Below are 72089 nucleotides of genomic sequence, written 5' to 3' on the forward strand. Positions count from 1 at the left end.
CGAACAACCCATTTTTGATTAAGATTTTGATTTACAGAAAACTGTTCTTGTTATTGTACATATTAGGAACTGATTCTTTTTGTTATTGCTACAAATTTTGAAGAAACTTCTTCAGGGTACCAGGGTTGTTTTCCTTTAAAAGGAGGTCCTGGCTCTCTGTTTTAAATCAAGGTTTTTTGTTTTTTCTTTGTACGAGAATTCGTATAGTGTTTACTGTGGATTCTCAGAGGTTTTTGGTTGCCTCGTTGTCTTCACAGACTCACAGCTTCTGTTTTACTACACATCTCTTTCTCAGACGTTTTATCCTTTAAAGGATCTTGGGAGGTGTGCAAGGACAGGACTGGTCTGTTGGCTTGGTTTGATGGCGGGACTGTTGTGCAAATACTCTGTTTTCAAGTATTTTCAAACAGTTGAGACTGCTTTTTCCCTTTTAAAGGGTGAAAAACGAGTCTTTCAGAAATGCTCAGCATATGCTATGTAACTTTCTATATATAATAGATGGTTCGATTTTTTCCTGTGGAAAAAATGTATATATATATATCTATATATATATATATATATATATATATATATATATATATATATATATATATATATATATATTGTAGGTTAATTTTGTTTATTTATTAATATTCTGATTTGTATAATGTTGTTAACTAAGGATGAGATCGCCTCTAACTGTGTCAAAAAAAATATTGAATCAAATAATTTGTTTTAACATTTAGTTCAATTACAATTTTATATATATTAGAACTTTTTTTAGTTTTGAAATTTTTGAAAATGATCTTTATTATTATATTTCAGTGGGTTTAGAATTGTAAAATTTTAGATCAATATATAGTTGTTTTTGTCTTTTGATAAATTAATTAATTAGTTAAACAAATTAATTAGTTAATTTGTTCAATTAATTAATTACAAAAACAATTTAGTTAATTAATTAGGGCATTGATTAAAACAAATTAATTAATTAAACATATAAATCAAATAATGGGTTATTTCATAACTAACCATTTGATAATATTAAAATAGATTAAAATCATAACTTATGAATTATAATATCATGGTAACACGTGTATTAAAATAAACAATTAGTCCTTATAACTCACAGTAAACAGTTAGAAAATAAACAATAGGAATCATATATAAAATTATAGGGAATTAATTAAACTAGTTAGTTAATTAATTAAGCAAATTAATTAATAAACAAATTAATTAATTAATTAGGGAATTGATTAAAATAGATTAATTAATTAATTTAACAAATTAATTAATTAATTAATTTAACAATTAATTAAACAAACAAATTGATTAATTACACAAATTAATTAAAAAAAATAATAAATAAATAAATAAATCTGAATATTAACAAACTAAGTGGAGATTGGCTAACCTAATTTCTTAGACTAACTCCTTCATAACCTATATATATATATATATATATATATATATTAAATATTTTGTTTATTTTCATGATATTTTATATTAGTGTTGTAGTTCATATTTATTATGGTATTTATAAGTATTATGTAAGATATTTAGAAGTTAATTTGCTGAATTATAAATGGAGATATATAACTATAAGTATAATTATGATATTTTTAACTGAAATATAAGATAAAATCCATTAATAACTAATTATCCATTTATAATGTTTAGCTTGTTGTAATTTAATTTTGGCTTGCAGATACTATAACGATCGATGATATGTGTGGATCATTGTCTCCTTCCTCACCAGAGAGTGCTTCCACTTCTTTACAACTTGCACTATGACATAGAGCTCCTTGTCATAGGTAAGGTAGTTAAAAATTTCCCCATGAAATATTTTAGAATGGTAGAATACATGATTTCCTCCCTGAATTAAAACCTCTCCTACATCATATCGACTCGCATCTATCTCCATTTCGAAGGGATATTGAAAGTTTGGTAATGCCAAAACTAGTGCTTGACTAGTCTTCTTCTTTAACTCCTCAAAGGCTCTTTGTTGACCCTTTCCCCACTGAAAACTCTTGCCACTCAGTTGTTATGGCATGGAGTGGTGTTGCTACTATTGAAAACAAGGTTGTGAATTTGCTCAGGTACTGTGTTACCCCAACGAAATTTCTGACCCCAAAAACGTTAGAAAGCACCAACTACTTCATGATAGCCTCCATCTTTGTAGGATCTATCTTCATCTCTCTTCCATCAATTACTCTTGGACAACTGGTAGTGTTTGGTTGGCTAGTGGTCATGTTAGTGTTGGCATTGATGTCAACTAGGGTCAACATGATGATTGATGTCAACCAGGGTCAACATGATGATTAGGAGTCCAGAAGGAATCCCATGGTAGTTGCAGGCTTCATGTAGAGAATCATCATAGTAGTAGGCTTACTGGAGAAGCCATAAAATGATGACTATGATGGTTGGGAGTTCAACATTTCAAGCACAAGAAGAAGAGTCAAGGAGCAAAGAGTGGTAGAGAGATTTTAGCCATATTAGAGGAAGATGATGGACTTAAGGCCTACATTGGACCCTCTTCATTGGAAATTTCTCTGAAAGAGATTTCCAACAGTGTGTGGAAGTCTAAAAATGGACTCATGGATCAAAAGTTATGGTCTGTCAAAGTTCAGGGACTTGAAGTCCTAAGAAGGTTGAAATATCAGAGGTCAGCATGTCGGGACCCGATATTGAAACCTCGTAGACTAGAATATCAGAGCAGGCCGGATCGGAGCATCAGAGTAGATGATATCAAAGACTGAGATATCGGAGGTCATCGAAATATCAAAGGTCTGGGATATCAAAATATCAGAACTTCTTAACAATGGTATTTTATGAAGTTACGATATCCAGTAGGGCTAATATTGCTAAAAGCACCAAGGAATGCCAAAAAGAGCTAACAAAGGAATTGATTCAAAACCAAGAAATATCATGACTTTTTCTCTCTCCCCCCGCAGGATACATGGCGGCATGTCATTAGGCCCGAGAAACAAAAGTCTCCACGTGTGGAAGTGACATCATCATATCAGAGGTCGTAATATCGAAGGATAAGAACATCATGACTCCTGTGCAAATGATGGTTGAGAAGTTACGATAAAGGGGGCTCTAATATTACCTACCACATGGTCATATGGAACTCAAAGGGACCAAGGATTGAAAAAGGGAACCAATATGCAATCAGAACTTTGTTGAAGTCACGGTATGGAGGGGCTACGATATAACGCTAAGCTATCAGTCACAAGCTCAGTCATATGAGAAGGAAAATGATTAGGGAAGCTAAGCACCAAGGGAGTTGAGGATATCAGGATTGAGTAATATTGTAACTTCTTGTTTGTTGAAGTTACGATACAAAAATGCTTTGATATAGTGCTAAGTCGACGATCATAGGTCTGATCATATGAGAAAGGAAATGCTCAAGGAGCCAAGGGCCAAGGGGGTGTTGACGTTGCTGGACTCGCTAACATCAGGGGATCTCCCAAATATGAAGTCCCAACTAGACCTCACATCGTTTGGTGTAGTATTCCATCCAGTACGATGGCTTGATTGCCATTATCTTAAGGATATGCCTTAGCTCTTGGTTGTCAGCACGTGAGAGTGGTCTTCTTTGTCTGAGAACAATGAGGTTCATGTGCTTGGTGAGTGATAGTGTTACTTGTGTCAAGGCTCTTTCACCGCAGAGAGAGAGGGCGGAAGTGAGTCTCCAGTCGAAAGTTAAGAATCCCAACTTTGTCAGAGACACACAACACAACAAGACATGTACAACTTCCGGAGGAGCAGTCCACATGGATGCGACAGTCACAACACACAAGAGAAGGTAGCACATACAACACCCAGCAGAGCAATCTGTGTGAGTGCGATGATTGTTATAACAAGTTTATGGGGAAGGTTATGTCTAATGTCCAGTGAGGTAGCCCACACGGGCAAAACATCATTAACAACTCATACAACACATTTTCATAAATAGATGTATTAGAGCAACCGAAAGAGTTCAATTGTTTTAACACAGGTTAAAGCAACATGCATTACAAGTGTTCAATATTATTCTTACAAATAGTTACAATACATGTGTGAAAACATGTTGGCTTGTTAACAAGCTTATGAATTAAGCGAAAGTTCCAAGACACATCGATACACCATTACATCACTAACCCCGTGGGCGGGGTGTTGGAGCCACTGCTCACTCCTCAAAGAAACGATTACAGACTCTCAAGGCTATGTGGGAGGAGCCAAGGTGAAAAAGTCCTTTTCATGTACAAATGAGGGCTATTTATAGCCAAGGGTAAAACTAGCCCTTGTGACTGTTCGATCTCCCTCATGACTGTTTGACTTTCATGACTCTTTAGATTACAAGTGGGTCTCTTGGACTTCCATGTTAGATTACATTGATTTACACAGTATGACCCACAGTAGTGATGTGGACTAACATGACTCATGACATGATTCGACATGACAATGCTGGTATGTCCATGCTGCTGCTAGTGTGCATGTTGAGCTACAGTGTTGCTGAGTGATGGATGTCCTCTTGGTGTATCACAACTTCACCTCCACATGGCAAGGTGTGCGTAGTCTTCAATGGTCATTGGGTTTGCTTGATGTTGCATTCGTATGTTGTTGCTTTCTTGTACTTTGGCATGCTTGACATGTTTGTTCGTCTGCGGAAATTGCATGTAGTCCATTCGTTTGCCCACGAACACATCTTCATACATTAGTTCATCTATCCATTCGCGAACACATCTTCACATGTTCGTCCATCCATCTATCTGTCCACAACCACATCTTTGCATGTTTGTCCATCCGCAAACACATTTTCGCATGTTTGTTTGTTTGTCTATTTGTCGACAAACACATCTTTGCATGGTCGTCTGTTCATGACCACATCTCCTTGCATGGCTCGTTTGTTTGTCTGTTCGTAGACATGTGCTCTTGCATGTACTCTCCTCTTCTCATCCCATTTGTCATCGCGTCATGTCTATTCATGTACCTGTATCTACAGTCACTCATGACGAGACGACATCAAATCCATAAATATCCTAGTCTACCACGATGCATGATCATTTCTAGATGCGGGTGACCGGGAGAGAGGACAAGGTTACAAAACCGCGTGAGGAAAGTTTTGAACTGGGATGCGGGCTTCGGGCATTGCTGGTGAAAATTGTGTAGAAGTCACTGGGAGACAGAGACGGGCAATCTACATTGGCAATGACTATCCACAGGATTGGGCTCAGCTGGAGGACAAATCTATGCAATTTCTGGGAGAAGCGATGCAGGCTGCAAGAAGGCTTGGCAAGAAAAATCTGCGAAATTTTCCTAGTGAGCAGGTAGTGGGAGCTTGGCAGCAAATTCCTGGAGGGAGATGGAAGCAGGTTGTTGGCAGGAAAAACTGCGTAGTTGTTGGGAGGCTGACCTGCTGACCATCTCTACACAGTTTCTGAGCTGAGCAGACTACCGGGCTATAGGAGGCTTGCTCATGAAATCTGCGTAGTTTTCTGGGTGAGCAATCAGCCAATTGACTGGGTGACTGACTGGGAAAAATACGCAGTTTTCTGAGGGAGACAAGGACAGGAACCGGGTGTCTTTCCGACCTGTCTGCGCAATTTTCTCAGTTAGCGGAGTGGGAAAGGTCTACAACCTCTACGTAATTTTTGAGGGGAGTCAGTCCCAAGGTGACTGCCCGGTCAAACTCTCTGGTTGACCAGCAGGAGGGTTGATTAATCAGCTTGTAGGCATCACAACTTGGAATGGCTTGCTGGATGCTTTTACACTGCTCTGGGTGACAGTCAATCGAGTTGATGGCGAGGTGAAGGTTCAGTTGTTAGAGGGGGATATGGTCGTCAGAACTTCAACAAAGTGGCTAAGTGTGTGAGCGAGCGAATTTGTGTATACGCGACCTTTCAAAAAGACACACTCACATGACTTGATGGCAAGACACTTCAAACCATCAAGACACACATCCTCAACATGACTGACCGACGGTGCGAGCGACAAGTGTGACGCTTGTGATAGATCATTGGATGACCTCGATGACACTTACGCGATAGTGCATACAACTTCGTGTGTGAGTGCGACGGATGTTTACATAGAGAACACAACATGTACACACGAAGCGAAGACCTTGAACATCACCAGAACGAGGCCACAAGCATGACATAGCAATCAACATGTGGAAGACGACAATTGGTCGAACAAGTGAAAAAGAAGCATGACATGTAGAAGTAACACATAAGTGAATTTTTGAGTTTTCGCACATGCATGTTACTAAGGACACGATGATATGACAATGACAAGAAATCCTACAAACTCAACTAAGAGGTGTACTTCGAAAGATGTTATGTACTTACCATACATACCCTCAAGATGATCATGCATCCAACGGAGTTCACATGGAGTCCTGATCTTTTCCATTACTAGGTTCCTTGGTCCTTCTCCTCAACTCCTTGGAAGCAATTTCAGCATGTCATCTTTTCCTGTAGTCACTAAGAGGTGGATCTGCGCAACTTTGGCAGACATTGATTGCTACCGAAATGAGGCCCTGGGAGGTCCATCTGCACAATTTCTGCATGCAAGACCGACAGGAAAACTTGGAAAACACTATGTAGTTTTGAGGCTCAAAGCATTGCTGTGGGATAGGGCTCCCGGGAGGACACTTCTAGGCAATTTATGAGTGCAATGCAACTGGACTTCTCTGCACATTTATGGAGGCCAGTGCTGGTTGGGGCCTCTGCAGGCTATGGGGTTTCAACAGGCAAGGGATGTTGGTGTCTTTGCGCACTGCAGGGTTTCAGCAGGCAAGGAAGGAAGCTTAATGGTTGCAGAAACAAAGCGTATAGTTCTGGGAAGTTGGATGAGGCTGGGTTCCTTGGGAAAATGGCTACGTGTGAGATTTGTGAAACATATGAAAACATTGATATGACTCGACTGTGATTACACACAGACACTTAGTGACACAACGTAGACCATCCAGAATACATAAGACACACTTTTCTTGATGCAACAAACTTCGTGACATGAGTGTGAAACATGTCTATGTGATGACAACCACTCATACACGCACAATTCCCTTAAAGCAAGACACCATCCCCTTTGCATGACAAACAACAACCCCTGTGCCCGAAAATGACATATGTTACATGAGATGAGAACGTGGAAAACTCTTTAGGATCAAGGAGGGGAGCTTGAATTCATCAGCTTATGAACAAGCGACCAAGGATAATCGATCACAGGATCCGAGGTAGGCTCCGAAATTTGCATGCGAGCCAAAATTTTGGAGGGTGGTTGTATCTGCTACAATAAGGGGCTAAGGATATCAGAATAGTGAAATAACATAACATTTTTCTGGTGTTATTTACGATACTTTGAAGCTCCCATGGAGCAATACAATGAGGTTAATGGATGGTTGAGTCAGCAACTAAAGAATTACATGCAGATTGGCAGAGGTGGTTGTTGAAGTTAGCTAGATCTGCATAAGGCTCTAAGTAAAGACAATGAGGACAACATTTAATAGATACGAATTGAAGGAATGAAAAAAATCAATCAATTGCTTAGTGTGCACATCTGGTAGAGTTAAATGAGGATCAAATTGACCATTCCTGGATGTTGTCAAGCTCTGTGGAGAAAAAAATAAGGATAGGAGTCTCCATAGAGTGTGAAAGCCACCTGGGATTAAATTCTCAATATGGAAATCCACATAAGAAGTCAGAGGAGAAATCAAAATCCCATCTTTGTATTTAATACTATGACATAGTTCAATAAGCAAACACAACAACAACATAAGTAGCCACGCTGAAGTACACTTGGAAAATATGGACACATGCAGTAGAGACAAATTGGTGTAGTGTGTGTCAGTGAATCAAAACCATCGATTTCCACTGAGAAATGTGGGGAGTAGAGCATATTGTTGAAGTGCTGAGGAGTGAGAGTCGTGTGTGTGGACCAAGATGTCTAAACACCTAGAGAAGACAAAGTGCTAGTATAGTGAGAGCACTGTATGTAATGAGGGCAGAGCTGAAGAGTATGCATCAGAGTGATTGATGTGTAAAGAGCAATGTGATGTGAATTGAAGTTGGTACAATAGAGAGCCTGTCCGAGAGAAGGCAGAGCATTGAAGATATGTTCCTGTGAGAAGTGAGCATTGAGCAGCTAAATGAGATGAAAGGGACTTTGTGGAACATTAGTGAGCTAAGAGTAGAAGTTTTTTTTGCAGTTAAACATATTGGTATTTTACTTTTAATGTATATTCCTTTGCTTTCAATTTCAAAATTGTATGAAGTAGTAGAACAATGGTAAGAGTAGGTTGGTGCCTGCATTCAAAAGAGGTTGGTGCCTCTTGGCAAGTTGGTGCTTGCTAACCTAAAGGGGTTGATGACTCCTGTGAGTGGGTTCTCATAAACAAATAGATGTAATTAAGTAGATGCTTAATTTACATCATAAACAAACAACAATTTGGTGGTTTTTTCCCTCTGGGTTTCCACGTGAAAACACTGTGTCAAATGTGTGTGTTTCTCATGTGATTGGTTGTATGAACATGAATGTTTAAACTTGTTGCTCACTTCCTTTATGAATGAATTCTCTCACAAGTAACAAAATATAAAAAGGGATTGTAATCATATTAGAAAAAGAATAAAGAATCTCACTATTACTGATTCACCCCCCCCCCCAAAAAAAAAAATTCCTTATTCCAACAATTGGTATCAAAGCCAAGTTCCTTCAAGAATAGTCTAACCACTAGAAGGTAGATCTATAAGGAATTATGTCTAGGAAAGAGAGTCAAGAGGCTTACTCAAGTAGAATACCAGTCTTTGATGGGACAAACTATGCCTTTTGGAAAGTAAGAATGGAAGCATATCTTATGTCCCTGGGAGTAGATGTTTGGACTTCAGTGCTAGTAGACTACAATGTCCCTGATATTCCTCCCACTGATGCAGATGGTAAAAAATTATATGGAAATAATGCTAAAGCCAAGAATTCCATTCTCTTTGGTCTTAGTCAATCAAAACTTGTAAAAGTTATGCACTGTAAGTCTGCTAAGGAAGTATGGGTAAAGCTTAATCAGAGTCATGAAGGAGATGACAAGTCAAGCAGGCGAAACTTCAAACTTTTATAATGAGGTTTGAGAGCTTGAGAATGAGTGAAGATGAAAGCATAATAGAATACTTCCTTAGAGTTGATGAAGTAACTAATATGATTAGAGGACTTGGTGAAGAGGTCAAGGAAGATAGGATTGTTCAAAAAATATTGAAATCTTCGCCCATGGGATTTAATGCCAAAGTCTTAGCTATTGGAAATGACTAATTTAAATGATCTCAAGATGAACCAACTGCATGGTACTCTCACAACCTATGATATGAGAGTAGGAAGAGAAAAGTTTGAACCTAAGGAAGCATCATTCAAAGCATCCAAAAAGGCCAAGGAGCACAAAGATCATCAAGACTTCTCCAGCTGGGAATATGATTAGGAGTTGGCTCAACTAGCTAGGAAACTAAAGCATGGCTTAGGAAAATATAAAGTGAAGTTTCCCTTTACATTTTTTGACTATGGAAGAGTTGGTCATTTCTTGTCAAAATTGCCTTATAAAGAAAAGGCTGAAAAGGAAGATGAACAGATATTTGGATACACTTCTCAAAAACATTACAAGAAAAAGCTCTATAAGAAAAAGGGTTCTACTCTAAAGAGGATAGCTCATCACCAGAGTCATACAATGAAAACTTTTTGGAGAATGAATCAGATAAGTATTTTCTTATGGATTTTGAAATAAACTCCAAGAAACAAGGTATTATCGAATCTGAAGAGGAAGAAGAAAAAGAAGGAGTAGTGGACCTTGAAGGGGAACTCATTAGTTTCCTTGATGAGTTAAAGAAAACGAGGAAGAAGAATAAGCAGTTGAATGAATAGCTACAATGTGCTGAAGAAGGTATGTATAACTCTGATAATGAGGAGTTTTCTTATCAAAAAGAAAAACTTGAAGAATCTATCAAGATCAAAGATAGTTTAGTCCTTCTTCTAGAAGAAAAACAAGGAACATGGAAGAAAATAGAAGAAGAGAACAAGCAATTAAAATAGGAGCTGCTCAAGTTAAGGAAGGAAATGATCTCAAAGACATGCAAGGATGATATTCTGTCTTTGAAAGTTAAACTAGAAGAAGCTAAATGAAAGGAAGAGGTTCTTCAAGACTTGATCCAAGAATGGGAAGAGATATGTCAGAGTATTGAAGCATAGGTTGTCTCTCTATGAACTGATCTTGAGGGAATAAACACCGTGAATGGTTTAAATGAAAAATTTGTAGAAGGCACAAGGAAACTAGATCATATTATAAATAGGCAAAGGCCTTCAGGAATCAAAATAGTTATGGGAGACTCAAAAAAATAGGAATGTTCCATGGAGAAGATAAAATTAATGTCCGCAAGATTTGAAGAACCACAGAGCTATGCAAAGAAGCATAAAGAGAGAATCAATGTAGAAAAAAGAGTAGCAGGGCTAAGAGGAGATCATCAATGGAGAATGAATCAATCAGCCAGACAACCAAGGTACCTTCATGCACAATCTCATAAGACTTCCAACAATAGGAATTCCTATTTATTTTATGGTCATTGTTATAAGTTTCATATATTTTGACATAAAGTTGTTGATTGTATAAGGATAAAAGTTGAAAGAGATGAAAATCCTAGATATAGTAATATCAGAATTTTAGATCTCAAAACTCTTCTCTCAAAGATCGAAATGTATTCTCACCCTAGTTAAGCGAAGTAGAATGCTTCAAATGTAATAATTTTGGACAAAAAGAAAGTGAGTGTATAAGTTGGTTTGAATACCTTTCTAAGTCCCAAAATATTAGACAATCAACTATCCAAAAGGACCAGGGGAGCTGGAAACGAAAGAATAAAAATATCATGTAATGTGGACTCATTTTATCAACTCATAATCAAGAAAACAAATGGTATGTGGATAGTGGTTGTTCCAAACATATGACTGGGGATAAAATCAAATTTTTGTCGCTAAAAGAAAAGGACAGAGGAAACAATGTCACCTTTGAAAACAATGCTCCAACAAGAATCAAGGGTAAAGGCATATTCAGTCTTGATCGAAAAACAAAAGCACAAAATGTTTTGTATGTGGAAGGTCTCAAGCATAATCTGCTTAGTGTTAGCCAAATGTGTGATAATGGATACAATGTGATTTTTTGATCTAAAGACTGTGAGATCCATAACATGAAGAATGGAAAGCTGGTGGGAAAATAAATCAAAACCCATAATAATGTATGTGTATTTGATGATTCCAGGGTTAACTTCTATTTAAGCAAAACGAATGAAGCACGGTTGTGGCACAAGAGGTTTGAGCATATGAATTTTGATAGTTTGATAAAAGTTAGCAAGATGGGAGCCATGAGAGGATTACCAAGATTGTAAAGGCCTGATAACTCAATCTGCAAGTCATGTCATTTTGGCAAGTAGACTATGACTCATTTCAAGTCAAAAGAGTTCTCCACATCTAGATCACCATAGCTCATTCACACAGATATTTGTGGCCCAACTACAACAAAAACCCCAAAAGGAGAAAGGTATTTCATGCTGCTCATTGACGATTTTACCAGGGCTAGTTGGATTGTGGTCTTAAAATAAATGTCAGAAGCATTCAATCATTTTAAGAAATTCAAAGCTTAAGTAGAAAATGAGAAAGACTTAAAGATAAAATGCTTAATATCATGCAAAGGAAGAGACTAAACTTCAAGAAAGTTTGAAGAATTTTGTGAAGATAACGATATCATAAGGCAGTACTTAGTGACTAGAACTCCACAATGAAATGGAGTAGTGGAGAGGAAGAACAGAACAATCCAGCAAATGGATAGAGAAATGTTGGATGAAGCAGATGTATCTCACATATTATGGGGAGAAACAACAAAGGTAGCATTGTATCTGTCAAACAAAAATAACTTAGGCCTAATTGTAATTAAACTCCCCATGAGTTGTGGAAGGGAATACCTGCATCAGTTAAACACCTCAAGGTGTTTGGGAGAAAGTGCTTGATCAAAAGGAATGATAAGAATCTTGGAAAGTTTGACTCTCGCGCTAATGAATGAATATTGCTCGGGTACTCTGCTCGAAGTAAAGGATATAAGTGTTACAACAAGAAGACAAATAAGATTGAGGATTGCATTGATGTGATAACAGATGAAATATATTCACAACCTTAGTCCTCTAAAAGAAATATGAAATCAGATGATGAAGAAAATTCAGATATGAGGTCCACAGATCTAGAAGAAATAGATTTATATAATGAAGGTGAGGAAGCAGGGACAACTCCAAGGCCAAAGACACCTTCTAGGTATGTACAGAAAGAACATCCTGAGAGTCAAATACTTAGATATCAAAGACAGGGTGTCCAAACTAGGAGAAAAATTGTTCGCAATAGAAGTTATGCGAGTCTAGCTCTGTTGTCACAAATTGAACCCAAGAATCTCATCAACGCAAGTGAAAACATCTTCTAGGTGAAATCTATGAATGAAGAACTTGACAAGATCGAAAAGAATGACACTTGGGAGCTTGTTCCGAGGCCTATAGAGAAAAATGTTATTAGAACCAAATGGGTTTTCAAAAACAAGTTGAATGAGGAGGGTCAAGAAATTAGGAACAAATCTCATTTAATCTACAAAGGGTATGCCAAAATAGGAGTAGATTTATTTCAAGGAAACCTTTGCAACAATAGAATGACTGAAAGCTATCATAATATTTTTGAATAATGAGTCCATACAAGTGGAGTATATTGAAAGAGTGTGGAATGACTTGTGAAGGAGTTTTTTACCCAACGTTTTGGACTTCAAAGTGAGTCCATCATAAGGGGGAACGCTTAATACCTTGAGAAGATTTAATGTAAAAGAGCTAATGATTTATATGTACTTACGTGAATAATCTTTTGGAAAAAAAAATTAGTCGACTAAATATTTGTATTAATTAATTTAATATGTAATAATGTGCATAATCCTTATTAATTTAATATATTACTTTATTAGTGTATGTAGGAATTTTATTTAATTAAATGTAGTGATATTTTTTTTCTTTTTTAATAAATGATGAGACCTATTTAAATTGTGTTTAATATATATATATATATATATATATATATATAATGATGAGCCCTATTTAAATTGTGTTTATTTTTATTTTTTTTAGTTATCATTGTATATCATTTAATAGTTTATTCATTATTGTAAATATTTAATAAATTCATTTTTAATCTAATGATATTATGTTAGCTTGTGTAGTTTCTTGATGTTTATAAGGAGGGATGGTTATAAAGAATGATTTTGTTAGTTTATTGAATATTTAGTGTTTATGAGGTGTTTGAAAAGAAATGATTTAATAAATGATGAGACCTATTGTAAGTTTATTATTTATTAGTTTATGTGTTTAGTATGAAATCATCATTTTAAATATTTAAATATTTAGTATATAATTTAATGATTTTCTTATTGCTTATAAAGATTATGTAGCATATTGATGTTTATAAGGTGTAATGGGAGGTAAGCATAAGTTGAGAAGTTTATTAATGTGATTAATTAGAAAACATAGAAAATGATTATTATCATTAATTGTTTTTAATAAATAATGTGACCTATGAATATTTAGAATGTAATGATATTAGTAGGATAGTTGGATTTAAGATCTAAAAGGTACATCAGATGGATGTGAAGTCTGCATTTCTCAATGGAGATTTGAAAGAAGAAGTTTACATTGAGCAGCTAGAAGGATTTATACTCACCATGGATGAAGGGTTTGTATGAAAATTTAAGAAGGCTCCATAAGGAATGAGACAGGATCCCAGAGCTTGGTACAAAAGGCTTGATAAATACCTTCAACAACAAGACTTTAAGAAAGGAAAAGTTGACAACAATTTATATGTAAAGTCTGAAGGCAACCATCTACTAATTGTAGATGTATGCGGATGATATAATATTTGGAAGTGACATAGAACAATTGGGGCATCAATTCGCAAAATGTATGCAGATAGAGTTCGAAATGTCCATGGTCGGAGAATTTTCTTTCTTCATAGGTTTTAAAATCACTCAGTTTCCACAAGGATTTTTTATATCCCAATTCAAATATATCAAGGAAACTCTGAAGAAGTTTGGGCTAGAAGATTGCAAGCCACTGAGCACACCTATGACTACAGGCTGCAAAATGTGGAAAGAATATGGGATACCGCTGGTAAATCAAATCGAATACAAATCGATGATAAGAAGCTTATTGTACCTTACAACTTCAAGGCCAGACATCATGCAAGTTGTGGGTCTTGTGGCCATATTTCAGGATTTCTTACATGAAATTCATGTTGTTGTTGTCAAAAGAAGTTTCAAATATTTTCAAGGAACAACAGAATATGGATTGTGGTATGATAAGACTAGATAATTCAAGTTGAAGGCCTACACTAATACTGATTAGGTTGGCAGTATTGATGATAGGAAAAGCACCTCTGGTGCAAATTTCTTCTTGGGGAAATTCTTGGTGTCATGGGTTAGCAAGAAACAAGCCTCTATTTTTTTATTGACTATTGAAGCAGAGTATATTGTTGCTGCTACCTATTGCACATAGATTCTATGGATGAAGAAAAGTTTAAAAGATATTCAAGTAGAGCTGATTGATCCTATTCCAATTATGTGTGACAATATAAGTGCCATCAACATCTCCAAAAATCTAGTCATGCATTCAAGTACTAAGCATATTCCTATCAAGTTCAATTTCTTGAGGGAACAAGTTGCAACAAATATTGTCAGACTTGAATATATGGCCACTAAGAAGCAACTTGCAAATATCTTTACTAAGCCACTAAAAAGAGAACCATTTGAATATCTCAGGAAACAGATAGGAGTTGTGACTCCTCCTTCTAAATGAATTCATTTTGGTACATGGTGGAAACTATTCAACATGTGGGATACATAGAAGAGTAGACTGCAATGGTTCAAGGGGAGTATTCAAGAAGTATTCTTTGCCATTGATGCCAAAGGGGGAGAATATTTCTGGGGCATCGAAGAAGACCATGCCTAGCTTGAGGGGGAGCCTATAACGTTTCCATCAATGCCAAAGGGGGAGATTATTGGAAAATTGGTAGTGTTTGGTTGGCTATTGGTTGTGTCAGTGTTGGAATTTATGTCAGCCAAGGTTAACATGATTATTGATGTTAACTAGGGTCTGTATGATGATTGGGAGTCTGAAAGGAATCCCATGGTATCTACAGGATTCATGTAGAGAATCATCATAGTAGCAAACTTACTAGAGAAGCCATAAAATGATGACAATGATGGTTGGGAGTTCAAAATTTCAAGCATAAGAAGAAGAGTCAAGGAGAAAAGAGTGGAAGAAAGTTTGTATTCATCTTAGAGGTAACTGATAGGCTCAAAGCCTACATCAAACCCTCTTCATTGGAAATTTTTCTAAAACAACTTTCCAACGGTGTGTGGAAGTCTAAAAGTGGACTCCGGGGTCAAAAGTTATGGTCTTTTGAAGTTCATGGACTTGAAGTCCTAAGAAGGTTGAAATATCGGAGGTCAACATGTCGGGGCCTGATATCGGAACCCCATAGACTACAATATTAGAGCACGATGGATCCGAGCATAAGAGCCGATGATATCAGAGTCTGAGATATTGAAATATCGGAGGTTTGGGATATCAGAATATCAGAACTTCTTAACAATGATATTTTAAGAAGTTACGATATCTAGCAGGACCGATATTGCTAAAAGCGTCGAGGAATGCCAAACAAAGTTAACAAAGGAATTGATGCAAAACTAAGACATATCGAGACTCTTTCTCTCTCCCTCTGTAGGACACATGGAGGCATGTCATTAGGTCTAAGAAACAAAAGTTGACACATGTGTAAGTGACATCAACATATCAGAGGTTGGAATATCGGAGGATAAGAACATCGTGACTCCTACGCAAATGATGGTTGAGAAGTTATGATAAAGGGGGCTCCGATATTACCTGGAACATGGTCGTATGGAGCTCAAAGGGACCAAGGGATGAACAAAGGGAGCCAAGATGCAATTAGAACTTTGTTTAATTCACGATAGAGAGGGGCTTTGATATAACGGTAAGCCGTTAGTCACAAGCTTGGTCCTATGAGAAGGAAAATTCTTAGGGAATCTAAGCACCAAGGGAGTTAAGCATATTGGGACTGAGTAATATCGTAACATCTTATTTGTTGAAGTTACGGCACATAAAGGCTCTGATATAGTTTTAAGATGACAGTCATAGGTCTGGTCATATGAGAAAGCAAATGCTCAAGGAGCCAAGGGCCAAAAGGGCTAAGGATATCAGAGTAGTGCAATGTCGTAACATTTCACTGGTGATAGTTACGATATGTTGAAGTTCCAATGGAGCATTACAATGAGCTTAATAAATGGTTGTCTTGATAGCTAAAGAATTAAATGTAGATAGGCGAAGGTGGTTGTTGAAGTTAGCTAGATTTGTAGAAGGCTCTGAGACAAGGAAACGAGGACAACATTTAACATAGATGAATTAAAGGAATGAAGAAAAAGCAATCGGCTGCTTAGAGTGCATGTTTGGTAGAGTTAAATGTGGACCAGAGTAACCATTACTGAATGTTGTCAAGCTCCATGGAGTAATAAATAAGGATATGAGTCTTGGTAGAGTGTGCAGGTTGTCTAGGATTAAATTCTCAGTATGGAAATCCACACAGGAACTCATTGGAAAACTCAAAAGTCCATCTATGTATTTAATACTATGACATATTTCAATCAGCAGACGTAACAACAAAAGAAGGATTCATGCCGAAGTAAACTTGGCCAGTATGGACACAGGCAACAGAGACAACTTGGTGAAGTGTGCATCAATCGATCAAAAACATCGATTGCCATTGGGAAATGTGGGGAGTAGAGCATATTGTTGAAGTGCTGAGGAGTGAGAGTCGTGTGTATAGACAAAGAGCTCTAAGCACTAAGAGTAGAGAGAGTGCTGGTATAGTGAGAGCAGTGTATGTGTTGTGAGAAGAATAACGAGGGAAGAGATGAAGAGTATGCAAAAGTGTGATTGTTATGTAAAGAATAGTGTGAGATGAGCTGAAGTGGGTGCAACAGAGAGCCTATGCGAGAGAACGAAGAGCATCGAAAATATGTTCTAGTGAGAAGTGAGCATAGAGTAGCTGCATGAGACCAAAGGGACTATGTGGAACAATAGTGAACTAAGAGCATAAGTTGCTTCTACATCCAACCATATTAGTATTTTACTTCTAATGTATATGCCTTTGTTTTCAGTTTGAAAATTGTATGAAATAGTACAACAATGGCAACAACAAGTTGGTGCCTGCATTCAAAATAGGTCTGTTCCTCTTGGAAAGTTGGTGCTTTCTAACCTAAGGGGGCCGGTGCCTCCTATGATTGGGTGCTCACAAACAAATTGATGTAATTAAGTACCTTCTTAATTTACATCATCAACAAACAACAATTTGGTGGGCTTTTCCCTTTGGGTTTCCCTATGAAAACACCGTGTCAAATGACTGTGCTGCTCATGTGATTAGTTGTATAAAAATAATGTAAACTTTGAAATGGGAACTATAAACTCAAAACGGGAACTTTGGCCAAAAAACCCCAAAAAAACATCAAAAACAGTGCTAAAAATGAAAAGTGTGTATATTGGAACGATGGTTTTTTTTTTAGGGTCAATTTTGAACATGTTTTAAAAATGGCAGTGAAAACGAAATTTTCGTGCAAAAAACACCTTGAAAACGAAAAAGTGGTGATACTGGAACGATGATTTTTTTTTAGGGTCAATTTTTAACATTTTTAAAAAATGCTAGTAAAACCGAATTTTTATGTGCCAAAAAACATTGTTTATGAGGAAAAAACACACTAATGTTTTTGGTAGAATAACATTTTTCTTTCCTAAGTATAAATTCAACATGTTTTCAACCATAACATGCTAGATACAAAAGAAATTAGAATTTTTTCAACCATAAAATTAAAAAACCATGACATTATGAACAAATTACATGACTAAATGAATTCAAATGTCATTATTTGTATATTGAATGAAACATACATTATATCTCTAATTTAATGTTGCATTGTAGATATTCTAAACAATAAAAATTATCATAATTAAGACATATAATCCAACAACATAAAAATGACTCATAACTTTTGATTTAACACCATATGGAAATCAAAATTTTTATTTTAATATACGATGCAAACATCAGTTATATAAACTGTCTTAAACAATTATTCAAAATCACTCATATTTTCTTACACACCCTTAGAATTCACATCTTTAGATGAGTGACTAGATGCTGACAAAGATGTTCCATATTCTTCTCTTTCATCAACTAGTGCCCCATCTAAGTTTACATGCATGCCCACCATTTCAGGGTTCAAAATTCTTCTAGATCTATGACTGGTTTCAACAGACTCCCATCTCAACACTGTTCCTTCTGGTAACAACCTTTTCAAAATCTCTATCGTCTTGAAGCGAAGAGTTCCTCTCTTTGTTAAATTGAAGTCATAAACAAGTATGTCAACATCCTCCAATTTTAAGATGTTTGTGCAGCAACGATTTATATTTATACCCTTTCTTTTTCTCTTTCTGCCATTTTTTTGTCAACTACCATCTCTGGCTTATACACACCATTGAATGGGTGTGTATTTGTGGCATACCAATGTACTTAAACACCTGTAACATCCTCATTTTCTGTAAAGACCTTTATAACTTTAGCAACCCAGAATGGATAACCATTGGGATCTCCTTCTGCTAGCACTGTGATCATGCAACCCTCCTTAATATCCTATACTGAACCCCTGTAAAGGTCTTCCATGGCTTCACGTTGTGCACGAGATCTTATGGAACCAATATACATCTCTATTTCCTTTGCCTGTGAAGAATTAATAATACCTTGAGATTGTTGTTGTTCAACAATGTTTATTTCCTCATGTTCATTCGACACATTTTGTGGCCAAATAAATGGATTTTTCAAAGGTATATATTCATTTGTTGCTGTTGAAACGATATCACTTTGATTATTAAAAAATGACTCCCACCAAACTGAATCAACAATGTCAAAGTACTCATGTATATCTAATATATTCTTTAATTTCTTTTAGGTGATCAGAATAATTTATATCTCTATTCTGTCTTTTTGCATTATGAACTTCACCAACTGATTGTAATAACAATATTTTTGATGCAAATATTAGAGGATCTGGAATGAACTTCAAAAATTCCAAACCTGATGACAGTGCCCATTCTGTAGTAGTTTAATACTTCTTGGCCCATATTAGTGTTTTCCCATCAATTTTTTTGATACGAAATTGATGTTGGAAGCTAATGTCATTAAGGTGTTCAATGCATTTCTCCTCACCATGCGATCCCATAATATACCTTCACATGTCAATAGTTTCTTCCAACACATCAAAAGTAGGCTTTGACATGTATGATTTCTTAATACATTCAATTAATGATGGCAAGCTCCCAACTTCCTTCCTCCTCAATGTGACTGAAAAATGACTGAACATCTTATTAATATGGTCATGAGTGTGCCCAACAAGAAGGAAACCAACCTTTACCTTCTAAAAAATTCTCAATTCAAAAAGCATGTTTAGATATCCAAAAACAACCTAATTTTTGTTTTCACGGCAAGTGTTGTCCAATTGTAGATACAAAAGTTCAAGAAGATTACCAGACCAATGAGAAAGCACATCATGAATTATGGTTATTGTCAGATTTGCATCATTATGAATATTTGGATCTATGAAGTACACCCTTGGCAACATTTTCCCATTGAAGACCATACAACCGACCAAGTGATACTGAATAAAATTTTCCTCCTGTAAATTTTTGGGTGTTCGAGAAAAATGTGGGAAAATTGTTTTCTTTTGCTCCATATCATTAATTATCAAACCCAAATATTTATTTGGATTATCATAACACTTATTTTGATGCTTTTACAACTTTTTCCTTTCACTTGTTTGTTGTTCATGATGCTCCTGAAGTTCTTTGACAATTGAATCTACACAACATAAAAGAAAGCCATTAAGAAATATGTTTTCATAGTTGATGACTATACAATTTTAAAAGTTAAAGTTATGAATGCTTACCTCTTTCTGACCCTTCACATTTGTCCCTTTTTTATTTAAGAGAAGCACATGTACTGCAAATCCCCATCCTTGTCTTCTTAGGAATATAGACATTGTTGAATTCTTTCTTCCATACCTTCACAAAATATTGATATGTAATAAACCGACCATGTCCCTCAACACCTTCTGCATATTCTTTGTATAAGTTGTAGATTTATTGTCTTGAAAAATTATTTGGAATATGTATTGTCTCTCTATTTTGAATACACTCTCATTGCTCTGAAAAGAAATCTTTCATCCATGACATTGCAGTATTTGATAATGGCCCAAACTGTCTTTTATGCCGTACTTCTGAATAAAAGGTGGGATCCTTTTAGAAATTTTCTTGAATTCTCGAGAGACGAAAATTCCCCATCGAATGAAACATTTTGAAAGCCTTTCTACAAATAAATAAAGACCCAATATGATAATCATAACCTGACAATGTAGATTGCATGCATCCAACTAAATATGAATTTTGCATGCTTTTATTCATTGACAAATATCTCTTCCTCCTCTCTAATGCAAATTTGAAATCCATATGTTTCAAGCAATCTTTTTTACAATATTCACCTGAAATGAGAGCGCTCATAGAACTTCTTCTCATCAGATATTTTGTTCTACCCCTTGTATAACTAGAACATCTTGCATTGACACGAAAAGGTCTTCTCCTACTCCTCGATACAATATTTCTTGGCAACATATCCATCATTGGATCATAATTTGTATAAGCATTTCATCATCATTAAGAGGAATGTTATCCACACTATGATTAGCTATGCTTTTCAAATATTGACTTGGAGGATATTCTTCATCTTTTCCTTCTTCAGTGGTATTGTCATAGTCCTTAGAATTGGGATTGAATGGAAAATTTGATTCGACGTTTATTGGATATTCTTCTTCATCTGCATTGTCAGTGTTGCTCTCATAGTCCATAGAATTAGGACTACGTCGAAAATGTGATTGTTTACTTACTGAAAATGCTACATCCTGTCCTTTGTCACTGCTACCTTTATAGTCATTAGGATTAGGACTAAGTGCTTCATCCTGTCCTTCATCACTACTGCTCTCATAGTCCATAGGATTGGGACTAAGAGGACACTGTGACACTCCATTCTTTTGAAAATTTTCATCATGCTCTTCATCACTATTACTCTCATAGTCCATAGGATTAGGACTAAGTGGACACCGTGACACTCCATTCTTTTGAAATTTGTCATCATGCTCTTCAGCATTGTTGGTCTCATAGTCCATTGGATTAGGACTAAGAGGACACCATGACACTCCATTCTTTTGAAATTTTTCATCATGCTCTTCATCATTGCTCCTCTCATAGTTCTTAGAATTAGCACTAAGAGGACACCGTGACACTCCATTCTTTTGAAATTCATCATCACGCTCTTCATCATTGTTGCTCTCATAGTCCTTAGAATTAGGACTAAGTGGACACCGTGACACTCCATTCTTTTGAAATTCATCATCATGCTCTTCATCACTGCTACTCTCATAGTCCTTAGAATTAGGACTAAGTGGACACCGTGACACTCCATTCTTTTGAAATTCATCATCATGCTCTTCATCACTACTGCTCTCATAGTCCTTAGAATTAGGACTAAGTGGACACTGTGACACTCCATTCTTTTGAAATTTGTCATCATGCTCTTCATCACTGCTGGTCTCATAGCCCATTGGATTAGGACTAAGCAGACACCGTGACACTCCATTCTTTTGAAATTTTTCATCACACTCTTCATCACCACTGCTCTCATAGTCGTTAGAATTAGGACTAAGAGGACACCGTGACATTCCATTATTTTGAAATTCGTCATCATGCTCTTCATCACTGCTGCTTTAATAGTCCTTAGAATTAGGACTAAGAGGACACCGTGACATTCCATTATTTTGAAATTCGTCATCATGCTCTTCATCACTGCTGCTCTAATAGTCCTTAGAATTAGGACTAAGTGGATACTGTGACACTCCATTCTTTTAAAATTCGTCATCATGCTATTCATCACTGTTGCTCTCATAGTCCTTAGAATTAGGACTAAGTGGACACTGTGAAACTCCATTCTTTTGAAATTCATCATCATGCTCTTCATCACTGTTTCTCTCATAGTCCTTAGAATTAGGACTAAGTGGACACCATGACACTCCATTTCTTTTTAAATTCATCATCATGCTCTTCATCACTGCTGCTCTCATAGTCCATAGGATTAGGACTAAGTGGACACCATGACACTCCATTCTTCTGAAATTCGTCATCATGCTCTTCATCACTGCTGCTCTCATAGTCCTTAGAATCAGTACTAAGTGGAATTGGTGACTCTTTATTTATTTAAAATTCTCGATCCCCTATTTCATTAGTGTTGCTCTCATAGTCCTTAGGATTGGGACTAAGTGGAAGAATTGACTTTCTATTCATAGTGGAAGAATTTTCATTATATTCATCAATATGAATAGAGTTGTTATGCGATGAAAATGTTGATGTTGTACAAAGCGAAACTTCACTATTAGGATAATCCATCCCTTTCAAATAGAAGAGGTTGAATGATACAAATGCAGACTCTCCTAAAGATAGTATATAGCTTAGAGAATGAAATTTTCCCTCCAAAAATTTTGTTTCATGTATTTCCCTTCATTATTTTATTCTACAAATTATTGAAAAATGTTAACTAAATTTTTTTATGAAATAAATCTTTAAATTTAAAATTGTAAACTAAAACTTTTACCTAAATTATTTTAATAGTTAAACTATATAATATTTACTAAACAATTGAATGTTTTTTTAATTTTTATAATACACTCTAAAATAAATTAATCCCACATTCACCGCGCTGTAAAACAATTCCATAATATTCACTTTATCATAGTTTCCTATATCACCATAAAAAAATTAACATGTTAATTCTTTTTAAAACAAATTAATCCTACATTAACTGTACGGTAAAACATCTCCGTGATTTCACCTATATAATAAATTCCATTATCACTATAACTCACATCACATAAAGGTTTTCTGAGATTCATTGAAAGACTTGGAGAGAATTTGTGGAGCAGCTACATTGCTATCAACAACATATTCAACGAAGAATTCTCGCAATTGAAAGGTTAGTTAATTTTTATCCTTGCAAATTTTAATATTAAATAAGTTTAATGAAGTTTATTTATTTATTTTTTTTAAATTAAAACTTTTTGCGGGCCAAATTTACCCACTACATCCACTGTGGGCATGGTGGGCCCGGTAAAGCTCATGGCGGCGAAACAGCCCTGGTAATGCCCATGGCGGCCAAATGGGCCCATAGGTTAGGGGCGATGGGGATGGTTGGCCCGCCGCCAGGGGGTGGCAAGGCGATTCTTACAATCGCCCTGCCACCTCGCGGGGGGGTAGTGTGGGGGGGCGCTAAGGCAGCCCCCCTCCCCTGCACCACCCCAACGGCCCACACGCCCAGGGGTGGTAGGCGATTTTCGGAATTTCCCGCCACTCCACAGGTGGGTGGGCCACCTGCGGGCCGTCGGGGTGGCGTGGGTCACCCCGCCACCCTGCGGGCCATCGAGGTGGCACGGGTCGCCCCGCCACCTCACGAGCCATCGAGGTGGCATGGGTTGAGGATGGGCAAAGGGCAGTGGTTGGGCTGCTATGGTGGGCCAGGGGGCTAGACCCAACGGCTGGCTCGGTTGGCCGGCCGATTTTCAGGGGGCGGCGGTAGGGCGATGTATTTTAATTTTTTTTTATTTTCTTTTTCTTTTTCTTTCGAAATTGTTATGATTTATAAAATTAATTATCATTCATCGTTTTCATTGTTAATTTAAGTTAATATGTTTTCGTCATTTACTAATTTATGTGTTTCTTTTTTTCAGAAAAATGGCATCAAAGAAGATTTCTGTGAATCTTTCTGGACCAAAGACTCTTAAAGGTGGATCTTCAAAAAACATTGGTGAATGAACCCCACCTGAGCTAATGGCTACAAATCTTTCAAGTGCCTCAAATGATAAGAAGATGATTTCATACTGGAAGAAATCAAAAGAAGGGAAACTTCCATAAAAAATTTGGTGTGTGAAAGAAAGATAAAGCCAAAATGTGCAGATATATCTATATATTGATATACCTAATGATAATGGAATTTATGACGTGACGGGAAGAGTCATAGACATGTGTTTGGTACTGGATAGTGAAGTTGTTTACATACTTACAAAACCGCCCAAGTCACATGAAAGGATTAAATACCAGTTATCATATTCATTGTATGACACGAGAGAGGTATCGACAAAGTTGTGTAAACAAATCGTAAATGAGATGAAGGAAAATATTGTATGTATTGTTATTTATATTTGTGTTTTGTGTTCTTATAACTGTCTCACTATATATTTTAACTTTGTTTTTATTGACATATGATATTTTGTTTGGCAGAATTTTGTTGAAAGTTTTTCAATTAGGTTGGGAGGCATTCATTTCATATAGCATGATATTATGAAAGTTGTCAGCAGTTTCTACTCAATGTCAGAAGAAGATATGGCAAACAAGCAAAATGTAGTAATTCATGATGCTACAAAACTACATCCAAGGGATCAGAAAAAAAGCCTTTAGTGGATAAATTTATCAAGGGTAGACAAGTTACTTTTGAAGACGAGGAAGTTGAAACTACAGTGAAGAATATGTTGTCATTACTGAAGATGACATTGGAACTAAGAAGAGTTGTAAAAGACCAAAAGTAAAAATGCCCAAGAATAAATCTGTTACAGTTAATGATGAAAATGTTATGAAGAAGAAAAATAAAGTTGAACATTTTGAAGTAGTCATTACCAATAGTCAAGAACTTAGTGAAACTTCAAAAGAAAGCAGAGAAATCTTTACACCAGGAGCTGATTTAGAGGATAGCATTATCAAAACAAAACAAAATGCCATTCGACAGAACTTGACAAAGAGAAACTTAATTGAGGGTGGTCGTACATTTTAGCTTAATGTCAGACAAATCTATAAGGCAAGTGAAGGACAATGTCAATATCAAATCAGAAAGCCACATCATCTGCATTTTCACAACTTGAAGACATTGATGAGGTACAATCCATATGCTCATGTGGTTAATTATGTACTTCTTGTTGATCCAGTTCAAGTTCCCAACAAATAAGCACTTGATAAGTCAAAATGTTTTTAATACAATTATTATGTGCTTGGAGGGAACCATTTTGTAGAAGCTCAAAGATAATTGATGGAGGAATATCCCAATAACCCACGTTTTGAAACAATGAAATGTATCATTTATGCCGGTTTATCAGATACAAAAGCAAAGTTAGTGGCATGGGATCATAATTCAGATAATGAATATAGGATGTCTATGACTTTCATCCAAAGGGTTAGATTCATTCATAGTGAATTTACAGAAAAATGTGGTGGGGATAGAATAAATGTTACTGTAGATTTCTGAAAGGAATGTTGTATGGAAATAGGCTATCCAATTGAAGAGAAAATCAATTCAAAAGGTGGAAAAGGCAGCAAATTTAGTGATTTATTTAGAGTTGTTGATAACATTTTCCAGTTGGCATTTAGAACTAGAGAGATATGGGAGTTGATTAATGAGATTTTTAGCATGTGGGAGAAAATTGGCATTAAAAACTAGAAGGTCAAAAAGTCTAAGCCATTGATATGTAGCAACAGTAAATCAAGTCTTGAAATGAAGCAGCTTCCAGAAGATATGACCATCACACCTTGGAGAACATTGCAAGGAGTGAAGGATGAAAAAATTGTCAAAGCAATATTATCTCATGTGAGGTCAAGGGAATTATCATTGGAGGAAATGTCTGAGGAATTTCAAAAGTAGTTTGTTGAATTATTTTCATTTATTTCTAGATTATAATTTTCTTTTAAATATAACATATTGTTCTTGGTAGTATTTGTTATACGTATCATTATATTAACTTTTTTTACTTTATCTATGCAGTCACAAAGTTTACATGAAAATTCAATAACAAATGGTTAAATTGTTGAATGAAGATAGTTGGGATGTTGTTGTATGCAACTATCCAGATTCAAGTTCTACATCAACATTAATTTTTTTTTATCTTGCATTTAAAACTTAGGTATGTTGATTTATCTCATTTTTATTCATCTGTGTACTATTTTTAATTTATAACTTACACATATATTTGTTTATTTTATAAAAGATGAAAAAGGATGATAATGGAGCACCAGATAGTTATAGAACCTTTATTGAAAAAATAAAGATCGAAAGACTATAGAAGCAACGTATTAAGAATGTTGAACTTGATCCAACTCTTACTCATTTCATTTAGAATGGGCTAGACACTATTCAATATCAAGTAATACAATGTGACTGTGAAGACATTGCTAAACTCATACCTAAAAGGGATTATTCCCTAGTTATTGCAGATATTCCCCATGGTTTCAATATTCCAAAAATTGACTATGATAGTGACCCTTATACTTATCAAGCTCTTAGTAAAGTGGTTGCGGGATTTCTAGAAGTCATGTCATCACCATTATGGAGATTTGTGACATTTTATTCAGACACACAATTGGCAATGTTATTGTCAAGCTTCAAGGGGAAAACAAATTCAAGGATGCAGCTTACATGGTAAAATGTTTAAAATGTATATTTGATTAATGTTAAAAAATTCATTTATGTACAAGTTAATTGAATTTTTACTATTTCATGTTATAGACAAAAGTCAAATCTTCTTAACCGTAAAGATCAACTATTTATAAATGATTGTGAGTTCATCCATATTGATAGTTGGGCAAAAGATGATAGCTATATGTCTATGATTTTTAATCGAGTAGATGGAAAGAGTCATAGCCAAATACTGACTTATGATGCTGTTGTGAGAAAACTAACATACGAAGACAAAGAAGAACAAGGAGAGATAGTTAACATTTATCAAAAACCACAGTTATTGATTAGCTATCTTATAGACATATGTTCAAATGAAGGAGATTGGGTTCTAGATTTATTTTTTGGCTCAGGTAAGTTTTACTATATGGAATTGAATTTCAATATGTTATTTTTTAATTAATATGTCATTGTACTAATTTACTTCATTATTTCTTTTGTGCTTGATAATTAGGTACAACACTAACATGTTGCCTTCAAAAAGGAATAAATTGCATTGCAATTGAAAAAGATCCAATACAGTGCAATTTCATTCAACAAAGAATTGATGCTCTTCAATTTCTTCCAAATGCAATGCAAGGAATTGGGTTGAAGAAAGGGGACTTTAGTGAATCACATGTGGCAAAAAAGGCAAAGGAACCCCAACCACCATTACACGAAATGATTGGAAAGGCATACATTGGGAGATTCACAGACATCAAAGATCCATTAGAAGAGGAAAATGAGCAAAATGAAGCAGAAAATATTGTGGAAGAAAACAATGATGAAATTCTAGAGGACGATGAGTTTGGATTACGTGACATTGTTGATTAAATTTAAATTATGCTTGGAAACCAAGCTCATTTTTTGTAACTATTAATTAGTTATACTTGTAATGTTTTGACTTTGACATTTTATGAGAAGAATATACACTCAATTAAGGTTGTTATGCGTTCAATAATTGTATTATGTGATTTTTTCATTAATTTTTATGTTAATCATTATTCTTTGAAAAAAAGTGATTATTATTATTTTTTTGACATGAAATTCATAAAAAAAAATATTATTTAACTATTTTTAGTTAAAAAAATTCCTATAAAAATTGTGATTTTTACATGTCATTTCTAGCAAAAAATTATCAAAACGTGTAGTTTTTTAGTTATATTTATGTCAAAAATGGTTATTTTTATGTCAATTGTTAAAAATTATTGTTTTTTAGAGACAATTATTTCATGTTGATTGAAAAATTAATTAACGATGTATAAATATGTAGAATATCGAAAATTCAAAATATTGACCTTTTTCTTTAAATATACAAAACAATAAAAACCCCACTACAAAAAAAAAAAAGGAAAAAAAAAAAAACAAGAAAATATGAAGAATAAGACCACCTAAAAAATTATTAAATTTAGAAAATAATTAGCTACATTTCATACATTAGAAAATTTAAAGTAAAAAAAGGCCTTTTAAAAAAGGGCCTAGTGTAGAATTACCACTTTTTTAAATCAGCATGAAAATCACTACCATTCTAAAACACAATGTACATAAAAAAATTTATAATGCCAAAAACTATGCTCTAAAAAAAACATTTGTGTTCTGCATCACCCATTTTCAAAATCGGGTCACCTTTTTGCTATCTCTATGAAACAGGTAACAATATCAGTTCCCGTTTCAAAGTTTACATTGTTTAAACATGAATGTTCAAACTTGTTGCTCACTTCCTTTATGAATGAATTCTCTCACAAGTAAAATAATATAAAAATGGACTGTAAGCATATTAGAAAAAGAATAAAGAATCTCACTATTACTGATTCACTCCCATCTCCCTGCCGCCACCCCCTGCCCCCCCTAGTAATTCCTTATTCCAACAATCACATATCCCAAATACATCAAATATTGTTGTGCAAACTCATACTTCTTGAGATTTACCAGCAGTTGGTGTTTCTTTAAAGTCTCTAGCACCTACATCATATGTAAGAGGTGCTACTCCTAGGTAGCATTGTATACCAGTGTATCATCTAAATAAACAATAACAAATGAATCTATAAAAGGGTGTAGTATATTAGTCATTAGCCTCATAAATGTCGCTGGTGCATTGCATAGGCCAAACAACATGAGTAACCTCTCATACAAACCTTTCTTGGTTTTAAAGATCATATTTCAAGTATCTTCTTCTTTGACTCAGAATTGTTGATATCCATAATTTAAGTCCAACTTGGTGAAGTATTTTGCTTGTTGCAATTGATCTAGTGTATAATATTTCCTGGACAAGCGGTACTAGTTCTTGAGCATAATTTTTTTTAACACCTTGTAATATATACGCACCCACCACGTCCCATCCTTCTTTTTCACAATGATGATGGGTGACCCACATGGTGATGTACTCAATTGAATGAAAACGTGTTTTGGTAGTTTCCATAACTATTTCTTCACCTCACCTGCTTCTATAACAAACTATCTGAAGAACTTAATGTTTAGAAATGGTGAGTCTGGTAATATATAGATATTATGCTCCACTTCCATCTTAGGTGGCAACCCTTTAGGCTCTTGGAACACATCCCTATATGCTTGTAAAAACCCTTCTAGTTATTGTTTTTTATTTCTAATACACCCCTCTAAGGATGAATTTACTCTCACCAACTCTTCTACACTTTGATTTGATCTTATAAATAGTAAAAGATACTTCTTGCTAAGGCTGATAAGTTTCTTGGCTTGGTTTGCACTTACTAGCAAAATTTTCTACTTTCCCTTGTGCACATTGATGGTAAAGGATTTTCCATACTTGATGAGGCTATACAAGTTGGTTCTTTACATTAATATTTTATCCTGCATGCACATATAAAGACTTCCAAACACCACTCCACATACATCAAGGGGAACTACATCTAGTTCTGCTTCATCAATAAAATTAACATTAAAAGAAAATCTATTTTTTCACTATTTGGTTACATTTATTTATGTATCCTAATTTACCCATCCCAATGGATATGGGCTTAGATGATCACACACATCCAATCCTAATTTATTGACTAGCTCTCCTGTAATGAGATTCTCTTATGATCCTGAGTCAAACACAACATTAATCTTTGTCTTCTTTACATGTATCTTTATGTAGATGAGTTTGGTCATTTCCTTCTCTTGTTGTTGCTAAAGGCCACTCATATTCACCTCCTTCTGCACTGATGTACATACGATTTTCTCATGCACATCCTAGCTATTTTTAACCTGGTTTCTTGAGTTAGTGGCCATGAGTTTCTTCTTCTTTACATCTTTATTTTTTTCTATGTTTTAAGCTCTAGATGAAATTTCCAACACTTCTCCTTTGTATGACCATCAATGTTATAGTAGTTGTAGTGGTTTCTGGGATCTTTGCACTAGTGTGTTGTGGCTGCTATTTTTTTTTATCTTTTCCCTCTTTCTCGTTCTTCCCCTCCTTAGAAGCGTATTAGTGCTCCTTGTTCTTTGACCTCAAGGTCTATGTGTGTCTTTCCCTCCATGTCAAGGTATGACCCTCTAATTTCAACCAAGCAAATGAAATGCTATATTCTCCCTCTATATGATGAACACTAAAATATGATTCTAATTACTGCAACCAATGAATTGGCTTTAGAGTGTCAATCTCACCTTGATACAGATTGATGTCTACCTTCACTTCCATTTTGAAATAATATTTTGAATGATTCACAACACTCAAACTCGGTTGATAATTTTCTGGCTCTTCTTCGAATCCTTCTATGTTTCTTCTTGATCTCCTAATATCCCCTTGATCTGGATCTTTTAAAGTGACTTGGCTAGTAAAAATCTTCAAGAATGAAGGATAAAACTTAAACCAACAAATAACTTAAATCAAGTATGAAATACTTGAATGAAGTTGTAATTAAAAATGAAATATAGAAGATCGAGACAAGAAGAAAATAGAAACAAATCCAATTGATTATAGAGTCTGTCTAGTGTGGACTACTTCTCCAGGTCCTACTTCCAAGGGAGTAGACTCTTTTAATTATTTCATATGCTACGAATTAAAATTATTTGTTACATCACCAAAATGCCTCCAAATTTTCTACATAAACAAGCTCCTTGCGACCAGGAAGTGGCTTCCAAAATTCCACCAAAAATCTCCTTAGCTTGCTGCAAATTTGAGTTCCAAAAACTACTTTGTTACAAAAATGTAGGCTTAAAACCAAGTTAAAAACCTTTTGGCTCTACAAAAGTTTCACAACCAAATCTTGTAGCACATTGGTATATTTTTCTGCATAAATAGTGTTGAGGGTCTGCATCCCTAGGGTTGAGCCCATGGAGGTTATAGCCCATTCATTATAATGCATATAATTTTAGAATATTTTTTATGTTGTGGACCAATCGAAAGTCAAATCGATGGCATGTTGGTTGGAATGTTCATTTTTTATAATGCATGGCTTGCAGGTGACCCTTTTAATACATAATATTTGTTTATGTCATTTCAACCACGGGCACTTGTTATAACCATAGTTTGGTAGCCCATATATTAATATGGACCATCTAACCCTAACCATTGTGCATTTTCTATAACCACATATATTATATATGTCATTTGTCCCAATCACATGGTGTATTGTTTAGAAACTTTGGCAGGAGGTCTCGCGATCCAATTCGCAACCTCCGCTTCATCCCTCAACATTGTAACCACGCATGAGTCATGGTATAACCATTGGTTGCAAGTTGTGGTTTGTTGTTGACGTGGTTATAGCTCCCGGGGAGGTCACGGGGTCAAACCTGTGCCTTCCCCCCTTTGGCCTTTCAGTAACAATGATATTTTAAATATAAAATGTTCCTTTAGTGTTACCAAGTATGACACGTGGCTCATTAGTGGAGTGTTGGCCTATCTCCACTGCTATTCTAGGTTCAAAGCTTGACAGGTTTGCCCAATTGTCCACCAAATTCATTTTTTCCACCGAACGTTCTTACTTGTTCCCGAGGTGGCATATGGCACTCTCTAATTGGGCCATGTGGCAACCTTCTATTGATCCAAATATGCCTAATCATTTTCCACCTGTCCACTACATCAACATCCAGTCATGCCATTGTCTGCCACATGTTAGCTCATGGCCTTGCCACATACTGTACGAATTCCACGTATCATCATATGGTTGTGCCACACATTACATTGTCCATATTTTTGCTATTTGGCGTAAAATTCAAACTGCCATAACTTTTGCATACAGACTCTGTTTGACACTATTTAAGTTGCATTGGAATTATCTTGTAAAGCTATTTGACATGGTGTTATTACATAAAATTTTGATAAATTTGAAATTTAGGCCTTTTGGGATCCTCCCAGATCACCCCTCTGATTGGTGATATGCATTAGAACCCCCATCTTTTCTTACTAGTCTGAGCTTATTGGTAAGAGATTCCACGAGGAGGCTCATATTACAATTTATATCTCCAACTTATGCTTCTAGCATCAGAAACCTCCCTCTACGAGATCAAGAGGGTTATTCACAGATTAGTCAACCATGATTGGGATTTTGTGACTTTTAGATTAACCAATTTGGATCCCCTACCACTCCCCACATTATGCCAAAATAAGCTTGCTTTGATACCAATATGATTTGTAAATTGTCATGGATATTCCACTAGAAAATTCGTCAAAATATATCTACTAAAGTAGATTAGAAAATCTAAAATCTACACTATGAGGGTTTATTTCTCCTTACATTTCTAGATTTGTTAACTATTGTTTATTGTATATGCATGCAAATTATAATTATGTAAAAATAAAGAACAATGAAATAAAAGCTCAAAAGTTACCACAATTGACACAAAATATGTCCTAAGAAATCCTTTCGAGATAAAACCAAACTAGAAGGTGAGGTTGCTCCACTCTCTTTCTCTATATGGAAAATGGATTCAAGTACAAAGAAGTGAGGCTTGTTTTCTGTAGTATACTACAGTGCACAAAACTCTTTGTTTTCTCTCACCCTATCCTCTCTTGGCTACTCTACTCATCTATGGAATAAAATGCACTAAAATAGAATGGAACCCCTTTTCCCCTAGTGGCCCAGTTATAACATGGCTCATTATCATACTAATGGTTAGGTTTGACTCTTTCAACTCTTAACTAGAGTTACAATATTGAATCTTCAAGATTTTTCTTTATTATCATCACGTGGCTATCCCATTATCCATGAATAATGGGGGCTGATGTGACATCTCTCTAATTATGACGGTCAAAACATGAAGGTCAACTTCTGAGTGGAATAAATTTTGAATACAAACTCTAATTGAGGTAATTATTTGGATGTTGGAAAGATATCTATGTCTAGAATAAGAATAAAAAGTTGTTGTATGTGGAAAATTTTTACTTCCAAAAAAATAGTGTTTAATGTCTCAAACTTCTCTTGGAAAGTCTCGGACCATGATTAGCCAAACTAGGCCTTTCTTGTAAAAATGATCTTTTGAGTTGATTCCTCCACTTTTTCCACTATGAAAGTATCGAGATAAATGAAAAAATATAGCGATCTAATTCATATCATAGTTGCTTTTCAATATCTTGAAATTTATGTTGATTGTATTGTTTCTCATCTTTTAATTCCTTGATTTGTGTGGTTAACTCTTGATTATATTTTTTAAGGTAAAAATTATCATTTTATGTTGAATCATTCAAAATATTCATTAATATCATCTGGAAGTTGTACTTTTCTATCATTCTATTCATATTGTGTTACTTCTTTTATTAATTTTTTATCGGTTAAACAAAATTATGCATTTTGCATATCACTTTGATGAATAGAGCAGGCTTATTCTTAACATATATTATAGATTATTTAATTCCCTAAATTGTTCCATCAGATTTTTTTTTTTTTCTTTCAAAATATATGCTAAACACAAATCTTAAATATTCTTCGTAATAATGAATAGCATGAATAATAATATTCTAATTAATGTACCTCAATGATTTTAAGGTTTTATTATATATTTGTATATTTATAAATTTTATTCTTCATATAATTATTATTTTTTTAATTTTTTTAGCTTTTTAATATGATCTATTATAACTCTTTTAATAGCTCCAAGGGTTAGCTCAATTGCTCAAGTCTTGTTGTTAAGCACCTCTGTTATTAAGAGTTCACAAGTTCACTTTTTTCGACAGTATAAGGGTCTGCGGTTGAGCTGGTGGGAAGTGGTTCTTTCTCGTAGATTTTCCTTGTACAAATATTTCATGGACATAGCCGTCACCAATCTTCGGGGACTGTGAACCACATAGAAATAAATTACAACGCTTTTAATAAACACCTTCAGCAACACTTTTTCCACCCAATTGTTTTGAATAGTAAGTTAATATTTCAACAATATCTCACCTCTCACCTTTATCTAAAATACATCTTTGGATATAATTTTTTAAAGATAAATTTTATTTCAAAATCTAATTGATATTTACTCACTTACCACTTGTTTTTGATATCTTAAATAATAATTTATTTGATTTTTGTTTTAATGCTTCTTGATAATTAATTGGATTGGACAATAGTGATATAGTTACCAACCTATATCTATCCTAACTCTGAATCTATTAAGTGCTCAGATGGATCAAATCTATTTTCACTCTAAAAGAGGTTTGTATCTCAATATATTTGATCCCTCTCGGCGCTTGGTAGATCTATAGTTAATATGGATCGAGGTTGTTTTAATTTCTCGTTTAAATAGGCTATGAATATCATGGGTTCTCATAAACCTGAAGTTCAAAAACCACAGGTAACTTGACTACCAAACAAAAAATTATAAAAATATTAATAGTAACAAATAATTTTTATTTTTATTACTTTAGTTTGAAGTTATTTTTATTTTCACATATGTTTATTTTTATTTTATTTTGACTAGTCAAAATATTTACAAAGCATTAAAACATCTCTACCACACTGGGTTGGAGAGTACCTTTATGGTGTAATAATATATTTCATACCAAAGTATTCTTTTTGGAGAGCTATATCATAATAGAATAACCTTTCATATATGCAATTATGGAAATTTTTGTTTGATTTGAATTTTTTTTAAATGTGGGATTTAAAAATATTGGAAACTTTATTTTTCATTACCTTTTCTTATAATGTACTTGGAAATTAAATTTATTTATGATAACTACTGAATTTTTGTTTGATTTAATATATATATTTTTAATTTGTATCAAGGAATTTTAGGATAGGATCCAATTTTTCCTTTTGCAGAAACCACTCTACTCACAGTTTGAGTAAACCTTATGGGCAATTCACATCCATTATAATAAGGATGAATTCATATATTCCTTAAAGGATAAATAATTATTATCAATAATTATTCTATATAAATATGCATAGGGGGTGATCAATCACTTCCTTTGCAAATGGCATGACTTATCATTATTATATATTAATAATTACAATACATAATAATTGTCCTATGACTATTATTAAATTATGATAATACATCTAAAATACTATAGGTATGGTAGATGAGAGCTTCAATTAGAGAGTTAGAGAAACAAGATTTCTGCATGGAGGATTTGAGATTGGATTATAGGGAAGTTGGTATTTTTGAAGGGGATTTAACCAACGGAATGTAGGAAGGAGCAGAGTCAACCTTATGCAATTGAACTAGAAGGGGGTTTCTTTTAAAACTAAGATGATACAACCACTTGACGGTTAAATGAAGGATGCAGACAAAAAACATCAAATTAGAGAACCACTTAGATATATTTCCCAATTTGTGCCATAAAATACGAGGGTGCCACAAGAAATTTTCCTTTTATCAATGCCATTCAATTTTTCTACATCTTTGTATCCATTGATTTTGGGGAAGGCTACAATCCAGTGCATTGCCATATTAATACTCTTTATTTTAGCGCAAGAGCTTTATGTCGGCGATTTGTATTAGGTAGAATGACTTTTGGCATTGAATACATTTAAAAAAAAAATGGACAAATGGATTTATCACTAAATTAACCAAAGAACTTGTTAGGGTGTGGGACCTCAAAGCCTTAGTATAGGATTGAGAGAGGCTTGCTCCTAGATCCAATTTTGGAAGATCCGTCGAAAGGGCAAAGATTTGAACTGGTAGAAGGATTCAACTAGTGTTTCATTAGTGGGAGCGAATTCCTGGTCATTTTAAGAATATCTTTGTAATGCATTTTGTTCAATACTAGAAGGAAAATTTAATTTTATTCTACTCCCATTTTCCTTACGATGCATAATTAACATATTTTAAGTAAATTTTTCTCCATAGTGAGATATAAAAATTGCTAGTAAATTACCAACTTATTTTTCAACCAATACTCTTAATTTGAAAACTTCATATTTAACTTAGAATATACACCCATGTAAATCTTATTTTATCATTAACAACTAAAACAAAATAAAATGCACTACCTAGCAAATACTTGGTTTGTATAAGACCACATAAATTTATATGGGCAAGGTAAAGCGTATCCTTATGTCTATATTTGTTTTTGGTCTTTTAATATTCAAAGTTATTATATTGCTTTACAATATACAACCATATAAATCTTGTTTTATCTTTAACAACCAAAACAAAGTAAAATGTACTACTAAAGACTTGGTTTATATAAAACCATATAAATTTATATACACAAAGTGAGTCACATCCTTATCTTTATATTTGTTTTTAGTCCTTTAATATTTAAAGTCACTACTATATTTCGTTACAAACACATGTTGATCACAATCAATTAATTCATCTTTTAATGTTGAGAAGCTCTTAACTGTCACAACTGTTATATCAATTAATTCATCTTTTAATGTTGAGAAGCTCTTAACTGTCACAACTGTTATATCTCGAGTGTCACAACTATTATATTGAAATACTAAATAATAACGATACTCAAATCTCCATTGATATAACTCCCTGTCCTCAAATTCATTTCTATTTTATTTAAGTTCACGTGTTAAAATTATTCATCTTAAAAAGGAAAAATCTTTAGCACATTCTTCCTCAACAGTATTACTTTGTAGATTCTGGGTTTTATCTCCATAAAGCTTTTTGTCTTGCATTCATAAGAAGAATAGACAACTCTGCCATAATAATGGGACTCTACCCTTCTCGGACTTGGCATTGTACTTGATGCTCTGTCATGGTATTTTCTGGACGGGGCACCCCTAGAACACTGTTTTCTGTTAAAATTAGATGCCATGAGTTTCGTATATTTTTCAGATTCTTCTGTCTCATCCCCACAAAGAAAAGTTGATGTAAACTCTTCAAATATTCTGCGCTGTAGTCCACTCATTTGTTATACAATTTAAGGTCTCCGCAAAGTTTTGGCAATCATGATACTCAATACCAAACATTGGATCCCAGTGGAAACATCTATTTAATATTCCACTTTTTCAATTATTCATTTCTGGTATTTTGAACCAATTTTCCGTGCTCCTCTAGAGGAGTACTCAATGTTTGTTGGGAGTAATTAGAGAGCATGTTCAGGGTCAGTTGAACGAACGCGGGCACAGGCTTTCCAATTTTGTTTGTTTGTGCTTTAACAATCATGTGGCAAGAGATATGGCGGCTTATTTACATTTGCTCTGACTCTCACGGAGTAGCGGTGTGGCATTCATATTCCATCTTCATTGAATAAAAGGGAAACGATAACAGGCATGTGATTTCCTTAAATACTTCTTGAATGCCACCACGGATCCCATGGTTACACCATTAAAGAGCCTCAATATGAATGTTCCACTCTTACATCTGATGGTAAGCCTCCAAATCTCTAGAAACTGTGAGGTGACCCACCTCATGTTCGTTGATGATGTGCTATGGGTTGGGCCATTGAGATCACTTAATGGGAAACATTTCACAAGATATTTGACAAATTCGAGAAGACATCTTGATTAATCATCAATTCCTCCAAAACTAAATTAATCACTGATGACCAAGGCTCGGATATAATTTTGGCTATTGCTACATTATTTGGGATAAATATTTGCTCCATGACAGATGGCTTCAAATACCTGGGATGCTTTTTGAAACCAAACAAATACCTTTCCCATCACTGGGAGTGGCTTATTACAAAGTTAAAAAAGACACTGACTTTCTAGGACCACCGCTGGCTCACCTTGGGAGGCCGGGTCACCCTAATCAAAGCTGTACTACAGAGCATCCTGGTTTTTTGGATGCATCTCTTTCATATTCCTCAATCCATCATCCGCCAAATTGACAATATCATTGCCAACTTCTTATGGTTAGGCACAGAGAAAAAAAAAAAGATACACCTTGTCATTTTAAGTACAATATCAAAACCTGTCAACTTTGGTGGTTGGGGACTCCTTGATTCCCAAGGCTTCAATATTGCTCTACTTGCCTCCAAGGAAAATTTTAGGGGTTAATATTAGCAAGTGAGCTAATTTTCCATGCTTTTTCCAAAAAAATATTCATTACTTTCCATTTTTTATAAAAATTATTCGCCTAAATTTTATAGTATAACATTTTTTTAACCTTAAAAATCGCCAACCTTTTTTTTTATAGAGACTATTTAAAATTATTAGAAATTTGAATACTTTTACAAAAGCATTGCCAAACATTTTACAAATTGCATATTATGTACTAGTGAGATTTGTCAAGGTTTCTAAACTTTAAAATAAATTCCCTCCTTACAATTTCCCCTACTTACCTTGTCCCTCCGGAGGATATTTTATGCTAGGGCTCTATGACAGAAAATCATGTTCAATAAATACATTGCACAAACGAGTATGGAGGATTGGGTGGTCGCTGGGGTGCCCCTTACACCTGGTGCATCTATTATTTGGCATAGTCTTCGTCGGACAATTCCATGGCTATGCAACAATTTGTGGTGGTTGGTAGGGGATGGTAGTAAAATACTTATTGGCCTAGATGTCATCAAAGGTATGAATGGCTGCATATACTTATAGCCCCCTTGATACATTTTCTGAACACAAAGGAGATCTCTACGCTGGCCAATCTTTGGGATAGGGCCTGTCTCCCAAATGCTGCTCCTGCTTGGCCACATGCTGGGTAGATTGGCCTACCAAATCACCTGGTCAAGGAATGGGAAGAATACCGCCACTCTCTCCACATGGATGGAATTTGTCCCACTCTGCGCTTTGACCAACTGGTGTGGGGTGGACATGTTGCGACCGACTGCATTGTTGTCAATGAAGTTTATGCTCATATCACTTCTTGTTCTCAACCTCTACCATTTGCTGCTACTACTGCAACATGGTGGAAGTGGAACACCCCACTTAAGATAAAGTGCTTCTCATGGTTGGCTCTACATAACCATATTCTTACTTGGGACTGGTTGATCAAGAAGGGTTTCATGGGTCCTGACAGATGCCCCATGTGTGGGTTGGATTCAGAGGACTGCACACATCTATTTATAAAATGTTCTTTTGTTGCGGCTGTTTGGACGGAGGTCTCCATACTCCTTGGTGTCCCTTTGCCCTGTGACTCTGACTCGATTATGGATTGTTTCTCTACTTGGTCTCTTCATGCTAAGGCATACCGAACTGTCCCACTATATGTGTTATGGGGCATCTGGTGCGCTCGAAACATGCTTATTTTCGAAGACAAACAACCTCTTGTCCAACTTGTGGCCTTGAACATTGTTGAATACTTCCAAGAAGTCGGTCCCTATTTCCACTTGGATCCTGGAAGGACTATCTCACTGGTTGACCTAGACAACATCTTCCCCATCTTTCGATGGGGCCACCTTTGGTGGCATTTACGGTTGTGGGGTTTACCTTTCTCTTGATCCCACAACTCGTTACCATTTTCATTGGCATGGTGGTGATGGCGACAACTGCAAAGTGGAACTAATTGCACTATGGGGTGCACTGCAAGTTTCCTCATGGCTAGACATGGACAACCTTCTGATCGTGGGTGACTCACTTACAGTGATCAATTGGATTCAAGGGAAATACTCATTGGAGGTCTCCTCACTGTGCAATTGGATGCAGTGAACTTGTGATCTCCTAGCATCCTTCTTCGTTGTCTCGTTTGAACATGTTTACCGAGAACAAAACTCTATCGTCATTGCACTTTCTAAACGAGGTCTTCCTATTCCCCCTGACTTCATGGTTTTTGAGCTGGAGGTTGATGGTTGGGGGCAATCACTGGATTATTTTATGATCTAATTTTGGGATTTTTTCCTGAATGATTTCTGGTATGTTTTTTCTTTGTCCCATGAAAGTCTAATTTCTACAAACTATTCCCCTTAATGGGACCAGTTTTTACCACTGTCTGGTTTCTTAGATCATATTTCTTTTACTGGCGATGTGTATCGTGCTTTGGTCTTCTTTTGAGTTTTTTGGATGTGAACAAAGTTTGTACTTTTCACTACTCTGGGCACACCCAGATATGGTGTACACGTGATATCTGTATTCTAAATTGTTGCAGGGGATAAAGTACCACGCCATTGTAAAACATTCACACTTTAATGAATGAAGGTTTCATTTTTTTCTTCTGAAAAAAGCCTCCAAATCTTACTATGAAAATGGTTGCAATTAAAATTTGTTGTCTAACATCAGAAGTCCTAATTTTAAATCACAACATAATGCTATATGAATAACATTGTACTATCACAAGAAGAAGTGCTCAAAGTTATTGCACGGTGGAAAAAAATTGCAACCATGGCACAATTGGCAGCCAACAGAGCGAAGCCTTAGTGAGTTGTGGTCAATAGGTTCAATTGATTAACTCATCCAGTATGTATGTATCAATTTGTATACATATAGCCTTAATAATTTTTTTGAATTGATTGTGTTTACTACGTCATTGGTACCAATTATGAAAACATCTTTTCCACAAATAAGGTGGAGTGCAGTTCACTTTCTAAGTAAGGAAGCACACAAACCTTTTTAAAAATTTCTGGCAAGTTATAGCAATAAATTGCTATTCGGTGTCATGGGCAACTACATAAAAAGTTGAATTTTACAAGGAAAAAAACATTTTTCATGAGTTTAAATCATGGATTGGTTAATCAGTTGAACATATTGCAACCAATGCAAAATTACAAGAAATATGAGATGATATGTTTAGTTACAAATGAGGGTCATGCTCATATACTAGACAAGGTGACCCATCATGAATAGTCATGTTCTTTGCGACATGTTCTTCAATAACTAATTATTATTTAATTAATCATTATTATGATCATATTATTTATATTATTATATGTTAGATTTCTCCAAGCCTCTGTTTACTCCTCCAACTAGTTACTCTTTCAGTCATTATGGGGCGTGCTTCAATACCTGCTGTGTTGTCACACAATATCATGTGGTGCTCATTAGTCAATGTTGCCAAATCACTTATGTAGTTATGTTATGTGTTCAAGGGAAGTTTCAGCTCGAGTCGACCATTTGTAGTTTTTGTTGACTTTTTTTGTGTCGACCATCTCTGTGTCAGTTGTACTTCATTATTTCATGACTCCATCCAATCACGTCATCTCTTAGTTTGTTTTGTGTCAATTCATAGGGGATACGTCAAGGCCCTCATTTGACAGAATCATCTTCTCTTGTCAACTTTAGTTTATTATCTAGGAGCTTAATCTAGGAACTAGTAGTACCTTAGAGCTTGCATACCATAGTGGCAAGTTTCCTTATGATCGATAGTGGGTTTACCTCATTGACCCTGATTGGTCGAGTCTACAAGTGTTCGACATCAACTCATTTATTCATAGTTAGGGAACTATGCTAGGTACCTTAGGGTCCATTTTCATCATTAATGGACCCCCTCACATCTGTTAGTGGTACACCTCATTTACGGATAATCAAGCGGTTTCTACTATGCATGACTTCAACACATCCATTCGCATGTTGTAGATTCATACCATCAGGGTTGTGTAGAAGACCCCGAGTTAGGGGCATTTCATTCTTATATGACACCCTTCCCATGTGTGTTGGAGTTATGTATCATTTATGTAGTTTGAGGACTACTATGGGGCACCTCTCTTTTATGTGTCCATAATCATACCGATTTATATTGTGACATAGAGCCACACTGTATTTTTTGTGGTTATGATATTTTTTATTTGTCACATGGATCCACTATCTATTGTTCGTGGTCATGTCCTAACATTTCATGTCACGGATTAGAGTTGGTGGCCATGTTTAGTTTCTTTTTATGACCAAGTATGTGGATGCTTGACTCGACGATGTTATCAACAGGGTTGAAACTTCAACATTTTAGTTCCTCTGGTTCAAATTTGCAGTTATGGCTCCTTCCTCCCATTTTTAGCTCTTAGTTTTGTCATAATGCATTTCAACCATCAATTTCACTTTTGGCTTCATGCATTATGGCATATATGTTATAACCCTCTTTGCTACTCCAACATAATGAGAGAACCCCAAGTTCAACTTACCTCAATTGCTAGTTATTCCCTTTTCACCTTTGCTTTTACTTATGTAGGAGTTATTCCATGTTAAGAGGGTGAAATTACATAATTGAATATTTTTTCATAATTGTTTTGTCAAAATTTCATATAATTATTTCATAATTGAGAAATAACTTATAATTGGGAAACAAATTGGCATTCCCAAGGAGATCAACTCGACCCACTTGTGTATGAGTTGGCAAGGGGTCCATTATTATAGAAATTTCCCAACTTCTCAAGCCCTTGGGTGTCTAGATACATTCTCCTGGAAGATAAAATGATCCTATATAATCTCACCCTATTATGAGGAAAGGGGCTAGATCTAGTGTTCATAATATAGAGTGGAAGCTTTGATCTTGCGAGAAGTTATCCTTTTCAAGAGGAGAAAACTAGGTTGAGAGGAGAAGAGGAGATTCATCTCATGTTTGAGGTATACTTTCTATGTACTTCATTTTGATATAATGCAATAATGATTCCATTTCTCTTATGTTGTTAGTGTTGATCATGTATACATGTTGTTCATGTTATTCTAATGTTGATTCATCAATTGTTATTATATTAATCTAATCTTGCATGAACGTTTTGGGTGTTTGTATGTTGGTTTCTTATGTGCATGAGCTTGGAGATCAAGAGGTGGAGCATCCCCCAAGCTAGCTACATCAACTAACTGTTGGATTTTCATTTGATAGGTCCACCCTCTCACCTTCTTTCTCTATGTTATGTTAGGGTTTGTATGATATAGAGATTGGTTTGTGATCTAGTTGTACACTTACTACATACATATTTCACATGTATGTCTACTGATCCTTGGGTAAGGATCATGAATCAATTTAGCTCCTTATGGTTAGGTAATTCTAACTACAATAGAAGGGAGGAGAGAAACTAGAAAAGAAAAGATAGAAAACGCCAAAGTTCCAAGTCACCACCTAAAAAATGAGGAGAGCCACTGAAAAATCCATAGATTTCCTAATTTACACCAGTTTAGAAAAGATGACCTTGGGAGGTAGAGGCAAAAGGAAATCCTAATGAAACACAAAAGGGAGGATTCAACTCTACCCTAGCTTGTGGCCCAAACTCTTGGATATTTATGGTTTCAGAAATATAGTCAAGGAGACCCAAATTAAGAAATCCCTGGGGAAAAGAGGATGCCAAAAAGCTATGAAAAACACCACAATGCCATCGTGGAACCTCTTCTTAGAGTTAATCACTACCATTACAATTCAATACCCATAAATAACAAAACTAGAGCTTTAAGGACCTATGAAAGCTACTAATCGTAATCATCATACCTCAGTGTGGAAGTTTGATAATGAATTGATCAAATATATCACAAATGGAGCTCTGCAAATTAAAAATATATTGAAATGCAAAGCATTCTCTTGCCAAATGCTTGACTTGATGTTTAGATCTCATATCTTGGAGCCAAAACATTAAGACACTCAACTAAGGCATGACCAATGTGTGCCAAAGGATGATGAAGGACTGTAGACCCATTACTCACCAAGGATAACCAATCTCTTTTACTAGCAAATTGAATGTGACAATATTGCCATGCTCCTCATGAAGAACCATAATCAAAACCTCCATATGTTCATATATTTTCTTCCTTTGGGGCACCAAAGAATAATTATAAAACATGTGGGGCACATGGAGGAGGTGGAAATCCATGGCCCCTGACCCCATACTAACTACCCAAAATGGCTCTTGTTGGATATCTGGAAATTGCTCTTTCACGGTCAAGGGTTGGACAAGACGACTTCAAATTTGACCTTGAGTGCTAGGGAGAAGTCATGGGATGGGAGAGTATAAAACTTGATTTTTAATTAATAATAATCCTCCCGATAACCTAACTACTTAGTTTTCCATTTCACTGGCCTTGTTGTTGGGTGAAAATTTTGGTACTTTTAAACACCTTATTTCAACCTTTTTATCCTCAAGTTCGAACCAAAAATTATTCCTTTTTACCAATTTCATGAGGATAATGGCATGAAAAGGTTGTATTAAAGGTAATTATCTTTTATAGGAAAATATTTTCTTTTTAATTTATAAATATAAGTTAAAAGCGTTTATTGAGGCACTAATTTGCAAATCAATAGTTACAAGAGTTTCCTGCAATAATAGGATGACAACAAGAGGAGAATTCGTGTAATTCCTCCAAGGTCTACAGGGTTTCACGTCAACTAATCTGACTTTGGGACTTGGAGTACATCTAGAATATTCATTAGATGGATACATACTTATTTATCATCCTTATAGCTGGTCATAACCTCGAAGTCAACATTGGGTCAACACGGGGTGTCTACTCAGAAATTCCTGTAGTTAGTAGCTAAGGAAATCGATGCAAAGTATCTCCATTAGTTGGAATTTGAAGTAGCAGGGCCTGAAATAAGTGTTTGAAGCCAAAAGATATCAAGGAGAACCACATTAGATCCTTATATTTCCTTCTTAGATATTCTATTTTGATTAAAACGATGAACTGAACCCCCATTTTTGGGAAAATCAGTTCTAATTTAATAGTTTTTGTATAAAAAGGTTGAATTATGGAGAAACAAAGTTAGTCAACAATTTTCACTCATTACTCTTAAACAAGGCTGTTATTTTGTATTAAGTTTGTGAGTTGCCTTAATATAAGAGGATTTTTTCTATGATATGGTGTAACTATTTCTCTTAGTTTCTCAATATCTTTCTGACATCATATTCTACGAGGCCCCCATGGTATGTGTTGCATTGGTTCTTATGTGTTTTATCATTTTAATTGTGTTTTGAGTTTACCTCGTTAATCGTTGATATATATATATGCAATATTTTCGATACTTTGTTTTTCCTATAGCCACATAGTTTTCTTGTAATTTCCTGTAATGGATGCTCCTTTTTTGTTGTAATCATGCAATTTGGGTGAAAAAATGTTGGTTGAAGAACAAGGTTTAATTGGAATTGTTTTTTAATAATTATCCATGTGTTCTAAAGTTAACTGTTAGAACCATTTAGAGCTAGTATGCCTCAAGTTATTATTAGAGTGATGGATTTAAGGAAATTGTTTTTTAAATTAAAAGTATTTGCCATTGGTTGGAGTGAATTTTCTTCTCAACCTCATAACATTGATTTTTCCTTAAATATTTTTCGTGATTTTTCTTTAAATATTTTTCGTTACGTTTTATAGGCTATTTTGACTAAACAAAATACATTTTTATAAAGAACATTTAGTGTGATTGTGTAATGTGTTTATCTGAATTTGCAATTTTGCCTCAACAAGGTCAACAATTAGACTTAAAATTATGAAATCAATCTCAAGCCTAAATTAGTTCTAAGAATTACCTGTATTTAGATTGTGTTTTGCTTTGCATACGAACATGTATGTAGCTAGTTTGCACACATAATGTCTTCACCTCGTAAGATTTCCAACCTTGGATTGACAAATAAGTGTTAAGGCATTTGTCACATAATATGAATTGATACATGTTATTCTTATTCCTTATGACATGAAAGCATTAAATTTAACTAGAGAATTGAGAGAGAATAAGCTCAATATGGCTAAAGATTGAATTGAGAAAATAGTCCTTAGGATTGGATCCGTTTTGAAGATTACCAATAATGACTTAAGAGTCCCTTATTATGAGAATCCTTTCAATAATTCTCATGTGGGTGAGAGAATGCTCTTGAAAGAGCCAATATGATTTAGCTTGGTTATTAAAAGTCATCACCAAGCTCTAAGAAAAACTAGTTTCTAACTATACTTTGAGGCTAAAAATATCCCTACCTACATGTCTTATTTGTCAAAAATTAACTTGGGTTAGAAGGATAATAATCATTCATGCCAACCATTAGAAGTAAACCCAATTGACATCAACTATGTATATTTGAAGTATTTTCTTAGACCATTTTGTTAGAAATCTAACAAATATTTTTTGGAATTGCTAAGAGTGTCTAAAAAGATATTCTTAATCCATTTACGCATTCAAAAATTAAATTTAAAAATCAGAATCTCACAAAAAGTAAATTGTATATCGAGAACATTTTACTCATATATTTCTCAAAATGGAGATGTACAAAACATTTTCAAGTTTTGCACTCTAAAAAAGATTTGCATTTAAAGAAATTTGATCCCTCTTTACGTTTAATAGATTTATGGTTAAAATGGATGTCCATTGTTTCTTAAAATATTTGAATACCAACTAACCTAATAGGAGAAGTGATGCAGGAGCATCTGGTCGACAGGGCGAAGACCGAGAAGGGGCAGACAAAGTTTCTGAAGAAGATTGGGAAAGATGAACAGTTCGACAAATGGACAGCAAGTCTGTCAGAGTTCTTATGTTTTATTTTGTTTCTTCCAAGGTCAACTACAGCATTTGATTCTGTTAGCTTAAATTTCTATTTATTTTGTTTTAACTATAGTAATAGGTCTTAATTAGAGTTGTTAAGAGACTGTAGTAACAGGTCTTAAGTTAGAGTTGTTAAGAATTAGATTAATATCAATAATCAATGTAAGCAGCAAACCCTTATGTAACAGAGGAAACAGGTAAACAAACAAATAGTCAAGTCACGTAAGTTGATAGTAACTGCCGAGCAACTGTAATGTAGTAACTACCAAGCAGTTATCTAACTGCTGAAACTATTGTATAAAAAGACAGATGAAATAACCCAGAGGGGTTCCGGAGCGAAGCATTGAAAAGAGAATAAGAAAAATACATTTTATTTCCTTCATCAAATGTTCAGTGCACAATTAAATACAAGATTGCAAGATTTATGTCCTCTATGATAGAATACGCATGCATACATATTTCTGTTCATTCAATTCATTGCAGACAAATACAGTAACAGAGTTTCACGACCTCAAAAGAATACACATATATATATATATATATATTTTCTGTACATTCAACTCATTGCAGGCAAATATAGTAATCGAGTTTCACGACCCCAAAAGGAATACACATATCTATTTGTTGTACACTCAACTCATTGCAGGTAGACACAGTAACGGAGTATCATGACTCCAAAAGTCTCATGACCAGCCGAGACCGAGAGCGAGCATAAAGCGAGGAGAGGCAAACAATAACGCAAGATACAGTCCACAGTCGAAATTGGTAAGCAACAACACCGAACTTAAATATATATTACATACCACTGTGTAATTACATTGCAGGTTTATAAAACTCCCATAACATGAAAGGACTGTGCAACGAGGATTCGTTGGTCCCGGCCACCAAATAAAGGAACTTACAGAAACCCTCCTAGCTACAGTTACGGGTCAATTGTGCAACGAGGATTCGTTGGAGCAAGCCATTAAACAAAAGCATTCACAGAAACCCTCCAAGCTACGGCTACGGGTTGGAATAACATAAAGACCAGACTCTACCACTATCTGGCATACAGACCACAGATGCAAGTAAATACAGCAAAGACGAAGAACCACGGAAGAAACTAAGGTAAGAACAGAGCTACCCGGAAGACAAGCAGTCGAAGTCCCTGCAAAGCCACAGGACTGGTCACCTGCAACCACCACAGAAGAGCAACGTTAGGGTTCATAACCAAATCAAAACCCTCGCAACAGAAACAACGTCGTGAAGCTGTAAAGGAGTTGACAGAAAGCGAAACCCTTGTATGGCTGAGGAGCATAGCCATACCTGAAGTGAACCGAACCCATAAGCCGCAGAAACAAAGTGAAACCCTCACCACAGAGGGGCTGCGAGAGTTAGCACCAGCTCGAGCAGAGGATAATGAAATATAGCAAGGAACAATCTCTTACCTGAAGACACAGTGTCGAACGTCGGACAAGAACCAGAGGCGGAGCCGAATACCTGAGCAAAACACAGAGAGCAAAGTGACGGAGTGAAAATGACCGAATAGGCGCGAACCGGCAGTGAAAAGGGAAAAGTGAAATTAGGGTTTGGTAATTTCGAGAAGAACAGGTGTCGCGGGAAGAGACCAAGTCAGTACCGTGGGTTGATTAATAATCACCTACCAAATAAATTGCAATCACACCATATCCAAAATCAAAATATCAGTGCAGGTCCACATAGGATTGGGCTAGTGTGGGACCACGTGGGCTGGGCCCCCATCAATTGGTATCAGAGCAGTTTTTTTTATATATAGAGGAAGATGGCAGAAGGGCAAGCGCCAAGACGAGGACGTGGAAGAGGTGCACGTAGAGGAGCAGATGAAGGATTGAGGGAACAGATTAGAGTTCTGACAGCTCGCTTGGAAGCAGTGGAAGCGGGTAGACGAAGAGACCCGGAACTGGGAGATGATAGTGAGGAAGAAGCGGTAGCTGCTACAGACGGGTCTGATGAAGAAGCTCCAGAATTGAGACTGCTGCGTTCAATTTTATTGGCCAGCAGCAAACCCAAAACAGAGATTTCGAATTACGATGGCAGTCTGTCTGCTGATATCCTATTGGATTGGATAAGCGAACTAGATAAGTATTTCGAAAATGAGGAAGTTAAGGAGGATAAGAGAGTCACGTTCGCTGCTACTAAGTTGAAGGGACATGCCCTCTTGTGGTGGTATAATGTCCAAGCAGACAGAAAAAGACTGAACAAATTACCTATACGGAATTGGTCAAGGATGGTAGCAAAATTGAAGGGCAGATTTTTGCCGAAAGATTACCAGGTTGAACTATGTCGGCGAGTACAGAATCTGAGACAGAGAGGTATGACTGTCAAAGAGTATACGGAAGAGTTCTACCGGGTAAATCTACATGCTGGTTATACAGATGAAACTCCAGAAAAAACAGCGAGATATGTCAATGGCTTGAGGATGGAAATTTTGGATGAAATTAGCATTCTTTCTCCCCGAAATATTGAAGAAGCCTTTCAGAGCGTTGTAAAGGCTGAGGAAAAGATTAACAGAAAACAGAACAGCAGAAGAGGGAGAGGAAGTAGCAGAGGACGAGGACAGTCCTACGGTAGAGGAAAGAGTGCTGCGAACAGCGAAGAAGGCAGCAGTTCAAAAACTTCAGGGATAGCAGAAAAAGGAGATAGCACCAGAGGAGGTCGGTCATACCAAAGAGGACGAGGGAATGGCCGCGGAAGAGGGACTAATGTCCAGTGCTACAGGTGCCACAAATGGGGACACAGAGCCTTTGAATGTCCAGAAGTTGAACAGGCCGGTCAGAGGGGAACGCTGATGGCACAGCCTGAAGAAGCTGAAGCACAACCCCGGGAGGTGGAAGACATGGCGGAGACAGGGGAAGCTTTGATTTTGAACAAAGTGCTGTTAAAGCCAACCAAGGAAGTGGCTGAACCAACACAGCGGAAGGCACTGTTCCGGACAGTCTGTAAATCGCATGGAAAATGCTGCAAGGTAATAATAGACAGCGGGAGTACAGATAACTTGGTTGCCACTGAGATGGTGGAAAAACTGGGGTTGAAGCGACTGAAACACCCCACACCTTACAAGGTGTCGTGGCTGCAGAAAGGCCACCAGCTGTTGGTTGATGAACAATGCGAGGTAGAGTTTCGCATTAGCAAGTACCACGATACAGTGGTCTGCGATATTATGCCCATGGACGTGTGCCACATACTGCTCGGAAGACCATGGCAGTATGACAGGAAGGTGACACACGATGGGAAAACTAATTGTTATAAGTTTGTGAAGGATGGGGTCAAACACACACTTGTACCCATCAAAGAGGAAGATTCAGCAGAATCAAGTGGGACAAAGGCGCTATTAATGGGAGGAAAACAGTTCATAAAGCAGCTTGAGGAAAATGAAATTAACTTTGCAGTTGTGAGGAGGATGGAGCCAGTATTACTGAACTTAGAGAAATTAGAATTGCCCAAAGAAATACAAGAGCTGTTAGAAGAATTTCAAGATATTGCGGCTGATGAGCTACCTGATAAGTTGCCTCCTAAAAGGAGCATCAGCCACCACATTGATTTTATACCAGGGTCGAGTTTACCGAACAAGGCAGCGTACAGAATGAGTCCAAAAGACAATGAAGAAGTACGCAAACAAGTGTAGGAGTTGTTAGATAAGGGACTGATCAGAGAGAGTTTAAGCCCCTGTGCAGTACCTACAGTCCTTGCGCCCAAGAAGGGAGGAGAATGGCGAATGTGCACAGATTCGCGGGCTATAAACAAGATCACCATTCGATACAGGTTTCCCTTGCCTAGGATGGATGACATGATGGACTGTCTTAGTGGGGCAGCATATTTTACAAAAATAGATCTGAAAAGTGGGTATCATCAGATCAGAATCAGGGAAGGGGACGAATGGAAGACAGCCTTCAAGACCAACGAAGGACTGTACGAATGGCTGGTTATGCCATTTGGGTTGAGTAATGCACCGAGTACTTTTATGAGATTAATGAACAAAATGTTAAAGGAGTTTATTGGAAAGTTCGTGATAGTCTATCTGGACGATATTTTAATTTTTAGCAGGACGAAAAGAGAACACCTTCAGCATATTTGAAGGGTATTCGAGAAGCTGCAGCATAATAAATTGCTGATAAATTTAAAAAAATGCACTTTCTTGCAGAAGGAGTTAATTTATCTGGGATTTGTAGTGGAAGAGAATGAGTTAAAGATGGACCCGGAGAAGATTGAAGCGATCATGAGTTGGCCGTCACCTAAGAGTTTATTCGAGGTACGTAGCTTTCACGGTTTAGCAAGTTTTTATAGAAAGTTCATTAAGAATTTTAGTGAAATCTGCGCGCCCATGCTAAAAACCATAAAAAAGGCCAGCCAACCTTTTTGTTGGACTAAGGCAGCAGAAGACAGTTTCCAACTTCTGAAGCAGAAAATAACGGAGAGGCCAATCTTGAGGCTGCCCGATTTTAGCAAACCTTTTCAGGTTCGGTGTGATGCCAGCGGGACAGCTATTGGCGTTGTACTCAGTCAAGAGGACAGACCGGTGGCATTCTTTAGTGAAAAGCTAAATGAAAGTCGGCAGAAGTATTCGTCATACGACAAAGAATTCTATGCAGTGGTTCAAGCCTTGAAGCATTGGAGGCACTATTTACTAGGAAATGAGTTCGTTTTTTTCTCTGATAATTCTGCGTTACAGTACATAACACAGCAGCACAAACTGAACCATAAACATGCCAAGTGGGTGGAGTACCTGCAAAGTTTCACTTTTGTGTTGAAACACATAAGTGGGCAAGCCAACAAAGTGGCGGATGCTTTGAGCAAAAGAGCCTTGCTCTTACAGGAAAGTGGCATACAGGTGATGGGATTTGAGTATTTGAAGGATTTGTACCAGATGGACACGGATTTCAAAGAAGCCTTTGAGGCATGCCAAAATCCTGTCTTAAGGAATACAAGCCCATGGCTAGATTTTAATTTACAGGAAGGATTATTATTCCGAGGTGGACAGCTATGTATTCCGGATTGTTTGATGAGAGAAAATTTAGTAAAAGAGAAACATAGTGGCGGTTTAGCAGGACATTTTGGCATTGATAAAACGTTGGAACAGCTAAGACATTTTTATTACTGGCTGAAAATGAGTCGGGACGTACAGAGATATGTAACCAGGTGTAAAATCTGCCAACTGGCGAAAGGACACAGCCAGAATACTGGATTATACACACCCTTACCAGTTCCAAGCAGACCGTGGGATTCAGTCAGCATTGACTTTGTCCTAGGACTGCCTAGAACGCAGCGAGGATATGATTCAGTGATGGTGGTGGTAGATAGGTTTTCAAAGATGGCTCATTTCATTCCGTGCCGGAAGACTAGCGACGCCACAAACGTGGCACATCTCTTCTTCACAGAAGTAGTTCGATTACATGGCTTACAAAAAACTATAGTTTCAGATAGGGATGTGAAGTTTATAGGGCATTTTTGGCGCACCCTGTGGAAAAAGCTGGGCACACAGTTAAATTTCAGTTCTGCATATCACCCGCAGACCGATGGGCAGACAGAGGTAGTAAACAGGAGTTTGGGCAACTTGTTACGAAGCTTAACAGGAGAAAACTCGCGATTGTGGGATCGAGCTCTTGCCCAAGCAGAATTCGCTTATAACGATTCGCCTAATCGGAGCACCGGTCTTAGCCCATTCCAAATCTTGTATGGTATGCATCCGCGAGGAGTACATGAGTTACGGGATTTGGGACAGCTAGAAAGGAGAAGTGCAGACGGGGAAGATTTTGCTGAAGCGATGAGCGAACTGCATGAGAAAGTCAAATTGAGATTACAGGATAGCACGCAAAAATATAAGCAGCATGCAGACATAAGACAGCATGAGGTACATTTTGAAATTGGAGACGAAGTCCTTGCACATTTGCGCCGGGAACGGTTTCCTAAGGGTACGTATAACAAACTGAAGTTCAAAAAAATCGGCCCATGCAAAATTCTGCGCAAATTTTCAGCAAATGCATATGAAATTCAGCTGCCACCTGATATAGGTATATCACCCATATTCAACGTGGCAGACCTGTTCCCATATCATGCCCAGGCAGAAGATAAAAGAATGGTACAGCCACAACGGGACACCCAGTTCGAGGACAGTCTTTGGAAGAAACAGTTACCGTCGGTCAAGACCCATGAAATAGAAGGAATCATCAGCACAGAGGTGGCCAAGAAGACACGCAGAAAGGAGTATCTGCGTTATCTCGTAAAGTGGAAGGACCGTCCAATGGAGGACAGCTCCTGGCTTGACGAGATACAGATTCGGAAGGCGGGCTACTCGGTGGAGGAATTCATGGAACGGAGCCATGAGATCTCTCTTTTACCCTGGCAGCCTGATGCAGGAGCATCTGGTCGACAGGGCGAAGACCGAGAAGGGGCAGACAAAGTTTCTGAAGAAGATTGGGAAAGATGAACAGTTCGACAAATGGACAGCAAGTCTGTCAGAGTTCTTATGTTTTATTTTGTTTCTTCCAAGGTCAACTACAGCATTTGATTTTGTTAGCTTAAATTTCTATTTATTTTGTTTTAACTATAGTAATAGGTCTTAATTAGAGTTGTTAAGAGACTGTAGTAACAGGTCTTAAGTTAGAGTTGTTAAGAATTAGATTAATATCAATAATCAATGTAAGCAACAAACCCTTATGTAACAGAGGAAACAGGTAAACAAACAAATAGTCAAGTCACGTAAGTTGATAGTAACTGCCGAGCAACTGTAATGTAGTAACTACCAAGCAGTTATCTAACTGCTGAAACTATTGTATAAAAAGACAGATGAAATAACCCAGAGGGGTTCCGGAGCGAAGCATTGAAAAGAGAATAAGAAAAATACATTTTATTTCCTTCATCAAATGTTCAGTGCACAATTAAATACAAGATTGCAAGATTTATGTCCTCTATGATAGAATACGCATGCATACATATTTCTGTTCATTCAATTCATTGCAGACAAATACAGTAACAGAGTTTCACGACCTCAAAAGAATACACATATATATATATATATATTTTCTGTACATTCAACTCATTGCAGGCAAATATAGTAATCGAGTTTCACGACCCCAAAAGGAATACACATATCTATTTGCTGTACACTCAACTCATTGCAGGTAGACACAGTAACGGAGTATCACGACTCCAAAAGTCTCATGACCAGCCGAGACCGAGAGCGAGCATAAAGCGAGGAGAGGCAAACAATAACGCAAGATACAGTCCACAGTCGAAATTGGTAAGCAACAACACCGAACTTAAATATATATTACATACCACTGTGTAATTACATTGCAGGTTTATAAAACTCCCATAACATGAAAGGACTGTGCAACGAGGATTCGTTGGTCCCGGCCACCAAATAAAGGAACTTACAGAAACCCTCCTAGCTACAGTTACGGGTCGATTGTGCAACGAGGATTCGTTGGAGCAAGCCATTAAACAAAAGCATTCACAGAAACCCTCCAAGCTACGGCTACGGGTTGGAATAACATAAAGACCAGACTCTACCACTATCTCGCATACAGACCACAGATGCAAGTAAATACAACAAAGACGAAGAACCACGGAAGAAACTAAGGTAAGAACAGAGCTACCCGGAAGACAAGCAGTCGAAGTCCTTGCAAAGCCACGGGACTGGTCACCTGCAACCACCACAGAAGAGCAACGTTAGGGTTCATAACCAAATCAAAACCCTCGCAACAGAAACAACGTCATGAAGCTGTAAAGGAGTTGACAGAAAGCGAAACCCTTGTATGGCTGAGGAGCATAGCCATACCTGAAGTGAACCGAACCCATAAGCCGCAGAAACAAAGTGAAACCCTGACCACAGAGGGGCTGCGAGAGTTAGCACCAGCTCGAGCAGAGGATAATGAAATATAGCAAGGAACAATCTCTTACCTGAAGACACAGTGCCGAACGTCGGACAAGAACCAGAGGCGGAGCCGAATACCTGAGCAAAACACAGAGAACAAAGTGACGGAGTGAAAATGACCGAAAAGGCGCGAACCGGCAGGGAAAAGGGAAAAGTGAAATTAGGGTTTGGTAATTTCGAGAAGAACAGGTGTCGCGGGAAGAGACCAAGTCAGTACCGTGGGTTGATTAATAATCACCTACCAAATAAATTGCAATCACACCATATCCAAAATCAAAATATCAGTGCAGGTCCACATAGGATTGGGCTAGTGTGGGACCACGTGGGCTGGGCCCCCATCAAGAAGTTTATATCATTTGATATAAGTGAGATATGCCATTATTTTAAGGTGTAATATGATGTTGACATGTTGCACATATATAAATAAGCAACATAAATTTATTTTAATTTATTACTTAAAAAAAAATGTGAAGGAAATTTTGCATATTTAAAAATATGATCTTTTTGAACATATAACAAATCCAAAATTAAATTACATTGATAATTTTTTGTTATTTAAAATATATTTTTGCGGGCAAAGACCACTCTACAACTCAAGATAGGGTATATGTGCAGGCGTTAGATGTGAGATATTAGAAGTTAGATGTAATTGTTTTTTTAATATTTTAATTTTGTTTTTATTAAGAAAATTATAAATAATTTCTTACATAAAATAAAATCATAATATAATATCACATTAAAAAATATAATATATATAATGGTTATAAATTAACGTCCATTTTATCATATAAATAAAATAATGATTTTGTAATCATATTTAAATTTAATTAATAAAAATATAAAAATATAATATTTACAATATAACAAGATTGTTTACCATGAATATTCACTTCATTTTACCATGGATATTATTATCTTCTAAATATTTTTTCTTACAATACCACGGGTCATTATCATCAGTGTTCCATGGGGACGCGTCCCCAAGGTTGGGTGCGCACACCCCTCGCACCGCACACACTCGGAACGGGGGGACATCTGGGGAAACGTTTCCCCATGTTCCCCTTCTGGGGAGACGCAGGAGGGACGTTTCCCCAATGTGGGGGATGCGACTCCCCAAAAGGGGGATGCCTGTGCGTCCCCCCTCAAAATGGGCTATGCGTCCCCCCTTAAATTTGCTTGTAAACAATGATTTATGATAGGGAAATCCTAGTATTTGACCATATTTCCCTACTAATGCTAGGAAATTCATGGTAATGTTAAATTCTTAAGGTAAAAGTGACATTCTCTTTTATCTTTCATTTTCATCCTTTTACTTAAATTTTTAACATTACCATGAAATGACTCAAGATGTTTGAGAGTGGTTCCGACCTCATTGGATTTCATATGGAAAATGTAGAATTTTAGATCTCACTCAAAATCCAATAGACTTAACAGTTTTTCAAGAATTTAGGATTCGATCGATTGCAATGTTTCCATTGCATTTTGTCATGTACAAGGGTATGGAATTAGTATTTAATCAAGAGCACCAATCCCTCTATGTACTTTAGAGTGACTTTTAGACTCATCACCCCACTATTTTTGAGTTTTAACTATATCAATTTACTATTCTAGGCTTTAGATTTCAGTATCTATTATAGTCTATTTATCTTAGTACTAATTAGTTCTAGAATGATGAATGATGAATATGGATCAAAGTATTTCATCATTGAATCTCGTGGTCTATGGATGAATAATGTATGTATTAGTAAGGATGATGGGTATGGATCAATGTATTTCATTATTTAATTCAAATATGTATGTATTATTGCTTTCATTATATATATATATATATATATATATATATATATATATATATATATATTAAAAAGGAAAAAAAATATATACCCTGATGTCCCTCGTCCCCCTTAAATTTCTCTAAAATTTGAGGGTACTCCCACATGTCCCCCTTGTGCATCTCCTCGCACCTGCATCGCCCTGTCCCAGAGTCTTGGTGGAATATTGATTATCATAGCTTACCAATACAACATATCCAAAAACAATAATTCATTTCAAAAAAAACAAATATTATAAATATTTTATTTTTATTTTTTATTTTAATATTTTTTAATTTAAAACTTGACACTTACAATAAACCTACAATATAACAAGATTCTTAGCTATGGATATTCACCCCCATTTTACCATGGATATTATTGACTTGTAAATATGCTTTGTTATGATACCATTGGCCAATACCATAGCTTATCAATACCACTGGGTCGAAAACCATAATTCATTTCAAAATCAAAATATTTTATAGATATTTTATTTTATAGCATTTTTAAAATTAAATATAAAAACAAAAAGCTATAAGAAGATGTTGTAGTGGTGTAAATGTCTTTAAATATTTACATGTGAACTCAATTAAAAAAAATATAATTATAATTATAATTAATAATTAAACCATTTTAGATAAATCCAAAACCCCTCTAAAACTAAAAAATTAAACAATTCAAACTACTCAAATTTAAAAAAAAAAAAAACAAAAAACAAGAAAAAAAAAACAAAAACTATTTTTAAACATAACACTGGAAATAAAATAACTTATATAATATTGATAATCATAAAATATAAAATATCTATAACGATGAAAAAAATAAACTAATTTTATTTTATATATATATATATATATGATTTTTTAGATATCTCTATTTGACTTCATTTACTTAAAGTTATAAGATTGACTAACCATTCCAGTGTTATATATATATATATATATATATATATATATATATATATTAAATTTAACATTTTTTTAAATATCTATATTTGACTTCATTTACTTAAAGTTATAAGATTGACTGACCATTCCATGATTTAGACTCGTGAAACAGTGTGTTTTTCCTTGTAAATATCAATTTTTCTTTTTCTGAGGTTGGCCGTCACACCGAATAGCAATTTAGTGCTATAACTTGCCCCTTTTTGTGTGGCCGCTTGCAACAAAAATCTTAGAATCTTTTGTATGTTTTAAGTTTATATTTCCGCAGATGTGACAGAAATGTTTAAAAAGATTCTATAATTTTGTGTTCCGGGTAGTTTATTAATAATTTATTTTTTAGAAATGTTTAAAAAGATTCTATAATTTTGTGTTCCGGGTAGTTTATTAATAATTTATTTTTTATATTTGGCAAATAAACTAGAAGGGTAGTAGTGGGATGCAAATAAAATAGAAGGGTATCAGTAAGGATGGAATTTGAAGGGTATCAGTGTGATTTGCTTGTTAAATATAATCAATTTGTTTTCTTTTCTTTCCACAATTACACATAATAATCTATTATAAATAATTATAAAAATTAAAGTATTTTCAATAACATAATCTTAATTTTTTACTTAAATAATATATTCATAGTATGTAAATGTAATCCAAATTAAGCCTTTTGCATGCTCTTCATTAAAAAAATGAATACAAATTTTACTTTGTGATATATATTATTTTGTATCGTATACATTTTGTTTATAATATTTATTTAATTTTATTCATATTATTTTATAATTTAATCAAACATAATTATTGAAATTTCCATTTAATTGTACTTTATATTTATATATATGTTTTTTCATAAAAGTAAATTAGCTAAAGTCAAACTTGATAGATTATGCTTACAACTTTTGAGACAATAAATCACTTTGTCTTAGCATTGCCAAATTGCAAATATTCAATATGACACTACACATGAGATTTGATTTGTTGGATTTAAAAAGAGAGATTATGCTTACAACTTTTGAGACAATAAATCACTTTGTCTTAGCATTGCCAAATCGCAAATATTCAATATGACACGACACATGAGATTTGATTTGTTGGATTTTGAAAGAGTAAGAGAAAGAGAGGAAGAAAGGGTGTGTAGGAGGATGGATGTGGATACAATTTTTTATTTTTTATTTTTAATGTTTAATTTTTTTAATTTTAATTTTATTTTTAATTTTAATTTTTTTTGCACACATTTTTGTTCCTTGCTCTATGTTGGAAAATGTAACTAGTGTCGGTCTTCATAATGAAAGAAAAAATATTATTAAAATATTATTTTATTTTTATATTTTGATCTAGCATGTTCTTCTTGCTCATTAGAGTCAAAAAGATTTAAAAAAATCATGTCAATTTTGACATTTATAAAGAAAGGAAAATATTTTTTATTCTTGTAAAATTTGTTGTCAAACCTCCAAATCGACCCTCCCTCTGTAAAGTTGGCCTATGTGGCATCACCATCTTGGACAACTATATAAAGAGGTAACTTTGACCTCCAAGAGAGTGCAAATCATCTGAAAAAGGAAGTATCAATTCTGTGATTAAGCAAGAGAAAGATAACATAATTGAAGTTACGAAAAAGTTTTGAAGTCAAACAAAAGAAGGAAGACAAAATTTTTGAACCTCACCCTTCACAAATGCGAGTTCTCTGAAGTTTTTGTGACAAGCCTCCGGAAATTTGAAGCAGTTTGCAATTTTGTGGCAGGGCCAAAAATATGAAGCAATATACAATTTGTGACAGGGCCAAAATTCCTATGAAGGATAGTTATCTAATTTTTGCAATTTGATTGAAGTATGAAGAAGCTTGACTTTGACTGTGACTTGGGAGGAGCACTGACTTGGGGGAAGTCTTTGGTCTTGGGTTGGATATTTCATTTTGATATGATTTTATAAGAAGAGGATTGCTCGGGTTTTCCCCAATTGTGGATTTTTTCCCTAGCGCAACACCTATATCTTGTGTTCTTTGTGTTTTTGTGAGGTTCATATTTTTGATCATTTTTTTGATGAAAAAGTAAAAACGAAATAATAAAATGCCAACAAATATCACAAATAATTATCAAATAAAGAAAATCAACATAAATTTACAAATACCTTAATATTTTCCAACACTCCCCACCCACAACATATTATATCTTTCCTATTGAGCAACTCAACTCCGTTTTTCTAGTCGCTATTTGCAAAATGTACCACTTCAATGCATTCCATCTTAGTATATATCATTTGGTTAGTCGTATTTAAAAGGCATTTAACCAAAACAAAGCACTAAGAAAATTAGTGTAATGTTAAAGTTGTGGCATTAATGTCGTTGCCACAGAGTTTCGTTTTTTTTTGTTTTCAAATATATTCTATATTCTGGTGGTGGAGCTTAAATCTCGATCATGCTTCAAGAGCTAATAGAGTAAGAATATCGAGGTTGACTATTTATTTCCTTGCATATGTGCATAATAAATTACAAATTAACCCAACATACGGGATCATAAATTGGAGCATATAATGAACGTATATGTTATTTACTACTTTCAATTGTGGAAAACTGTAGTGAAAAAGTCTACTTTCACTTGTGAAGCACCGAAGATGACCACTGGACAATCATTAGCCAATAAGATTTTCTTCATCTTCAGATGGGTGATGGCAATTGTGTAATATGTTAATGCTTGAGTAGCCGCATTCACCTACGACTTGTCTAGACATCTAAGGCACATAATATCGGTGCTATACAAATGTGACAAAATCTTTGACACATATAAAAAAGAGTGTAAGGTAAGTGTTAAGTTTTTATATGTTTAATAATTAAATTTAAATATGAAGTTTTGAAAAATAATGGTTACAAATATGAATCATTATTATTTAAATTTATTTTAACACAACATGCATGTTATTTTTTTTCTCAAAAAAATTGATTGCAAATTTATTAATAAAGACAAAATTGCAATATAACAAAATGAATTTAATCAATTATGTGCAATTTAAATGACAAAACATTGCAATCTCACCAAGAATTGTGTCACTAGATTATGGCGAAAAAAACCAAAAATTCATCTCGTTAGACTACGCCAAATGAGTAGATTTCTTCTTGACATTAGTATATTTAGATGTCATCTTGGCCTTAATGTATATACCAAGAAATTAGGAAATCATATCCTAATACTTATTATTTATGTTGATGACCTTATTCTCTTTGATAGATATCCCAAACTTTTGTACCATGTGAAATCTAACCTCAATAAGAAATTTAAAATGGGAGACTCAAGTTATTTGCATTATTTCCTTGAACTCTAAGTTTTGCATACAAATGAAGGAATTTCCCTTTCCCAGTCTAATTATGCATATGACTTTCTTCTTCACTTTCTGATGGAAGATTGTAAACCAATTCCATCTCCCTTCCATTTTGGAGTCAAACTTGCTACAAAGTATACATCACCCAAAGGAGATACCACTTGGTATCATCAATTAATTTATATTTGACTCATACATGTCATAATATTCCCTCTATTGTTAGTCTTGTTGCCCCATATATGAAAACATACCATGAGAGCCATTATAAGGGAACAAAAATGGCATTTCAATATATCTAAAGTATAGTTGAGTTTCTAATATATTATTTTTGGGGGGTGTTCCTTTTTTGGTGGGTTTTAAAGATTCTGATTGCATTGATAACTTTAATGATCAAAAGTCTACAACAGGTTATGTTTTTAGTCCTAGTTCTAGACCTATCACTTGGACTTGTGAGAAACAACAAGATCTCACTATTTCTTTAGAAGATCTAGAATATTGAGCAATAGTTAATGCAAGTAAAAAAATCCTTATGGCCTTGAGAGATCCTTTTGAAGTTTGGATTCTAGCAGCAACATGTAACCATCCTTTGGTGTGACAATCAAAGTGCTATAAAGTTCCACAAACATCTAGTTCAAAATCAATAAAATAAACACATTTATATATACATGCACTTAATTAGAAATATTATTGAAGATCACATTGCCAAAGTTACATTTTTCTCTGCATATAATCAAGTCGCACAATTTTTCACAAAGTCTCTTAAAAAAGCAAATTTTTTCAAAGTTTGATCTATGTTGCGAGTTCAAGAAGTTGCCATTAAGGGGGTGTAACCCCTCTCATATTACATGAGTGGTAAACATGAGATTTCATCAAATGACAAGGGTGATAGAGTTGTATGTTGTTGTAATTTTAATTTTTACTTGGATGTAGTACATCCTAGTTGATCACATTGACGACGATTGTGGATTGTCGCACTTCACCATGATGTTGATGGAAATTGATTTAGTGGATTGTGTGTCTTTGTTCTTGTTTTTCTCTACATTGTTACACCCGATATTCATATGTATTTGATGATATACTCCTTGGTGCTACATCTTGCCTTATCCAGATGGATCAACTTACTTTATGACGGTGCTAGCTTCTTATTGAACTTTATGGTGTTATTCCTTGCACACTTGTATTGAGCCTTAGTCATGCGGTGTTGATATGATGAGATATATTCTTGAGCAAGAGATCTCTAATATTTGATATGTCTACATAATTTGATGATGATGTTTGATGAGATATAAATTCAATCTATGGAGTGATCCAAGGTTTTTCTATTTTGTAACATGTTTTGGCACTTTATCATGAGGAACACTCTTTTTCATTGGTTGGTTTTTAACACATGCATTATAGCTTTTTGGAGAGTTATTTCTTAGGAAATTATGTTCCTTTCCTTGGTTTTTTTGTTAGGTGCATTCAACATTATAAATAATTCATAAGACATTGTGTCAATTGCATGATTAGGAATTGTGGCATTGCTTACACCATTATGATATTACCGAGGGCAATTTGACATACATTTGGCACTGACTTTTCCTAGATCATAGTGGAGGATCCTTTTCATAAGTTTTGCATGGTGATTTTTCTTTAATGGATATGGTATCATTAAAAATATACCTAATTAAAAATCTAAAGTTTATTTATATTTAAATTACAATGTAACATTAAATATTGGAAACATAAGAGGTGATTAAGGAGACAAGTAACATAAGACTTTATTAAGGAGATGAGTATGGATATTCTATATTTAGATTATATTTTTTATTAAATTATTCAATATAACTTTGGAAGTTTTGTTTAAGTGTTTTTTTATGTTATTATGTACAAATATTTCCTATTTCTTTATACTTTAGTTATCTAGTTAAAAATCCAATGTTTACTATATTTAAGCTACATAGTAACCGTAAGTATTACAAGCATAAGTAAGGAGGTGATTTAGTAAGGAGACAAGTATGGAACTTGATATATTATTAAATTAGGTAGTTAAGAATTATTTTAAATAAAATGTTATTTAAGCATAGAGTAACTCTTAAGTTTTGGGGATTCCTAAGGTTTTTGATGTGGGGGGGGTTGTTTTGATATTTTTCACGAGGGAAGGTTCTTTTTATTATCAGGGGGGGCATATGTCTCACTTATGTGGGCCTGATCCTAGATAATAGAGGTTTCATCCAATTGGGTCTCCTACAACATGGAATATTGGGGAGTTGACCGGGTGGGCTATGGACTTAGCCAAAAGTAGAGTTGGACCTTTTGCACTAAGGAGGAATATACTCTAATGCAAGTCATCTTGTTGACAACTCTTGGGAAAATGGATTCCGCCCTATTCTATACATGAAGGATCCCTTCACATGTTCCCTTATCGGTCCTTCTCTTCTGCATGGTGCTTTACAAGTAATTCATCCAGTAAAAGTAGTGTAATGTATCTCATTTCTAGTAGTTAACCCCTCAACCACAGTTATGCCCCCCCCCCCCCCAACTAAATTGTATGTAGAAGATATGAGTAGGAATAAGAGGCGCATATGAAGAAAAATTGGATATATTAGCTTTCCTGTAGGTAAATAAACTGAGATTTCCTATATCATGGATTAAATGGGCCAAGTGATATGAGAGAACCCCAATACAAACCTTTTGTAGAAGTTAACAAGGTATAAGAAGATAGGGAGATATATTAGAGTCACCAGGGATGACCAATATTGAATGAATTTGATATTGGTTGCATCCACATGCACCCCATGTTCATCGAAAATGTATCCCAACTATTGAATTCACTACATGACAAATGAGAATTTCTCCATCTTGACATACAACTTGTGCTACTGCAAGGTGATCAAGACCTATAAATGTGCTACAAATGTTCTGCTTAGGTTCTATTGAAGATGAGGATGTAATCCAAATATAAAACCACAAAATAGTTTGTTAACGACTACATGATATCATCCATCATCCTCATGAAAATTGTTGGAGAATTAGTCACTCCAAAGGGAATGATCAACCACTTGAAAAGCACTTTTAGATTTGAATGTTGTCTTCCATACATCAATTTTTTCAATTGGAAATTGGTGGTAGCCTAACTTTAGATCAATATTACTAAAAAACTTTGCACCCTTATGTTAGTCAAGAATATTTTTAGTCCTAGAGATTAAGTATCTATTCTTAAAAGTGATTTCGTTCAGAGCTCTATAATTAATACAAAGTATCCATTTCCCATTCTTCTTTTGCACCAACACAATTATACTCCTACAAGGTAAGGGTCTTAGTTTTATGTGGCCCTTTTGGATGAGCTCATGAGCCTGACATTTTATTTCCTCATTCTCTAAGAGAGAACATCGATATATTGGTCCATTAGGTAAAGGGGCACTAGGTATCAAGTCAATTGAGTGTTTGACCTAGAAATGTAGAAAAAATCCCATAGGTGGAGTAAAGATATCTATGTATGTCTCTATAATCATGTCCGCTTGATTTTATTGTGTAAAGAGGCATCATGTAGAGGTTTTCCTTATTGTGATGACCTTCCTTTCACCTTCTGACCAAAACATAAAGATAACAAACTTTGCAGTTCAAGATATTACCTTTTGGCATTGTTTTGTTGAGATCAATGGAATTACAGTAGTTGGTACTACCTCTAGTATCTTGTAAAGTTGACCTTCAAGAGTAAAATTACACTATGGGGACAAGACTAATAAACATCATGACGTTTTTACATAAAAAGTTATCATTAAATAACATCACAAACTTCAAGTGGGGAAACATCACATTGTACCTCATCTTTGAAGGGATTAATGCCACAGGATAGGAAGCATTGCTAGCTGACATGAATGTTTCATCTATGGCTCAACTAACCAATGGTGTGTGGTTGGTGGTGTGGAACCATCAAAAACTTCAATCTCTTGATGACCTTGGCTGATATTAGGTTATTTTGGCTCCCTTATCAATAATGAAATGTAGTGGGGTCTCCTTGACCCACATCTATGAATGGAAGAGGTGCTCCCCCTCTTCAATCTCGTATGGCTCTTTTGGTTGCATCTTTTGTGGTCATGATGGTATCACTAGGTTCTATATGGATGTTCCATTTTCCTTTATCCTTCTCTAAATTAGAATAAAAGCCAGATTTTATTTCCTTTTCTTTAATATCTACTAGTAATGATTGTTTTGGTTTTCATCAATGTTATTCCAAGGGATTTTGTGGAACTCACACCACTTTCCAATGTCCTTTTTCGACTTCCCATTACCTTTATTTGTCTTTGACTTGGGCTAGTTGTCTTGAGGTTGGATCGCCTTTATTTATCCCTTGTTTTGTAAGTTTCGGCCACCTTTTCCAAGCTTTTGCATAGTGGATTTGTAGAGATAAACTCTTGCTTATTCCTCTACTTCAATTTTTGTTCTTTTGACAACATATTGATAGCTAGCTTCCAGTGAGGAGACATATAAGAAATCCATATCCATTTTTATGTACCTATGTAGTTCACTATCGTACTAGAGATATAGGTGTCACTTAGATTATTTGATACCCATTTTTTAGCATAATGTATGGAAAATATTGGTGTCCTCTGGCACCATATACTATATTTCCTATTGTAGGGTTATTCATCTTGTGTATTGGTCATCATAGTTCCCTACAATGTAGAATTCATCGTTAAGGGCATCAAAAAAGTCATCCAAAGTGGATCCGACATTGAATATTATAGAATCATGTTCATTTTGTATCTCCCAATAACCTTGCCACCAATATTTTACTTGGGGAAGAGGTTTTAGGAGTGCAAAAATTATATTTTCAATGTTAAAAAAGTTTTGGATAGATTAATAACCCTTTAACAAATTTAACCATTTATCCAAAGCATCAACATAAATTTGAACTTAAAAAATGGGGATATCAAAAATAACTTGTACGTTAAATGTTGTCACATCTACAAAATTGTTGTTGGTTGAAGGTGGCTCAACTACCGTTGGAAGTTGTTGAAATATCTGGTAAAAGTTGTGCACCATCTCATTCCTCTATCACACAATTTCTTCCTCGAGCAATAACTTGATAGGATCTCCAACGATGTCATCTCTCTTATCTTCCACCATGGGAGGCCACCTGGGTTGGCAAGAGCGATTATTCCCAAGTGAAACTGGCTTGAGACCCAACTCTCTATACTTTAACCTCTTGGGGGACATGCACTGAGAAATAATGAGAAAATTGCTTTGATACGATTCATTTGGGTTGTACAAGGAATGAAATAAAAGGTAGGAAATGAAATGAAACATGCACAGAGAAATATAATAGATAGTAATATGGTGAAAACCCAGCTTCTATCAATAAATGAAATGACAGAATATTGTAGAACACAAATTGGTTTAAATGGTTATAGCTATCTCTGAATAGAGAGAGAGTTGATAGTTGTTATAGCACCATTTACCACCCTTGGTATATTTGATGCTCTATGATATGGCCTAGGGAAACCCTTCCCTACCAGACTTGGTCCATTTTCTAAAAAACAATGTTTTAAATCCCATACGTGATTATGCCCTATCTAAAGCACATGTACATGCGGGTCAACCTATACTCAACACACGTATATGTGTTAAAAAATTAAAAAAATATATAATCTCCCTTAATTCAAGTGAGGTTTACGGGTTTAACTGGATACCCACCTACTATAGCCCGTGCCCCAACTATTTCCCAACTGAAAAAACTAATTTGGTGAAGTATAAATACATCTCCATGGGAAGGCCTAGAGGAGGAGAAAGGATTAGATATTGACATTATAGTTTAATTAAAGAGCATGGAGGGTCATTTGTAGTGTAACTGTCCATGAGAGAAGCTTATGTAAATTTTCATTCTTTTATTAATAAATTGCCTGAAGTGGCCGCGTTGGCTCAGGCCGTGGACTGTTTCCCTCTTTGAGGGTTTTAACCACGTCAAAAATACTGGTGTATTGATCTGTGATCTGTTTGTGAGCAGTGTCCTTTGGTGTTCTGTCTGAGGAACTTACCCTGTAAATTCCTACATGGTATCAGAGCTATTTGAGGGATGCATCTGTTGGTGATCCAAATCTGAAGCCGGTAGAACTGCATCCAACTATTGTTTCCTAGATCTACTGTTTCTGACTACTTTTGGGCCGAGAGGACTGCTCTATTGTGTTAGGAGCATCTGTTCCAGTGAGGAACCCCTTTCGTTTCACATGAAAAGGTTTCCGGTAGCCCTAGCTACGTCATTTTTAAGATCTGGAAGTATACAATGTTTATTTGCAGTTTACAGTTATTTTCTCTCTATTTATTTCGGTTTCGGTTTATTTAGCTTTTTGTTTTTCTATTACCGGATCTATACCTTTCATTTCTGTGTATGCTCTTTGCCCCGTGACTCTGTGCGATCTAGGCAAATCAGAAACAGAAAGGAAGGATTTTTCTCATGCGTATGCTCTTTTCCACTGCGCCTTAGTGTGATCTCGGAAAATCAGAAACATTGAGGAAAATATTTAGTTTCCGGCTAAAGCTAACTTCGAGCCATAAGGTTCGTTTTTTTTTTTATGTCCATGTTGGGTTTTGTGTTTTTTGTTTTGTAGGGAAAAAGAGTTTTCTCAAAGTAAGCACGCAGTCCAAAGCTTCAGCGACTAAAAAAAAAAAAAACCCCTTCCTCTTTTCCAAAAATTACTAAACTTTTAGTTTAGCTCACTTGGTCCAAAGCTACTTTATGAGAATATAGGTCTTGAGTTCAAGTCTTCTTTTTGTTGAGCTAATTAGATTAAGTTTGGAAAGGAGGCGGATTTTTTTTAACATTATCATTCATTTCCACACATTCCCGCACTTCGTCGGCATCTTCATCAACTTTTCTTTAAAAAGCCATAACTTCTTCATCCGGAAGCTGTTTTCAGAGCTGTTTTTTTTTTAACCAGCCTAATTTTTTGAGATCTTTCCATTGGAACACTTAGTTTCAGCATCTATAGCTTCAGTTTCTGTTAAAATGGAAAGTCCATGCCAAGTTATTCTTGACAGCACCAACTACTTCCAATGGTGGTCCTACATTGTGGATTTACTTAGAAGTAAAGGTCTCTACAGAATAGCCTCAGGCCAAGAAACCAAACTGAAAGATGAAGATAAGGCAGCTAAATGGGAAAATAGGCAAGATCAAGCACGGGGGTTGGTAGGGATGTCTATTTCTCTAGATCTTAGATTCCATATTGCAGAACTTGATACTCCCGAGGAAGCAATTAAACAGATCACTAAATTTTTTGGAATTAAAAATGAACTTAAAGCCCATCAACTCGAAAATGAGTTGCTTACAATGGACCCCAATAATTTTTCTTGCATTGAAGATTTTTTGTCCAAGTTCAAGACCCTCAGACTTCTCTTGGAAGGTGTTAAGGTTAAGAAAGAAGATAGTAACCTTATCTATTCCATTCTTACTAAGTTGGGACCAGCCTATTCTGTGTTTGTTTCCACCTTCCATTCTACAAGAGAAGCCTTCATTTCTCAAGGACAAGCCTACAAGTCCCTTTCCTTTGATTCCTTTTGTGATTCTTTAATAAGAGAACAAGAAAAGCTCTTACACCTTGGTCTTCTTCATCTTGGAAATTCTTCTAAGAAAGCGTTAGCCGCCCAACAGCAACCAAATTCAAAGAATCCTATGAAGTTGTATCCTAAAAGGAATGGTCCTAAACCAAACAAGGGTCCTAAGCAATTTCAGCCTCAAAATGAAAAAACATTTCAACAAAATTATAAGAAAAATAAAAACAAAGGGAAGAAGACTGATAGACATTGCAACTTTTGTAATCGAGATGGCCACTTAGAATCCAAATGCTTTAAGAAGATGGAAGCCTTGGAAGCAGCAATGAAGAAGCATAACATCCATTTGGAGCACTCTTCAACTTCAACTTCAACTTCATCTTCAAGAATAACACTTTCTGCATGTGGTTGTCAAGCATCTTGGTCTGGCTATGCACTAAATGTATCTTCTTCTTCTCATTCTCATGAGTGGCTCATTGATTCTGGAGCTTCTTATCACATGGCCAAAAACAAAGCCATGTTTTCTTCTTTAAATGATTGTAACACCAAAAATATATATGTTGGTGATGATAGATCTCTTAGTGTTGTAGGGACTGGAACTATTCATATAGACAATGGTCAATTTAATGATGTATTATGTGTTCCAACCTTATCCTGCAACCTTCTATCTGTATATCAGATAACTCATTTAGGTGAAGGTAAAATCGTTGAATTTTCACCTCACGATGTTGTAATTAAGTACCTAAAAGATCCTAGACAGATTTTAGCTACTGGCATTGCTGATGATTCTACAAGGTTGTATAAGTTTCACAACTTTGGGTCATCAAATCTTCCCTCGGTATTTGTTGCTCATAACGATGAAGTGAGAAAACTTTGGCATGAGCAATTTGGTCACTTAAACTATCGCTCCCTTCAGAATCTATGTAAAGAAAATATGGTGATAGGTCTTCCAATGGTATCTTGCAGAGATGGTGTTTGTTCCGGATGTGTACTCGGAAAACATCATCAGGATAGTTTTGAAAAATGTGCCTATTGGCACGCCTCAGCCCCTTTACAGCTTGTGCATAGTGATTTATGTGGTCCACTTCCAGTTGTTTCATTCTCTATCTACAAGTATTTCTGAACTTTCATTGATGATTTCTCCAGACGCACTTGGGTATACTTCTTAAAACTCAAGAGTGAAGTATTTAACATGTTCTTAGCGTTTAAGGCCTTTGTTGAAAAACAATCTGGACATCAAATTCTTAAGCTAAGATCTGATAATGGCGGAGAATATGTTAACAACAAATTCATCAACTTTTTCACTGAGAATGGAATTCAAATGCAACATATTGTTCCATATACTCCACAACAAAATGGTGTAGCTGAAAGGAAGAATCGCACCTTAAAGGAAATGGCTACTTGTATGCTTTAATCTAAAGGACTTGGTCTTAATTTTTGGGCAGAAGCAATTAATGTGCAAATTACATAATAAATCGCACTCCTACTAAGGTTTTAAAGAATATCACTCCAGAAGAAGCATGAAGCTCAATTAAACCAGATGTAAGTCACTTTCGTGTTTTTGGAAGTGAAGCATGGGCCCATATTCCAGATGAGAAACATAAAGCTTTAGAACCTAAGAGTGAAAAATGTATTTTTGTTGGATATTCTGAAGATGTCAAAGGATATAGACTTATTCCACTTAAGTCCAAAAATGTTATCATTAGAAGAGATGTAAAGTTTGCTGAAAATATATCGGCCTACGAGCCTAGTTCGGCGGATGTGCCACCTCTCCCTATCTCTTCTACTTTTGAAAATATTTCTTCTTCAGATGATGAAAGCGAGGATGAAAATCCTCCCCCACCTTCTCAGGATCCTCCTTCAGCTCCTCAGCTTCCAAAATGGGTCTGTGCTACTCGGGATGCAGCAGGTGATCTTGCCGGTGATCCTACAGATCAGCGACGTACACGTTCTCAGTTTGATAGAGCCTCTTCTTTACTGGCTCAAGCTTCAGTGAATTATGATCCTGACACCTTTGCAGAAGCTTCAGGCCATCCAGATTGGGACGCAGCTATGAATGAAGAATATCGTTCATTATTGGCAAATGTTACATGGGATCTTGTTCCTCTACCAAAGGGACGAAAACTTGTTAGATGCAAATGGGTTTACAGAACCAAGTATGGACGAGATGGGAATGTTGATAAACATAAATCTCGTCTCGTTGCTAAGGGTTTTTCACAAGTTGAAGGCATTGACTATACCGAAGCCTTCTCCCCTGTTGCCAAAATGAACTCTGTCCGCCTTGTTCTTTCCCTTGCTGCCTCTTTCAAATGGGAAGTCCATCAGATGGATGTTAAATCTGCCTTCTTGCATGAAGAAATCTATATGGAACAACCTATTGGCTTTATACAAATAGACTCCAGCCTTGTATGTCAGCTTAAGAAATCCCTTTATGGTCTCAAGCAAGCTCCTCGGGATTGGTATGCCAAAATGGATAGCTTTCTTTTAGAATCTGGCTTTTCTAGGTGTCATTCTGACAATACTGTCTACACTAAGAAAGTGGGCAAGTCTCTTATCATTCTTGTTCTTTATGTTGATGATCTTATCCTCACTGGTAGTGATCCCAACCTTATAAACCATGTGAAGTCTATCCTTAAAAGGAAGTTTGAAATGATAGACTTAGGACACTTACATTATTTTCTTGGTCTTCAAGTCTTGCAATCCAAGGAAGGTATTTCCCTTTCCCAGTCCAAGTATTCCTGTGATATTCTACACCATTTTCACATGGAAGAATGTAAGCTAGCCCCTTCTCCCTTTCAGTCTGGAGTCAAACTTTCAGTCACTTGTACTTCTCCTGAAGTTGATGCTACCTTATATCGTCAACTTGTAGGAAAACTTTTGTATCTAACCCATACTCGTCCTGACCTTTCCTTTGTCATTGGCCTTGTTGCTCGGTTTATGCAAAACCCACATGAAAGTAATTGGAAAGCAGATAAAAAAATACTTTGTTATGTTCGAGGTACAGTTCAGTTTGGAATTCATTACAGTGCCGAAGCAGCTCCTCTATTGGTTGGTTTCACTGATTCCAATTGGGCTGGTGACCCTGATGATCGGAAGTCTACTACAAGTTATGTGTTCACTCTTGGTTCAGGACCTATTACATGGGCTTGCAAGAAACAAGGTGCCATTTCTCTTTCTTCAGCAGAAGCAGAGTATCGTGGTGCCGTAGAAGCTAGTAAGGAAGCCTTGTGGCTTCGTCAGATCCTGTCAGAGTTTGGCTATCAGTAGCAACATCCGACTACACTTTGGTGTGATAATCAAAGTGCCATTCAACTATGCAAAGATCCAGTCCAACATCAGCGCAGCAAACACATTGAACTGCACATGTACTTCATCAGAAAGCTCATTCATGACCATGTTCTTGAAGTGCAATATTGTTCAATAGATGATCAAGTTGCAGACATCTTTACAAAGGCTCTCACAGAGGCGAAGTTTACTAAACTTCGATTTATGGTTGGAGTTCAGGAAGTTGTCACTAAGGGGGGATAGGCTCTAGTGCCTCCTTCCTTCTCATATTGTGTCATATTTGTAAATCCTTCAATCCTATCCCAAGTTGTTCTTAAGGGGGGATGTTAGGATATTCCGACACATAGGAAATAGTTAAGTATAACTTGGTCTAGTATAGAGTTAGGTAAAGTGTGTTTCTTTACTATGTACATTTTGTAACTTACAATCCGACGGTCACGATATGTAGTGATCCAACGGTTTATTTTCTCCTCCGTATTACCGACAATTGATCCGTGGCTTAACACCCGATTGGTCCATGATCTCTATTTAAAGAGCATGGAGGGTCATTTGTAGTGTAACCGTCCATGAGAGAAGCTTATGTAAATTTTCATTCTTTTATTAATAAATTGCCTGAAGTGGCTGCATTGGCTCAGGCCGTGGACTGTTTCCCTCTTTGAGGGTTTTAACCACGTCAAAAATACTGGTGTATTGATCTGTGATCTGTTTGTGAGCGGTGTCCTCTAGTGTTCTATCTGAGGAACTTACCCTGTAAATTCCTACAATTACATCCCTGATCAAGTCTGAAGATATCCCTGTGCCTTTTTCACTCCCAAGTCATAGGAAACCCCTGTTTCCTTCTTGGGATGTTCATCATCCCTTCATGACATCCTTGTGTATACTTATGAAGAAGGATTATTGAGGCCTGGGAAGGACAGATCCAAAGGATGGTTTTGCTTGGAGCTAGCAGATGACTCA

The sequence above is a fragment of the Pinus tabuliformis genome, chromosome 9 (assembly GCF_031772625.1).
Source record: "Pinus tabuliformis cultivar Carrire ecotype Pingquan chromosome 9, CPIR1, whole genome shotgun sequence".
In the NCBI taxonomy this organism is placed as follows: domain Eukaryota; kingdom Viridiplantae; phylum Streptophyta; class Pinopsida; order Pinales; family Pinaceae; genus Pinus; species Pinus tabuliformis.